The sequence below is a fragment of the Oryx dammah genome, unplaced genomic scaffold (assembly GCF_014754425.2).
Source record: "Oryx dammah isolate SB20612 unplaced genomic scaffold, SCBI_Odam_1.1 HiC_scaffold_16, whole genome shotgun sequence".
Taxonomy (NCBI): Eukaryota; Metazoa; Chordata; class Mammalia; order Artiodactyla; family Bovidae; genus Oryx; species Oryx dammah.
The window spans coordinates 16,065,821-16,137,909 of record NW_024070200.1 but is presented as its reverse complement, the minus strand read 5'-3'; the positions used below and the strand labels follow the sequence as shown (position 1 = coordinate 16,137,909).

The window sequence follows — 72,089 nt, the reverse complement described above, 5'->3', positions numbered from 1 at the left end:
AATATAACATAGACCCATTATTTATATTTCTTTAAGGTTTAAGGCTCAACATTCAGAAAACTAAGATCATGGCATCTGGTCCCATCACTTCATGGCAAATAGATGGGGTAACAGTGGCTGACTTTATTTTTGGTGGGGCTCTTACTGCAGATGGTGATTGCAGCCATGAAATTAAAAGACACTTACTCCTTGGAAGAAAAGTTGTGACCAACCTAGATAGCATATTCAAAAGCAGAGACATTACTATGCCAACAAAGTTCCATCTAGTCAAGGCTATGGTTTTTCCAGTGGTCATGTATGGATGTGAGAGTTGGACTGTGAAGAAAGCTGAGCACCGAAGAATTGATGCTTTTGAAGTGTGGTGTTGGAGAAGACTCTTGAGAGTCCCTTGGAATGCAAAGAGATCCAACCAGTCCATCCTAAAGGAGATCAGTCCTGGGTGTTCATTGGAAGGACTGATGTTGAAGCTGAAACTCCAGTACTTTGGCCACCTGATGCAAAGAGCTGACACATTTGAAAAGACCCTTATGCTGGGAAAGATTGAGGGGAGGAGAAGAAGAGGATGACAGAGGATGAGATGGTTGGATGGCATCACCATCTCAATAGACATGAGTTTGAGTAAACTCTGGGAGTTGGTAATGGACAGGGAGACCTGGCGTGGTGCAGCCCATGAGATCGCAAAGAATCAGACATGTCTGAGCGACTGAACTGACCTGAACTGAAAGTCAGTATTGAAAATGATTCAAGAAATCATTCAGGGAAAAATACAAACAAGCAAAAAATAATCAGCCACTTGATATTATCCAAAATGTCTGTTTAAAATTTAGAGAGACAGCATAAAAATGGAAAGAGAGAAGAATTATGAAGAAGATATTTTTTTGTCTAAGTTGATCGTTGATCTTTTGTGTTTACTCATGTCATTTAAGAACTGATTATTTCCTCCTAATCATCACAAACTAGTCTCTTTTCCCCAGGTGTGGTAGGAAATCTTACTATGAATCATGAATTTCAGACAGTTATTAATCCTGGATAATCATATGTTTCAACATACTCATGCCTCTACCTTTCAGAGATTTTTCATCTGATATAATCATCCTAACATCACTAGAAATTTAGATGAAATATTTTTATATATAAATGAAAAAGTGAGTTATAATATGTAGCTAAGTCTCTAAATTATGCCCTCTATTTCAATATAATTTATGAATAAGTATAAAGTCACAACTTGTGTAAAACTCAGGATATAAAGAAGGAAGGAGGAGCTTTTCAGGAACAATCAAATTTGCTCATAATGTATGTTTTAAGAATAGTACATCAGCAAATATGACTTCTTTGCAGGTCATGGAAACCTGATTTAGCAATGTTTTTGGGTTCAGAAATGTAAAGTGTATAAATACATCTTGAAAACAAATCTTTCAAATCCATAAGGATAATTACTGTAATAATAGACTAGCATAAGACAAGGATAAAACTAAAAGTGTCTTTTAATCCAGTGTGCTCCTTCTCGAGATATGAAATTTGGATTCCATTGTCATTTTTCTATAGCAAACCAGAGAGGTGGATATTGTATTGGGTGGTTAATAAACTGAAGAATATTTTTGTGATCCTCTCTCAATAATATCAGAATTTTAAATAAGTACATTATAATGAAGAACATGATTGTCATTTCTGTATTAACTTATTTAGGATAGCTTGAAAAATTTTTCTTGGCATAAACTAATCAGTAATATTACAATAAAAAATTCATAGTTGTTCTTTTTGACTACTTTAAGAAATCTGTCATGTCAAAAATACTAAGTTTAGCCTCTAAATGCATTTTTCATTATATTATGTAAATTAGTCATTTTCCTGAAGGATTTCTAATAATTTGAAGATTTTGAGTTGTCTGCAATAAGAATAATGAAAGTTCATATATTTTTAAAAATTGTATAAATGGTGGTAGAACAATTGGGTTAGATTCCAATTCATTAAAAATTACTAGGGATGAAGGACACCTCTAAATAAAATATTCTCTCCAAATTGGAATTCGAAAAATTTATCTGCTAAATCTATCAAAACATAATAAGAAAAAAGAAACAGATATGCTAAATGAGTTATACGTCTAATTCAGTACAATGCAGGGAAATACTATTTTAAGTCAGTCAGATTAGGAAATATATAATATTTTAAGGTACCCTGATTGTTACCTAAAATCATAAGACTGCAAAGACACCTAGACATATTTTTACATGATTTCTTTTTGAGTGATTTTACTTTACAAAATCTTTCTGTTTAAGTTATCCATCATGATTTCCAAGAAAGTCAATGAAACTATTTGTTTTAATTTTGTAAAGTAAACATAAAAGGAGAAAATAAGAGCGACCAGAAGAAGATAATAACACCTAATTTCAATTTGAAATAAGATGATAATCAATCTTTTGTATTTACGCATTTGTATTCATAACTATATTTCTCTGGTTACCATCTGAGAAGACAAATATTCTCTTTCTACAACTCAGTATAAAACGTTTTTCTGATGGTATATTTTTATGACAATGCTAAAGCATAAAAGAAAGTGCTGCAGTTAAAATCAGTGAGTACTTGAGTTTTTGTTTCCTGTACTCACACATGTACCTTGTGTCACTACAAACCATGTACCTACTGAAGGAACCCTGCAATCCCAACTGCCAACCATAACATGGTTTCTTTTGTCTTTAGAAAAATGTAAGCATTTTAATATATTACAAAGGTTATATCTTCAGCATCATTACCGTGTTTATAATTATAACTTTCAACCATTATCTTAATGTTTAACATCCTTCTCTATTATGGTGCATGCTTCATTAAGCTTGAGTGTTACACCTTTTTGATACATAATTCCTTTTGTTCTATCAGTCTATAACAAGTGATTAAAATTGCTTCATATTGTTTTTATAAATTATAGTTTAGGATTGACTTGATGCCTGAATTGTGACTTATACCTCTCAAACATTTTTGTGTAACACAAGCATTCTTTGATTAAGGTGAAGCAGTAATCTGAAAGTACTAGGAAGGCGGTATTACTGCTACTAAATAATCCCAGATATTTGCTTTTGAGGCAATTGATAGGTTTTCCCTTTCTCACCTTTTTTTTTTTTGTTGAAAATAGTCATGGTTGGAAATTTGATTGGCAAATGAAATGGAAACCGGAGTGACTTAGCAGGCCTTAAGTTCTGCCAGTTACAGGTGAGAGGTTTAAGAGCCAGTATCAGAGTTCCTACATCCTCTTTCCTCTGCTGCCTGACTTGGAGCTGCATATTGGTGGGAAGCCTCAGTCAGGCTCAGTGACTGCTATGAGAAGAGACATCCTGCATGCATATACACATACCCAGACCCACAGTGGATATAGAGCATCCATGATATATAAAACTTGACCATATTAATCTGCTGGCACATTTTGGTTGTCTGATACCTCACCACAAACTAGTATAATCTCACTGATTCAGAGTGAAAAATTAGACTGAATTTTATGTATAGGATAATAGAAAAACCTTGAAAGAAATATAAAAATGATTTTAATAATTACTAGGATTGTAAAAGTATTTTTATTATACTATGCATCCTTATAAAATTATGTAGAAGTTAGAAACACTGTTATTGTGAACATTAGATTTATACTTATTACAAAAATTCTGTTTTGTGTCTACATGTGCTGGAGACATAATGTTGAAGTGATCAGACTAGACCTCTGCCCCTTGGAATTATATTCTATAGGGGAAGTCAAATGTGAAATGTAAGAGAACTAGTTTGTAAAATAATTTCTAGCAAAAATACTGCTATTATCAAAATTATGTGCTCTAATTCCTACTAGTGATTTTTTGAAAAAGTCCATTTAATAAATTTACAGTTGTTCCTTGAACAGCATGGATTTGAATTGCAGCAGTCAACCTACACATGGAAATTTTTTATTAGTAAATACTAGAGTATTATATGGTCTGCAGGTTGGCTGAACATGTATAAGGGCCAACTATAAGTTACACAAGGATTAACCCTCTTTGTCATTCAGTTGTCAACTGTACTTACTTATAAAGACACATAATAATTATATTTATGTTCAAGCCTTACTGAAAAATGAGCAAACTATCAAAACTCATTCCTCAAATAATTTCCATCCTTCTCTTTCTCTTCATGAAGAGATTTAAAATACCGATTTAAGCAATATGCTAGATCCTCAGTCTCCTTTGCATCCTTTCTGGGCCACTGAAACTTCTATACAAGAAGTCATTGATGATCTCCAGTCTAGTCACAGACTTGGATCTGTCTGAAGCCTTTGTTTCTCTTCTTGGGCAGCTTCAGCTGTCTCTATTACTTTACCTACATCTGTTCCTCAATTATTGTTTTACATAGATTTTGCAAGTTGAAATCTCTAGTCACAGACTTTGTTGTGATATCCCTTCTTAACCTTTCAAATGTTTTTGGACATTTTAATATATCTTTAATGCTGAACATAATTTTAATCAAATATATTGACCAAAATAAAAGAAGTTCTCAGATTGATCAGTTGATTAAATTGTGTTAAATTTTCAATATTAGCTTGCTTCCCTGGTGGCTCAGTGGTAAAAAAAAAAAATCTGCCTCCAGTGTAAAAGAAGGGGTTTCAGTACCTGGGTCAGGAACACCCTCTGGAGAAGGAAATGACAACCCACTCCAGTATTTTTGCCTGGGAAATCCCATGAAAAGAGGAGCCTGGCAGGCTATCGTTGCTGGGGTTGCAAAAGTCGGACACAATTTAGCAACTAAATAACAACCGAGTATTGAGGAGTATTTAGTTGTCTACTGAATAATTTTAATTAAAACCTTTTTAATTATATTAATATCTTCTCAGAATTAAAAAATGATTATCCTCCATTATAGTTTTATTCTCAAAGATGTTTGAAAGCTAGTTCAATTGATTCTTCTTCTAGTTAAATTAAATCTTATTTTTTCCAGACATTCTCACTAAGCTGTTTCATGGCCCTTTCCCTCATGTATGTAATTTGAAAATTTTACAGATGGTCTCGGTATTCTTTCTCCAGTATACATAAGTTTACCTACAGTTCAGATTGTCGAAAACCCTAGTTAACTAACTCAGATTCCTTTGAAGAACAGAAAAATATTTATTTTTTGTCTAGTATTTCATTGTCTAGAAATAAGTCAAATTTGTACTTAAATACTTGCACATTTTATCTTGCCGACTACATTACTAAACCTTTGAGGGATTATTGAATGATGTACTTTGTTTCCTAAAGAATTTAACACCTGTTTTGTACTTCGTGTGCTCCGTCATCATTTAATTACTGATTTTTTCAGTAACAGTTTTAGCAAAATTCTGTGGTATTATAAAAATGTATATATTTTATTGGGCCCAGATAGGGCTGGGTAAAGGTAATCATTACTACTTTTTTATGCATCAGAAGTATAATAGCAGTAACACACATTAACACCCACACACATATGCACACACACAACACATTTTATTTAGTCAAAATAATAAAACAATATTTAGATATAAAGCCAGCATAAATTTTCACATTTCTCTTATTGTTCTTTTGTTATTTTTTATCACTTTTTTTCTTTCTCCTGTATTTGAGTGCCTAAGGAATTTTATTATACTACAGACTATAAAGCACATTCCTTTTTGTTACTTGAGAGAGTATATCACTTTATATTGAATCACTTTTGCATGGATTTTACTAGGATTAATTGTTTTGCATTTCCATTTGAATCTCCTCAGCTCACTTAATAGGTTCTTTTTTCCTAGGCCTCAATAATTTTATCCATGATTCTAATATATAATGAAGTAATGCCTGCAGGCAGTATTAAAATGCCCTGTGGTATTTCTGTTTCTGATACCATAATTCATAGGTTTAGTACAAATTATAAATAATTGTTAGATGTAAAACTAGAAGATAAAGTTTGACTTGGGATTTTTACAAGTGCTAAACTAGTTCTGCTGCTGCTGCTGCTAAATCGCTTCAGTCGTGTCCGACTCTGCAACCCCATAGACGGCAGCCCACCAGGCTCCCCTGTCCCTGAGATTCTCAGCTTAGTTAAATTTTACTGTTTTTTAAAATTTGTAGATGGTAATGTGCTAATTCTGCAGTTTATTGCATTCAGAGATATGCTAAATTTTGAGAATATACATCAGTTATCTGGGGTCATATAAAATATCCTACATTCAGAAAACAACTAATTTTTTTCTCATTTTCTTTTATTTCTGTTAAGGAAACTCTACCATAAATTATGTTGTTATTAAAAAGAACTCTGAACTAAATTATGTATTTGTGTTTGCAATGCTATGTGTTGAAATTCACTTTTCACCCTCACAGTTTTAAATAATGTAGATTTGCTTGATATACCATTTGGGGTTTTTTGGTACATCCGAAATAATTGGAAGGGACATGCATGTAAATACACCAGCTTTTCAGGAGCACTGACTTTTCGTTCACTAAATATCTAGCCAGCATGATATTAAGGAAAATAGAAACTACTTGGTTTATTTTAGGGATTTATTTAACTCAATGATTTTGAATAAAAAATAGTGGAAATAAATTTTCTCTTGTTTAGGCTGTTATCTCAGTAATGAAACTCTTTAACTCATAAGTTTTGATTGACATTTTCAACAGTTTTTCTGAAGGAACCTTGTATGTAAAAAGGGCAAACCTATTATTCCTATTGTACATCATCATAGCTCAGTTGATAAGGAATCTGCCTGCAATGCAGGAGACCCGGATTAGATTCCTGCATCGGGAAGATCCGCTGGAGAAGAGATAGGCTACCCACTCCAGTATCCCTTGTAGCTCAGCTAATAAAGATCTGCCTGCAATGCAGGAGACCGGGGTTTGATCCTTGGGTTGGGAAGATCTCCTGGAGAAGGGAAAGGCTACCACTCCAGTATTCTGGTCTGGAGAATTCCATGGACTGTATAGTCCATGAGTTTACCTGGTGGCACAGATGGTAAAGCGTCTGCCTGTAATGCTGGAGACCCGGGTTCAATCCTTGGGTTGGGAAGATCTTCTGGAGAAGGGAATGGCAACCCATTCCAGTATTCTTTCCTGGAGAATCCCATGGACGGAGGAGCCTGGTAGGCTAAAGCCCAAGGGATCGCAAACAGTCAGACACGACGGAGCGACTTCACTCTCACTTGCCATAGCCGATGGGGTCGCAAAGAGTCCGACGGGACTGAGCTTAACTTTCACATGAAGTAAAATCAATTTATTTAGCTTTTACCTTGAGATGATTGCTCTATCTTGAAAGGACTAATATGTATGCATCTACTATTTAGAAGAAAAACATGTTTTTATTGGTGATCAGTACACAAAGTAAATCTTCTCTATCTCTTCAACAGATAATCTCGAAATAAAAATGAAAAATCCTCAGACTTCATTTTAATAGTTAATATGAGGGTTGTTCAAACTCCATCAGGTAATCATGTTTTTTCTTATGTAGTTTGACAATATAATATGTTAATGTCTTCCTCATAGAACAGAAATATTTACCAGGAATGTTCACTACACGTGTGTTAACAGAAATCCAACCATGTTTGGTGCATCTTCTGTGCTTAATGAGCTTAACTAAAATCAGAGAGTGACTCCATATTTGTGAAGAGATAATCAGAGTCTGAATAGCAGTAATGATTTGGAAACATGATAATTCTCATGTGAACTAAGTTCATCAAAATCTTGTTTGAAGATACAACTTCTGTTGATCCAGAATTTTTTTTTTTTAACTTATGTGATAGATTCTCAAGTTTGTATGCCAAGAAATACAAATAAGGATGTTCATTATACCGATATTTGTAGCAGAAAAATTTTTTTAAATCACTGCCTTTGTATATTAGTATTTTTAGGGCTGTAATAACAAAATACAATAGACTGCAGGACTGAAACAGCACGCATCTATTTTCTTACAGTTCTATAGACTAGAAGTTTAAAATCAAACTTTGGCAGCTTACTTTCTTCTGAGGATTCTATTGTTGACCTGCAGATAACTGTCTGCTGTGTCCTCACATGACCTTTGCTCTGTGATTTTCCTTGGTGTCTCTTCCTCTTTTAAAAGGAGACCAAGTATCAGATTAGGGCACAACCCTCATGACATCGTTCACCTTAATTACCTCTTTAAAGGCTCTGTCTCCAAATATAGTCCATGGGGGTGGTGGGGGCGGGGGAGAGTTTTAATGTACAAATTCTGAGCAGGGACACAATTCAGTCAATAATGATCAACCAAAACATTTTTTGATCTACATACACAATAAAATATTCAATAGCAATGAAACTAAGTTACATCAGTCAGCTTAACCTGTGTTTATGCTGTGATAACAAATGATCCCTGTGGTTTGCAATGAAGTTTAACCTCTATTTTTTTCCTAACCTTTGCACTCTGTAGATAAATTGTCAGAGAAATTTCTATGTGGATCATCAAGCTTTTCATGAAAAAGAGAAAGAAATCACAAAGACATACCACTGACACTCATCACTTCCCTTCACATTTCGTTGTCTAAAAAAAATCATAAGGCCATTTCAGACATCGATAGGACACATATAATTCTCCCACTGGAGAAGGAGAAAATATTTTATACTCTACAACATAAATCAATTTCATATTTTAGGTATCAGCAGAGATAAATCTCACATGGATATGTGATAAAATGGAAGCTGCAGACAGATACAGCCTAATATGGCACTAGCATAAAATACAACCGAATACTTGAAAGATATTTACTTAATATCACTATAAAAGCTGCAGGGAAAATAGTACAAAACTGGAGATAGTGGTTAACTTTTGAAGAAAGCATGAAGATGTGTTTGGAGAAGCATACAAATGTGTGTGGTATTATGCTGTGTATGTTTTTCATGTCTGAAAAGATTCAATATATGAACACTATAAAAAAAGACCATAAATAGTTTTTAATGAGGATAAAGAGATCTCTTTTGGATTTTCTTACACATATTAGTGGTTTATTGTTATTTTTAGTATTGAATTAAATATGACCATAAGGTTGCATGATAAACTTTCCTATAATTGAAAACTTTTGCAATGTAAAACTTTTTCCTGTTTATTTATTTATGTATTTATCTCCTGGACTTTGTTCAGCTTAGAGAGTTATAGAATGTACTAATTTTTTACATGAACTGGGCATAAAATGGTAAATGTACTACTAAAAATAATAAATCTTCTTTAAATTCAATTTCTTCCTGTATTATATAGTTTTAAGTTTCCTAAAGCACACAAGCGTTACTTTTTAAGAGAAAAAAGTAAAATTCAATTTAAATTTCTATGTCTTATGCTGCCCAGTTATCAACATTTCACAAATACTCAACTTCAGAATTTTTACATATGGATGTGACAAAGTAACAAAAGGGCAAGAAAGTTTAAGACATTGGCAGAAGTGCTGTTAAATGGTGAACAATAGTGAATACTGTAGTTGCTTACTTAACTGCATTTTCCTCTCGTTTTCTTACTAACAAAATTTCTCTTAGTTTGAAGCAGCAACAGAAGATGAATAAGATGGTGGTAGGGGAGAGGAATCTTCAGGAATCTTTTTTCTTTCTTACAATCGGAAAACCCTTTGTCTGTCCTTTTTCTTCCTTCTCAAATTAAATGTTAGTGAGATGACAATGTTTGGGGTTGCAGGATTCATTTCTTCACTGTTAAAGAAATAATGAAAAAACTGCACAGACACGAACTTAGAATCCTGCTATTATTGTACTACCAGAAGGACTTTGGTCTACCTCCAGACGTTTTGTTATATGAGGGGGAAAAATGTACTTTTATAACCCATTCAAAATCATGTGTATGTTTTATTTTAGTCAAAATTAATCCTGATTTTAGAATCAAAGCTAATTAAGTAGGAAATTTTCAAAGGAAATAGATATGGTGGACAGATTGGAAGCAAACAGACTAGGTAGGAGAGAATTAGGGAAAACTCTGTTGAGAGCTGGGTTCACAAAATGCAGCCAACTGATTCTAGAATTAATTTCTAAATTATTAAATGGCTGTCAACTTCAAATAGACCAGAAATATTTCCCAAAATCCCTACTCCATTTTTCTGTTCAACTCAGTCTCGGTTTTTCACAGTGAAATCTCCACTCTCCTCAGATTTCCACTTTCTGTTGCTTCTGACTCCTTGCTTTCATGAGAAGATATTCCCTCTTTATTAAGAAAAGAGAAACTCCTCAGTAAGAACTTCCTGAAGATCGTCTATGGATCAGTCTTAGAAGCTGTTTCACTTGCCTCCATTTTACAATCCAGAGGCTCTTCTTCCTCTTATCTAAGCTACTCTTCCACCATTTCCTAAGGCCGATATTCCTTCTCCTCCAAGAATCAGTTTTCATTTATCCTTTCTATCTCCTTTGAAATTACCACTCAAGTGGCTTTTTAAAAAGCTGTGAACTCTTTCAAGATATTGACCAAGTCAGTTGTGTTTTTTTTTCTGTTTGTCCACCTTTTGTTTATTATAGTTCTTTTCAAATTCTTAACATGTGTTAGATATTTTTATTTTGAGAAATGTCAGATATCTCGGTAGTAAACATTTTTCTTGCCCTGCTCTATGTATTTGTATGCTTTTTTAAATTGAAGTATAGTTGACTTACAATGCTGTGTTATTTTTGGTATATAGCAAAGTGATTCAGTGTTATAAATAAATATTTTTCCAGATTATTTCCCATTAGAGGCTACCATAAGATACTGAACATAGTTACCAGTGCTATACAATAATTCCTTGTTGCTTATCTATTTTATGCATAGTACTTTGTATGTGTTAATTCCATGCTCTGAATCTATCCCTCCTCCTTCCCTTTCCCCTTTGGTAACCATAAGTTTGCTTTCTGTGTCTGAATCTGTTTCTATTTTGTGTATAGATTCATTTGTATCATTTTTTAGGTTCATATATAAGTGATATCATATATCACTTGTCTTTGTCTTTTTCTGACTTCACTTAATGTGATATTCACTAGGTTCATCCATATAGCTGCAAATGTCAATATTTAATTATTCTTCATGACTGAGTAATATTCCATTGCATATAACATATACCACATCTTATTAAGCCAATTGTCTGTTGATAGGCACTTGAGTTGTTTCAATGTCATGCCTATTATAAATGGTGCTGATATGAACGTTGAGGTGAGGGGTGTATAGCTTCTAGAATCAGAGTTCTTGCCTTTTCCCAAGAGTGGGGTTGCTGGATCATATGATAGCTCTAGTTTTAGTTTTCTGAGGACCTCCATAGTGTTTTCTATAGTGGCTACCAATTTACATTCCCACCAACACTGTAGAAGGGTTCCTTTTTCTCCACATCCTCTCTATCTATTATTACTTGTAGACATTTCGATGATAGCCATTCTGACTAGTGTGAAGTGATACCTTATTGTGGTTTTGATTTGCATTTCTCTAATAGTTAATGATGTTGAACAGTTTTCTTTTTCTTTTTTATCTGCCTGTTGGCCATCTGTATGTCATTTTTGGAGAAACGTCTATTTAGGTCTACTGCCCATATTGAATGGGATTGCCTTTTGATATTGAGTTGTATGAGATGTTTGTGTATTTTAGAAATTATCCTCTCATTTGTATAATTTGTGATTTTTTTTGATGGTTTCTTTTGCTATGCAAAAGTTTTAAAATTGTATTAGGTCCCATTTGTTTATTTTTATTTTTCTTTCTTTAGTCTTAGGAGACTGATTAAGAAAATATAGCTATAATTTATACCTGAGAATGTTTTGAGTATGTTCTCTTAAAGGAATTTTATGGTTTTGTGTTTTATATTTATGTTTTTAAAGCACTTTGAGTTGATTTTTGTTTATGATTGGAAGAAATGTTCTATTTTTTTTTTTTTACATGTAGCTTTCCAGCTTTCCTAACAGCACTTGTTGAAGATACTGTCTTTGCTCCACTGTGTATTCTTGCCTCCTTTGTCATAAATTAGTTGACAATTGATGTGTGCATATATTTTTGGGTTCTCTATTCTGTTCCATTTATTTATATATCTGGTTTTGTACTGATATCACACTGTTTTGATAACTGTAGCTTTTCAGTACTGTTTAAGTCTTGAAAATTTATGCCTCCAGCTTTTTTCTTTTTCCTCAGGATGGCTTTGACAATCCTGGGTCTTTTGTATTTCATATAAATTTTAGGATTATTTTTTCTAGTTCTGTGAAAAATGTCATGGGTATTTTAATAAAGATTGCATTAAAACTATAGATTGCGTTGGTAGCTTGGACATTTTAACAATATTAATTCTTCCAATCCAGATCTTGGAATATCTTTCCATTTTTTTAAATCATCTTCAGTTTCCTTTATCAGTGTTTTATAGTTTTCAGTGTAGAGGTCTTTTACCTCCTTGGTTAAGTTTATGCTTAGGTACCTTTTTGACATGATTTTATATGGAAGTTTTTGTTTTGTTTTGCTTTTTTCACTTTCTCTTTCTGATATTTCATTGTTAGTGTAAATAAATGCAGCAGATTCCTAGTACATTAACCTTGTCTCCTGTGCTGTGCTAAGTCACCTCAGTTGTGTCCAACTCTATGACCTTAGGGACTGTAGCCCACCAGGCTCCTCTGTCCATGGGGTTCTCCAGGCAAGAGTACTAGAGTGGGTTGCCATGCCCTCCTCCTGGGGATTTTTCTGACCCCGGGATTGAACCCATGTGTCTTATGTCTTCTTCATTGGCAGGTGGGTTCTTTACCACTAGTGCCACCTGAGAAGCCCCACATATCTGTGTAAGTAAATCTAATTCCTATTTCATAATGACAACATAAATCCAAGGATAGCCTGTAAGGAAACTATTTTCCCTCAAAAATCTAGATACGTAATTCAGTAACCTGAATGGGATTGTTATACTGGGCACTTTCTTACCCATTGGTCTGCCAGACCAATAATAAAAATGACCACTATTTGTAACTGAGGTCACTGAGTAAGTGGAATTGTTCCAAGAGTGGGAAACTGACAATAATAACTGCAAAAGCAAATGCAGACTCCTGACCCCAGCCTGACACTACTTCTGGGGTTATTAATAAGCATCTTCCTTAATACTTGCTGAATTCACTAATAACTTCTAATAGTTTTTGTGTAGATGTTTCAGGGTTCTTTTTATGGATTATCATGTCATCCTGCATATAGTGACAGTTTTACCTTTTCCTTTCCAATTTGGATACCTTTAATTTCTTTTCCATGTCTGATTGTTGTGACTAGGGCTTCCAATACAGTGTTGAGTAGAAGTGGTGAGAGTAGACATACTTGTCTTGTTCCTGAATTTAGTAGGAAGTCTTTCAGTTTTTTTTTTTTAACTTAATATAATTTTAATCTTAAGTTGGTTGTGGGTTTGTCATACATGCCTTTTATAATGTTGAGATATATTCCCTGTATAAAACTCTTTGCTGAGAGTTTTATAATAAATGGAAGTTAATTTCATCCAATGTTTTTATGTAACTATTGAGGAAATTTTTTGTTTTTTGTCTTTCCTTTCTTTAATGTGGTATATTACATTGATTGGTTTCTGTGTGTTGAACTATGCTTTTGACTCTGGAATCAATCCAACTTGATCACAGTGTACAAATTTTTATTTATTGTTGGATTTGGTTTCCTAATATTTTGTTGAGGATTTTTGCATCTGTATCCATCAAAGATACTGGCCTTTAATATCCTTTCTTTTTTGTAGTATCTTTGCCTGGAGTTTTACTATCAGAATGATGATGGATTCATAGAATTAATTTGGGCATGTTCCCTCCTCTTCAATATTTTGGAATAGTTTGAGAAGGATAGGTATTAAGTATTTCTTGTTAAGTTTGGTAGAATTCCTCAGTGAAACTGTCCAGTTCTGGAATTTTGTTTACAGAGAAGTTTCTTTTTTACTTTAAATTACAGATTGTATTTCACTTCTAGTGATTGTTCTGTTCAAATCATTTCTGTTCTTGACTCAATTTTGGCATGCTGATGTTTCTAGACAATAGTCCATTTCTTCTGGGTTGTCTAGTTTGTTGGCATGTAACTGTTAATTTTATTTCTTATGACTTTTTGTAGCTTTATGGTATCAGTTGTTAATTTCTTTCACTTCTTATTTTGTTTATTTGTCTTCTATCTCTTATCTCTTATTTTCTTTATTTTCTTGTTGAACCTGACTAGAGTTTTATTTTGTTTGTTTGTTTGTTTTCCTATATCAGTCAGTTCAATTCAATCACTCAGTTGTGTCCAACTCTGTGACACCAGGAACTTCAGCATGCCAGGCTTCCATGTCCATCAGCAACTCCCAGAGCTGACTCAAACTCATTGTCCATCAAGTTGGTGATGCCATCCAGCCATCTCACCCTCTGTCGTTTCCTTATCCTCCTGCCTTTCTTTCCCAGCATCAGGGTCTTTTCCAAGGAGTCAGTTTTTCCCATCAGGTGCCCAAAGTATTGGAGCTTCAGCATCAGTCCTTCCAATGAACATTCAGGACTGATTTCCTTTAAGATTGACTGATTGGATCTCCTTGCAGTCTGAGGGACTGTCAAGAGTCTTCTCTAACACCACAGTTCAAAGGCATCTATTCTTCACTGCTCAGCTTTCTTTATGGTCCAGCTCTCAACATCCATACATGACTACTGGAAAAACCATAGCTTTGACTAGATGGACCTTTGTCAACAAAGTAATGTCTCTGCTTTTTAATATACTGTCTAGTTTTGACAGAGCTTTTCTTCCAAGGAGCAAGCCTCTTTTAATTTCATGGCCATGACATTATTCCTATATTTTTTTTCCCCAAAAAATCCTGTTCTTGATTGTACTGCTCTTTTCTACTCTTTTTAGAGCTCTGTTCTAATAAAAAGCTCTCTGATCTTTATTATTTCCTTTCTTCTACTGAGTTTTTTTTTCCTGTTTCTAATTCTTTTAGATGGTAGGTTATTTTGTTTATTTTTGATTTTTCTTATTTCTCAAGGACATCTTATATAAAAGAACTTTCTTATTAGAACACTTTTGCTGCATCCAATAAATATTGTGAGGTTATATTTTCATTATTGTTTGTCTGGAGGTATTTTCTGATTTCTTTCTTGATTTCATTGTTGACGCATTGTTTTTATTTTATTTTTTTTAGTAGTATGTTGTTTAAATGAGTTATTTTCCTTTTTTTTTTTTCCTGTAATTGATTTCTGATGTCATAACATTGTTGTCAGAAAAGATGCTTGGAATGATTTCTATCTTCAATCAGTTGAGGTTTGTTATGTGACTTAGTATGCTTTCTATCCTAGAGAATGTACCATGTGCACTTCTAGAGAATGTGTATTCTGCTGTTTTGGGATGTAATGTCCTATACATATCTCTTATGTCCAACTGATCCTTTGTGTCACTTAGGACCTCTGTTGCCTTATGATGCTCTGTCTGTACGATCTGTCCATTGACGTCAGTGGGTTGTTCCAGTCTCCTACTATTCTTGTATTCCTATCAGTTTCTCCCTTTATGCTTATCAGTATTTGTTTTAAATTTCTAAGTGCTCCTATATCGGTGTATATATGTTAGTGAATATAATATCCCTTTTTTGTATTAATCTCTTTATATAACATCCTTCTTTGTCTCTCTTTATGGACTTTGTTTTAAATTGTATTTTGTCTGATACAAGTACCACCCCCACCCCAATATCCTAATAATGTCTGTTTGCCTAAAATATCTTTTCTATCCCCTCATTTTCAGGATCTTTGTGTCTTTCACCCTAAATTGAGTTTCTTGTAGGCAGCATATTGTAGGGTTTTGACTTTTTATCCTGTCACTCTGTCTTTTAATTTGAACATTTAATCCATTGACTTTTAAAGTGTTTCTTGATAGGTATGTAAATATTCCCATTTTTAAATTTTGTTTTCCAGTTGATATTGTAGTTCTTTATTCCTTTATTCATTTTTTTTTTCCCCTTTTGTTCTTTGAAGGTTTTCTTCTGGGTTATTTAGTCTGCTATTCACTGCTTCTAGATTAGTTTTTATCTCAGGATTGAGTTGTCTAATAGTGATGAGTTTACTTTTATTCTTTCTAGTACCTTGTAATAGTGATCTGCATTTCTATTGATATTCTTTCTTAGTTCCTTTAATATTTTTATTACCTCCTTTTTGAATTCAGGGTTGAGTAGACTGGTGTGGTCTCTTTCATTATTCTTTCAGGGGATTTGTCTTGTTCTTTTAATTGGGAGTACTTCCTCTGCTTTTTCATTTTACTTAATTTTCTCTGTGAATTTAGGAGAAACAATTGTCTACCATGGTCTCATAGGGGCATTTTTATGTGGGAGTATATAGACTGTGTTTGAGTCCAATAGTTTTGTGCAAGAGCTGTTTTCAGTATGGCTTTCCATGTCTTTCCACAGGACGTGCTGGCTATTATCCCTTTGATAGAGGGTCTGATTCATATTGTTATATCCAGAGCCTGTACTGGATGTTGGGTGGGACTTGCTCTGTTGCTGTCTCAGCCCTTTCAGATCAGGGTCTGCTTCCAAGTTTATTGGAATATAAGCTCTGAGGGTCAGATTTGATCAGGCGTCTCACCTTTTCAGTGCATACCCTACACCAAAGGTGATGACTAGTAAGGCAAGTGATAATCTGTGTGATTATAGAAAGCATACATGCCACTTTTGCCAGCTTCCACAGTTCTGCCTAGAATCAGCCCAGAGTTACATCCTTTTTCCCCTTGTGTTCATCCCTAGACTGTGGCATGGAGTTGGCTAGTGTACGGACCTGAGGCACTATATTTGCAGGATTCAGAGTAGTTGTGCTGCTGTCTGGGGCCTGGGCTGGCCTGTAGTAGATCTCTCCTGGAACACAGATCTGCTCCAAGCTGTTCCCTTAAAGAAACAAACTGCTGTGTACTCCTCCCCAGAGTCTGTCTGCCTGAGACATAAGTTTCTGTGGTACCTCCAGCGTGAACACGCACTAGTGAGCTGGGATGCCCCCTCCATGTGATCTTTGAGAATTAGCTCTCGCCAGCCTCTGTTATGATGAGCTTTTGGTCCCTTCCAGACCACACCCCAACTCTTCTCCCAGGACTCATCTGCCTGAGATGCAGTGCTTAATTGCTGCCTCTATCGGTCCAGTTCACTTCAGTCACTCAGTCATGTCCGACTCTTTGTGACCCTATGAATCAGAGCATGCCAGGCCTCTCTGTCCATCACCATCTCCCAGAGTTCACTCAGACTCACATCCATCGAGTCAGTAATACCATCCAGCCATCTCATCCTCAGTCGTCCCCTTCTCCTCCAGCCCCCAATCCCTCCCGGCATCAGAGTCTTTTCCAATGAGTCAGCTCTTTGCATGAGGTGGCCAAAGTACTGGAGTTTCAGCTTTAGCATCATTCCTTCCAAAGAAATCCCAGGGCTGATCTTCAGAATGGACTGGTTGGATCTCCTTGCAGTCCAAGGGACTCTCAAGAGTCTTCTCCAACACCACACTTCAAAAGCATCAATTCTTCGGTGCTCAGCCTTCTTCACAGTCCAATTCTCACATCCATACATGACTACTGGAAAAACCATAGCCTTGCTAGACGGACCTTAGTCGGCAAAGTAATGTCTCTGCTTTTGAATATGTTATCTAAGCTGGTCATAACTTTTCTTCCAAGGAGTAAGCATCTTTTAATTTCATGACTGCAGTCACCATCTGCAGTGATTTTGGAGCCCCCCAAATTAAAGTCTGACACTGTTTCCACTGTTTCCCCATCTATTTCCCATGAAGTGAGGGGACCGGATGCCATGATCTTTGTTTTCTGAATGTTGAGCTTTAAGCCAACTTTTTCACTCTCCTCTTTCACTTTCATCAAGAGGCTTTTGAATTCCTCTTCACTTCCTGCCATAAGTGTGGTGTCATCTGCATATCTGAGGTTATTGATATTTCTCCCAGCAATCTTGATTCCAGCTTGTGTTTCTTCCTGTCCAGCGTTTCTCATGATGTACTCTGCATATAAGTTGAATAAGCAGGGTGACAATATACAGCCTTGACATACTCCTTTTCCTATTTGGAACAAGTCTGTTATTCCATGTCCAGTTCTAACTGTTGCTTCCTGACCTGCATACAGATTTCTCAAGAGGCAGGTCAGGTGGTCTGGTATTCCCATCTCTTTCCAAATTTTCCACAGTTTATTGTGATCCACACAGTCAAAGGCTTTGGCATAGTCAATAAAACAGAAATAGATGTATTTCTGGAACTCTCTTGCTTTTTCCATGATCCATCAGATGTTGGCAATTTGATCTCTGGTTCCTCTGCCTTTTCTAAAACCAGCTTGAACATCAGGAATTTCACGGTTCATGTATGGCTGAAGCCTGGCTTGGAGAATTTTGAGCATTACTTTACTAGCGTGTGAGATGAGTGCAATAGTACGGTAGTTTGAGCATTCTTTGGCATTGCCTTTCTTTGGGATTGGAATGAAAACTGACTCTTTCCAGTCTTGTGGCCACTGCTGAGTTTTCCAAATTTGCTGGTATATTGAGTATAGCACTTTCACAGCATCATCTTTCAGGATTTGAAATAGCTCAACTGGAATGCCATCACCTCCACTAGCTTTGTTCGTAGTGATGCTTTCTAAGGCCCACTTGACTTCACATTCCGGGATGTCTGGCTCTAGATGAGTGATCCCACATCGTGATTATCCAGGTCATGAAGATCTTTGTTGTACAGTTCTTCTGTGTATTCTTGCCACCTCTTCTTAATATCTGCTGCTTCCGTTAGGTCCATACCATTTCTGTCCTTTATCGAGCCCATCTTTGCATGAAATGTTCCCTTGCTATCTCTAATTTTCTTGAGATCTCTAGTCTTTCCCATTTTGTTGTTTTCCTCGATTTCTTTGCTTTGATCGCTGAAGAAGGCTTTCTTATCTCTTCTTGCTATTCTTTGGAACTCTGCATTCAGATGCTTATATCTTTCCTTTTCCCCTTTGCTTTTTGCTTCTCTTCTTTTCACAGCAATTTGTAATGCCTCCCCAGACAGCCATTTTGCTTTTTTGCATTTCTTTCCCATGGGGATGGTCTTGATCCCTGTCTCCTGTACAATGTCACGAACCTCATTCCATAGTTCATCAGGCACTCTATCTATCAGATCTAGGCCCTTAAATCTATTTCTCACTTCCACTGTATAATCATAAGGAATTTGATTTAGGTCATACCTGAATGGTCTATCTGTTTTGCCTACTTTCTTCAATTTAAGTCTGAATTTGGTAATAAGGAGTTCATGATCTGAGCCACAGTCAGCTCCTGGTCTTGTCTTTGTTGACTGTATAGAGCTTCTTCCATTTTTGGCTGCAAAGAATATAATCAATCTGATTTCGGTGTTGACCATCTGGTGATGTCCATGTGTAGAGTCTTCTCTTGTGTTGTTGGAAGAGGGTATTTGCTATGACCAGTGCATTTTCTTGGCTAAACACTATTAGTCTTTGCCCTGCTTCATTCCACATTCCAAGGCCAAATTTGCCTGTTACTCCAGGTGTTTCTTGACTTCCTACTTTTGCATTCCAGTCCCCTATGATGAAAAGGACATCTTTTTTGGGTGTTAGTTTTAAAAGGTCTTATAGGTCTTCATAGAACCGTTCACCTTCAGCTTCTTCAGCATTACTTGTTGGGGCATAGACTTGGATAACTGTGATATTGAATGGTTTGCCTTGGAGATGAACAGAGATCATTCTGTCGTTTTTGAGATTGCATCCAAGTACTGCATTTCGGACTCTCTTGTTGACCATGATGGCTACTCCATTTCTTCTGAGGGGTTCCTGCCCTCAGTAGTAGATATAATGGTCATCTGAGTTAAATTCACCCATTCCAGTCCATTTTAGTTCGCTGATTCCTAGAATGTCGACATTCACTCTTGCCATCTCTTGTTTGACCACTTCCAATTTGCCTTGATTCATGGACCTGACATTCCAGGTTCCTATGCAATATTGCTCTTTACAGCATCAGACTTGCTTCTATCACCAGCCACATCCACAACTGGGTATTGTTTTTGCTTTGGCTCCATCCCTTCATTCTTTCTGGAGTTATTTCTCCACTGATCTCTAGTAGCATATTGAGCACCTAATCACCTGGGGAGTTCCTCTTTCAGTATCCTATCATTTTGCCTTTTCATACTGTTCATGGAGTTCTCAAGTCAAGAATACTGAAGTGGTTTGCCATTCCCTTCTCCAGTGGACCACATTCTGTCAGACCTCTCCACCATGACCCACCCACCCTGGGTTGCCTGGCGGGCATGGCTTAGCTTCATTGAGTTAGACAAGGCTGTGGTCCTAGTGTGATTGACTAGTTTTCTGTGAGTATGGTTTCATTGTGTCTGTCCTCTGATGCCCTCTTGCAACACCTACCATCTTACTTGGGTTTCTCTTACCTTGGGCGTGGGGTATCTCTTCACAGCTGCTCCAGCAAAGCGCAGCTGCTGCTCCTTACCTTGGACGAGGGGTATCTCCTCACCACTGCCCTTCCTGACCTTCAACGTGGGATGGCTCCTCTACGCCCTCCTGCACCCACGCAGCCACCACTCCTTGGACATGGGGTTGCTCCTCTCCTCAATCTGTATTTTGCATTGGGAAGCGCAGGCAGGTGGCAGCTGCCAGCCCCAGCCTCTCTCTGCTCTAATCATTAGCAAGTCACCATGTGTTCACTACTTGTGAGTTGAGACTAGGCTTCTCCAGCCCCCTCTATCTAATCCAGCAAATTTCTCATGATGAGGATCTGCCCCTATGGACTTTTTCTCCTTACAGATTTCTCCCAGGTGCATTGGTCCCATCCTGATTCTGTTTTTTTTTTTTTTCTGTTTCCTATCTGGTTACTGGTTACATGGAGATCTTTCTTGTAGCTTTGTTTATATAGGAGATCATCTGCAAATCTGTGACAGTTATTATTATTTCTTTGTGTGTGTGTGACAACTGTTTGTTGGTTAATTTTCTGTGAGAACTGTTCCACATGTAAATGTACTTCTGATCGTCATCCTCCTACTCTACCATCTTGATTCTCCTCCCTGTATGCTTTTCATCTTTTGTTAATGTGAACTTTTTAATTTAATGTAATCAAAATTATATTTTTATGCTTACTTCTTTTTTTATAAAATATTTTGTCCACTCCAGGTTCACAAAGCCATTTTTTTTTTTCAAATTTAGCCATCCACATATAGATATACAATTCATTGGTATGAATCATATTAGTATGTTTTAAAGGTAGAGTTAAAATTTATTTTTATGTGGATATCCGTTTTATCTTATACTATTTAATGAAATAATTTCTTGACTGTATCTTGGCGTCATCTTGCCATATATCAAGGTACATTATGAGTATGTCTCGCTGTGAATTCTGCATTTTGTTTCATTTGTTTATTTATCTTTCTGCCAATAACTCACAGTTTGATTTATCCTTATAATAAGTCCAGACATCTGGTAGCTGAAATCCTTCAACTATTATTCTTCAAAATTATCTTGGAAGTTTTCATTTCTTTACATCTCCAACACCAAATAAATGTTATAATCTGTTTGTTAATTTCCATGAAGCAACAAAATTAAAAAAATAAAATGGTTATCATTCTTTTCAACCTATGGATGAATTCAAAGAAAGTTGACATATTTACTAAATCAATCTTATAATCTGTGAATATGGTATATTTTCCTATTAGAACTTCTAAAATTATATCTTTCATTGAAAGATATGACATGTATCATCCTAGATTGATATATTCTTAGGCTTGTGAAATTTTAATGCTGCTGTAATTGAAAAAAAATTACTTTTGTTAGTAGTATATAAAAACAAATTTAGTTTTGTATGTCTAACTTCTAATTAGGACTGTTGCAAATATCCCTTGTACCTTTTCATAGCCTGTCTATAGATTTTTTTGGATGTTCTGAATACATATTACTGCCATCTGTGAAAAATGACAGTGGTATTTCTTCTTTTTCATTTATATTCATTTTATGTATTCTTCTCATCTTATTGAACTGGTTAGAACCACAACAATGTTAAACATAGGGCATGCTTTTCCCATTTTCTCAACAGGAAAGTCTGTGGTATTTCATATTTAAATCATACTTAAGTCATTAAGTATGATGGGTGTTTTGTAAAAATTCATTTTCAGATTGAAAAGGCCAATTTTATTTCTAACTTCTTAATTATTTTATCATAAACTTTTGCTAGTTTTGTCAAATTTTTTCTCTTCATTTATCTGCTGCTGCTGCTGCTAAGTTGCTTCAGTCATGTCCGACTCTGTGTGACCCCATAGACGGCAGCTCACCAGGCTCTCCCGTCCCTGGGATTCTCCAGGCAAGAACACTGGAGTGGGTTGCCATTTCCTTCTCCAATGCATGAAAGTGAAAAGTGAAAGTGAAGTCGCTCAGTCGTATCTGACTCTTAGCGACCCTATGGACTGCAGCCTACCAGACTCCTCCATCCATGGGATTTTCCAGGCAGGAGTACTGGAGTGGGGTGTCATCGCCTTCTCCCTTCATTTATCTAGGTGATCATAAAATGTTTTATTTTTCTATTAGTGTGAGATGGCTTACTTCCATTGATGAACCTGAAAATTCAAGATGTCTTTTACTTTCCTAGCATAATGCCTTTGCTATTTTCCTTTCATTGTACATGACTGCATTCCATCTGCTAATATTTTCTTTAAAATGTTTGTATCTCCATTTGTGGGAGATAATGTAACAGTAATGTATTACACAATAATGAAAGAAATAGTAAGGCACCCAAAATGAACTTGTGATAATACAGTGAAACGTAGCAATTTTTCACATATCAGCACTATTATAATATGGTAGGCTACTTTTAAAAAATATGTTGTAATTATAACAATCTAACATTTTTTTAAAAGAGTAACAAACCAGTATGTAGCAGAAAAATGCTTTGGTTAAATTAAGAGTATAATCTGTAGAATATGATCTAATTATTTTAAGAGATTGTGGTAAATTATTGATCTAGTGACCAGTTTTTTTTTTAATGTATCAAATAGTTTTTCATATTTATAATCACATATCTATGTTTTTCATAGAAAATTCTAGCTTTTACTTCTGTAACATCTTAAAGTGTGGAAATATCTTGTATTTTTCTCTTAAAAAGTTATTTAATTTTGGCTGAATTCAACATTTCAAAATTTTAACTGAAAAACATTGTTTTCTATAAATAATATGATAATAATTTCATACATATTTTTGTCTGTATGTAACCTAAGAGCCAGTATTGTAGGTTTTTTTTGAGACTCTAAAACAGATGGAAAATAACAGAAAGGAAAATATTATTCCATATATTTGCATGTCATACATGTTCTTCATGAAATAAACCAAACTGTCATGAATTCATAGCAAAATTATTACATGTTTCTGTTTTTTTAATAAAAAAGGGGAAATTCTATTTTCCCATGCTTACAAAGATATTGTAGCATACAAGGGTTTGCACAAGAGTAAACAAATCATCTGTAAGTATGGAATACTGTCAGAAAAGTTTAGATATTATTAACTTGTAAGACTGGTTAGTTGTACTGATAGTTTCTCTAAAACATTTCCAACCTGAGTGAAAATGAATCATTATTTACTGATGAAAGATGATACAACTTTGAAAGAGGCAGACAAACTATGCAATAGGTTTCTTACTACTGGAAAGAAACTCCCGTTAGTGTACAGTCTGTGGGATGAAAAATAAAATAGCATTACCTTTGACTTGTAATTGATATTAGTTGTTAGAAGATACTAATCAATAACAGTAATGATGGCAGAAACTAGGGTCTCACATTTAGAAGTTCACAAAAAATATTATCTATATTCAAAGCAATGTGAAGGTAACAGGTGCAAGCTCTCAGCCATAAAATATCTCTCCAAAGAGCTACAAACTGAAGTGAAGTCGCTCAGTCATGTCCAACTCTTTGCGACCCCATGGGCTGTAGCCTACCAGGCTCCTCTCTCCATGGGATTTTCCAGGCAATAGTCCTGGAGTAGATTGCCATTTCCTTCTCCAGGGCATCTTCCCAACCCAGGGATCGAACCCAGGTCTCCCTCATTGTAGACAGATGCTTTACCATCTGAGCCACCAGGAAAATCCAAAGAGCTACAGTGCAAATCAACATATGTCCAAAGCAATGGATGATATGTGGAATCTTCCAATTGTGTACAGTTGTATAAAGTGCTAGTAAAATCAAAACTCTGAATTTCAGTGAGACCGCTTTTGGCTGTTAGTATAGCAGAGCCAACTATAATGGATAAAGTAAGCAAGTATATTTGCTCACACAACTAGAAGTCCAAAGGTATGACTGATTGAATGTAGCTAAATCCATTGGAACTGATCTGTATCTCTGCAATTTCCCTTACAAAGAATTCATCTGTCTTCATTCCTAAGGTAGCCTCCCTCATGAGAACAGAATAACTATGGAATGTCAAATCTTCACAGTCACATAGCACAAACCTACAGAATGAAAAGTTATTTCTTCTGGTGATTTATTTTAGGAAATAGAAAACTTCTCTATCTTTAGCTCCCAGCAAACCCCTATTTCACTTTTTTTGTCTTGGAGTCAGTCATATGCCAATCCTGGAGCCAAAGGGATTTCTGTAGTTAATTGATTTAGGGATTACCATTGGATTTATCAGGCTCATCCCTGGACCTGTAGATGAAGGAAGCTTTCCATTTTGTATGAAAGAAATATGATAACCTGAAAAAAAAAATCAGAGTGCTCCCACAAGTAGAAATAAAATAGAGTCTCACATATTGGCAAATAAAATTACTAAGCTCTATTTTTCAGCTATACTGAAGCAACAAAAATATATATTCAAAAGGAAAGTATAAATTTTATCTATAAAAAGAATTGTCCAAAAAAAAAGCCAATATTTGGGTAAAATATGCTGTCTATTCACACATTCCTTCTTTAATGAGGTCTTCTCCTCATTGAGATTACATTCTAATTAGAAAGAAAAAGTCAAGAATTAGGTGAACAAAATGACTACATAATGCTAAAGATCTATGAAAGAAATAAATGGGGAAATATGATAGATAAATAGATGCAAAGTCAGACTACTTTTTGTAGAATGTTCAGAAAAAGATTACCAGAGAAGACATTTAAAGTTGAATATGAATTTTGAAAAACAGATAAAGAACAATGGAGTAGAGAAGATTGCTTGAAAAAGAAGAAATAGACCCGGTGAAAGCTCCAGAATATACACACACATTCTGGCCTATAGAATCAAGACTCATTCTATTAAGGGTGAAATTGGGATGCATGCTAAGTCGCTTCAGTCGTGTCTGACTCTGCAACCCTATGGACTGTAGCTCACCAGGCTCCTCTGTCCACAGGATTCTCCAGGTAAGAATACTGGAGTGGGTTGCCATATCCACCTCTAGGGCATCTTCCTGACCCAGGGATCGAACCCACATCTCTTACATCTTCAGCATTGATAGGCAGGTTCTTTACCACTAGTGCTACCTGGGAAAGTGGGGTAGAAGAGATTTAAAACAATTAAATGAATGCAAAATAACAAGGATGTATAGTTGATCAGTGCTTTCAACTCAGGAAGGAGTTGAATAAGTTGGAAATGATGGGACTAGGGAAAGGGTAGAAATATTTAAAATGATCAGGAAAGAGCTTCAAAGAAAAGGTGAAACGAACAAATACCAAAAGGAAATGAAAGAATAAATCATTCATAGATCTGGGGGGAAAGTGGGTTAGGTAAAGGGAAATGCAAATACAAAGATGCAAGATGAGAGCTTGGCTGATTATTTTTGATAAAATCAGAAGATGAAGTTACTAAAGCAAAATGAGCAAGCTGGGAGAGAAGAAGGAGCTGAAGATTTGTAGGAATTTGTAGGTCTTGGTAAGAACGTTGATTTTAGTCTAATGAAAGCCATTGCAGGGTGAGTTGAGTAACAGCAATTATGATCTACACGATCTGACAGATTTAAAGATCACTCAGGCTGTTGTAAATTAGAATGCAAGAGGGCAAAGGCCAAACAGGGGTCCTTATTAGGATGCTGTGGAAAAATCTAAGTAGGAGATGACAGTAGACTGGGACAAAGTAACTGTGGAGGTGGTTAGGAATTGTTGAATTCCGGATATGTGTTAAAGCAAAATAGGAAAGGAAAGGATTCGATGATAGATTAAATGTGGGTTTGAGAAAGAATGTCTAATCTATTAGGAATAAGATGACAAGTTTTAAATTCTAGGGGAAATGGCTATTTCCAAGTATATATAAATATAAGGTACAAGATAACAGCTACTGCATGTATTTTAATTGTTCATGTCTTTTTCAATAAATTTTATTATTTTTAACAAAGAGATGCTCATAGTGGTGAGTCTAATTTTACTTCTAGAAATAAGTGATTCTGTATTAAGTAAACAATGAGCAAATAGACCAACATTATATTTACAAGTATTTCTAACAGAGTAGCATGCTTCTTTGTGTCAGTTCTGTACAGATGTATAATGACTTAGAAAATGAAGAAACTGCAAAGAAATGAGTGAAGAAAAATGAGAAAAAAATATAAATGATCTTAAAATATTCACAATTATATATCACAGAAATATATACTAAAAGTAGGTAAATCCAAAGGGTTTTTTTCTTTTTAGTTTGACTTTTTATTGATGTATAATATATGCACAGGGAAGAATCCTTGTATCATAAGCAAACAATTAATGATTGCTCACTTGCTAATTCCAGCCTTGTAACTCATATTTACCATTCTGTTGCTTTTTCAAACCTTATAACTCCTATAACCTTTCTGTTGCTCTTTCAGTGTACTCTTCTGTATCTGGTTCCTTTAGATCAGCACAACATTGGAGAGATTTATCTATATTGACGTGCATAACTGTGGATTTCATCGGTGTATTTGCGGCAGAATGTGTGTCCAAAGATGGCGAGTGCAGTACATCACAGTCCACATAGTCTGTAAAATGGCCTTTTTGCTTTCAAAGGGTGGAGTCTACTTCTCCCCCCCTTGAATCATGGTAACCTTATTCTCTTCCTTGTAGTCAATACTGTGGGACTTAAGGGATAGTCCATGATTTGTGGCTAAGACAGAAGAAATTTTTTAGCTTTTACAAAGAAAGTCTACCTCTTTGGATACTCCCTCTAGGGACTCTACCTTCTTAGAATGAAGCAGAAACGCTCAGAGAAGTGCAAGCCACATATGTATGTTCTAATTGAGATGGCTTCTAGTAATTCCAGTTAGACTTTAACCTTGTGAGTGAAGAAGACTTCAGAACTTTCTAGTTCCCAGACACTGAAATATTCCCTAGTCATGCAAGTCTTTCAAGCTGAAGACATATATACCATAGAGCAGAGAAACTTCATCCCCACTGTAACTAATTCCAATTGTTGATTCATAGTATCTATGATCATGTTTGTTATTTTAATCTACTAAATTTGAAGTGCTCTTGTATGCAGCAGTAGACAATTGGAACATGTAGTATCCATTATTTGAATCCCACAATTTATTGTCAACTATCGATGAGAATATAGATTGTACCCAGTTTGTGGCTCATGTGAAAGTATTTCTGTGAGTATTATAGTGTCTATTAGTTGAACCTGTGTGTATATTTGTGTTGTGTGTATACACAGGGATAGAATTAATGGGGTATATTTATGTATTCAATTTAGGAGATGAATCCAAATAATTTTCCAAAATAGATGTAAAAATTTGCCTGCCTACAAGCAGTGTATGAGTTCTGGTTATTCAAAATCCTTTTCTACATTTGATTTTTTGATGATTCCACTTTTATTATTTTGCTTACATAAAGCAAAGACAAACCTTATGTTCTTGACTTAACATATCCCTAAACACAGAGAAAGACTTAAGAGAATAGGCTGTTTTTATTTTTTTTAATTTTTAAATCAAAGTATAGTTGATTTACAAAGTTGTGTTAGTTTCTGGTATAAAACAAAGTGATTATATATATATTTATATATATATATTCTTTTCCATTATGGTTTATTACAAGATATAATTATAGTTCCCTGTGCTGTATAATTATTTATTACAGGATATAATTATAGTTCCCTGTGCTGTATTATATATATATATATATACACACATATACATATATATATGTATAATCCTTTTGGATTATATATAATATATATATTATATATTATTATATATTATATATAAATAATCCTTTTGGATTTCCTTTCCATTCAGGTCACCATAGTGCACTAAATAAAGTTCCCTGTGCTATGCAGTATGTTCTCATTTGTTATCTATTTTATACATAGATAGACTGAGCGACTTCCCACTTTCACTTTTCACTTTCATGCACTGGAGAAGGAAATGGCAACCCACTCCTGTGTTCTTGCCTGGAGAATCCCAGGGACGGCGGAGCCTCGTGGGCTGCCGTCTATGGGGTCGCACAGACTCGGACACGACTGAAGTGACTTAGCAGCAGCAGCATCAATAGTGTATATATGTCAATCCCAATTTATCCCAACCCCCGCCCCATTCCTCCTTGATATTCATACATTTGTTCTGTATGCCTGTCTCCATTTCTACTTTGCAAATAGGATAATTATACCATTTTTCTAGATTTCACATATAAATATGCCAATATACACTATTTGTTTTTGTCTCTCTGACTTAGGATAATCTACACCATTTTTCTAGATTTCACCATTTCTAGATTTCACCATTTTTCTAGATTTTGACATATATATGTGAAAATACAATATTTGTTTTTCTCTTTCTGACTTACTTCACTTTGTATGCCACTCTCTAGGTCCATCCACATCTCTACCAATGATTCGGTTCCATTCCTTTTTATGAGTAATACTCCCCTCATGTATGTATGTACTACATCTTCTTTATCCATCCACCTGTCAGTGGGCATTTAGTTTGCTTCCCCTTCCTGAGTCCATGCTCCTAACTCCACTTTCCATTAGCCAGCACCCCTTCAAAATAGGTGACTCATGACTCAGGCTAGAAAGTATGAAGTTATGATGTAGACCCTGTGTGCAGTTCTTACTTTGTCCTGCCTTCCACACACTGTCTGCTTCATTCTCCTTTTATCCTCCATACGTCTGGTTTTGTCCCAGTTGATTTCCCTACCATGCAGGGTTTTTTTATGCATGTGGGACCTCCCTTAACCTTCAGCTTCCCACCAGGGTTGCTAGTCCTCTTTTTGTTCTTCTTGTCTTTGTTCCTTTCTTTCATCCTTCCTGGTTGTAAGGAGATTTTTCTTATCTTTTTAAGTGTCTGAAGACTTCTGCAAATATTAAGCAGGTACTCTATGAGAATGGTTCCATTTGTAGATGTATCCCTGATGTACTTGTGAGGAGGGATGAATTCTACATCCATCTATTCTACCATCTTGACTCCTCCCCTTACATTTAATTTTTAAAATCATTTTGAATTTTATCTATTCTGCTGGATGGGGCTTCCTTGGTGTCTCCGTGGTAAAGAATCCACCTGCCAATGCAGGAGATGAAAGTTCAGTCCCTGGATTGGGAAGATCCCCTGAAGAAGAAAATGGCAACGCACTCCAGTATTCTTGCCTGGAAAATCCCATAGACAGAAGGAGCCTGGTGGGCTATGGTCTGTGGGGTTGCAAAGAGTCAGACATGACTTAGTGTTTAAATAACAACTACAACAACTAAAATTCTACTGGGTATAGAGTGGTATCTTGTTGTGGTTTTTATTTGTGTTTTCCTATTGTCTTACCTTGTGAGTAACTTTTCATATGTTAATTGGCCATTTGGATATCTGCTTTGCAAAGTTAGCCTTTAACCTGTATTTCAACTTAATTTTTTCTTATTATTTTAAAGAAATAGTTATATATCCTGGGTATATGTATTAAAAATAGCTTCTCCTACTTTTTGGGTCACCCTGTCACCCTCTTAAAAGAATAAGAGATACCAACATGGATATGGTCCATTTATCATTGTTTTCATTTGAAGTCTTTTACATACAATTTTTAAAATTATGCTTAAGCCAAAGAATAAAATTATTCTCTAAGAAATCTTGTTATACCTCTCAAATTTAGGTTTTTCAATACAAGTGAAATTTTTGTGTTTGACTTGAGATAGAAATTTGTGCGTGTAGGAGTCAGAAAATAAGAGGTCTACTTTGCTTACTAATAGCTGTTTATTAAACATACCATCATTTCCCAATACACTGCATTTCTACCCTTTGTTGTAAATTACTATTATATTTCAAAACTTCATGATTGCTCACAGGTAGTTGTCTATTAGCCTCCTAACCAGTCAGCCTGGACTCACTGCTCTCAAATTATTCCTAAAACTTAGAAATATGACAACATCAGTCTTCTACTGAGTTCTCAATGTTTTTCAATGCCTAAAATAGTATTTCTTGCAGTGAAAAACCTTAAAAGTGCTAATTCTATGAGTCCTCTGTCTACCTAAGTAAAAAGATGGGAGAAGAGTTGATGGTAGCAGGGTTCTTCAACTCTGTGTTTTTTTTTTAAAGCAGTATGAGGAGGTTTTGTGCACTTAGAAATATTAAAAACACTGGTTTAGCAAATTAAGACAGAATTCCAGAGTATAGCTAGAAATATGCAAGGACTTTTATGTTTAGTTCCTGTTTACTTCACCTATTTTATGTTCTACTCATTTATATGCCTGTTTGCTCTTATAGTTCCAAAGACACCCACCATTTTAGTTCTTCATACAGAGGCTGTGCTACTTAATCTATCTGCCACTTTGCATCCATGGTGCCGTATGTGTATAACATACTAATACCACCCTACAAAGGTCTAATAAACCCTTGCTAGATTTCAAAATCCAATCAGTAATTATCCTTCTGTTCTGCATTGAGCTATACTGTTCTGTAACCTCTTAAATTCCCACACAACAACAATCCATTGCTCTCACTTTTTCACTACTCCTGCCACTTGAAAATACCTTAATCATGTATGTGTATCTAAGAACATATTAGAATATCACAGTCACATATAACACTCAGCCTATACTCCAAATAATGAATTTTATTTCTTGCTGCTGCTGCTAAGTCACTTCAGTCATGTCCGACCCTGTGCAACCCCATAGACGGCAGCCCACCAGGCTCCCCCATCCCTGGGATTCTCTAGGCAAGAATACTGGAGTGGGTTGCCATTTCCTTCTCCAATGCATGAAAGTGAAAAGTCAAAGTGAAGTTGCTCAGTCATGTCCGACTCTTAGCAACCCCATGGACTGCAGCATACCAGGCTCCTCCGTCCATGGGATTTTCCAGGCAAGAGTACTAGGAAAAAATAAAAACCACATTGCTTATGATTAACTTCTATTTTGCCAGACTTATTTATAAATAGAACTGTTTTGCTTCTGATAGTCTGCTCTCTAGAACTGAACAATGATTAACAAGAAGAGCAAGACTTAAGAATCTCAGTCCTGATGAGCAGTGCCTTTTGTTAATATTCTCATCCTTTTTGTTGTAAAGAATTTGTTCATCTGTACTTATTAAAAATCAGTAGAAATAGTCATTAAAACTAAGACTCTATATAATTCTTTTTAAGAAGACTGTCTTAGAAAATATTTGTAAAAGTTGTATGTTGCTGACTGGTAAAATGGTAAAATTAGATTTTCTTTCAAACTTTGTATGCTCACATGTTTAAATTTTGGAGGAATAGGAAATGAGGATTGTGCTTACACTACCTTCTTCTTATAGCAATGCTGAACACATAGCTGTCACGTAATAAATTCTTACTTAATTTATGACTATAAGTTGCTGTGCCAAATGTACACACTAAACTTAGGAAGAACTGCTGAAATTAAAAGGGACATGTGGCAAGGGACAGTATGGGTTAGAGCAGAGATTGCCAAATGATGCTCGTAGTTGTAGCTTATGTGAACAGGAAGTGTGGGTTCAAGATTTCTAAAACTCTATTTGTACAGTGACATATACTCATACCATGTACATTTTTATTATATAGGTAACATGTATATAGAAAGTCTACATTCAAACAATAAATGAAAGTAGAAATGTTCTGTCCTCCTCACCTTGCAATTCCTCTGGGAGAAGCAGGTTGTACATAAGATGATGATTAGTTTGGCATTGAAATTATGATATTCCTGCCTTGGGCTGTTTTCAAATATAATATAAAAACCATCTAGGACGCTTCTATTGCTCTCAGGCCATCTTGCTTTGATTTGGCTCAGCCTCTAGTCAATTTTCTTGAGGCTCTTTTCTGAAGATTTGAACCTTGGTGCTTACCTGCTGTCCAACCAGCTGCCTTGATTACTGAAAGCCTCTGGAAGCCTCGGTGTTGTTGCTCTAGCCCTTCTATTCCAAATGGATAAAATGAGACTGATTGAGAAAAAAAGCAACTTAGGCCCATGTCTACAATGTTCACATCCACATAAAATTTAATTTTAACTCTAATAACACCCAGTCAAACAAATGAATATAGGCACTGGTTGCATATGTTTCAACTACATTATTTTATTTAATAGAATGTATGGTATAGTATATATGCTTTTATAAATATATAGGCCAAGGGTCAATGAAATTAAACAATATACTTATTAATATTAGGAATAAAATGTAGTGTGAACAGGACTAAATTCTAGCTGACTTTTTTTTTTTTTTCTAGCTGACTTTAAATACTTCATCTGCCTCTCCTCACTACTTTGATCTCGCTGGTGATGTAATAGTGGTTCACAGATAATTTAAATACTAAAACTGAACAGATCTGCCCTGTGGCTCAGCAATCCCCACTTTTAGGTTATATATGACATAGAAACGTGTACATGCATTCACTGAACACATGTGCAACTAAATATTCATTCAAGTATAACTTCCAGTATGAAAACAGCTAGAAATAACTTAGATTGTCCAACAAGAGAATCAATAAATTGTCATATATGCATCCAATGGAATACAATACAATGCACAATTTTAAATTATTGGTACTTGAAACCACATGGGACAACTGGACAAACCAAATAATGTTGGAAGAAGCCATTCAAAATTAAAAAGTACAGCATGATCCAATTCTTACAAATACCAAAGTAGGCTACAGTAAACCACAGGGTAGTGGGTGGACTGCAGCAGGATGCTGGGTTCTGGATGCTACTTCTTTGCTACTTACTGACCCAGCTTGTGGTTACATGGTGTGTTCACTTTGTGAAAATTCATGAACTTATAGTGTGCACATTCCTGTATATATGCAGAATCCCTATATAAAGTTTGCCTCCTATTCCCCCAAAATAGATAAATGCAATAAACAGATATAGGAAGCAGGATATTATATGAAAGATAATATATTTCCTCTGACTTTATTATTTTCATATATGCTTAGAAATATAAAATGACAAAGTAAAATAGTATAATATATAAGTAATTTATATGGCATCTGGTTAAGAATTTGTAACATAATGTTTAAATAATATATCACATAATATTTCAAGACTACTATTTTCTGTTTTCTAAACATAAGTGAACTTTTACGTGGGACTTCCTTGTTCTTTTAAATATCCCAAAGATGTTTAGTGCTTAGAGATGACATATCTTTTCTTTACGTCTATTCAGATGTCCTAGTTGCTTTGAATTAATTAAGATAATAGATGTTTTCACTATTATATCCTGAGACAAATATAATATAGAAGACAGCTACAGATCTTTGACTTTACCTCCAGAAAAAAGACATTAAAAAAAATAAGTGTTCATGTATTTAGCACACTTTACTGAAGAATAGCAATATGGAAAAATGAGGTGAGCCATAAATCTCCTTGTTTCTAAAAAAAATCTCTATACATATATTCCTATACATGAGAGTTTAATAACAAATTCAGCAACACACTTTGGATTCTCTGACACTAATCTGTAATATTTGTGTTTAGGAGAGGGAAGAGGCCATTTAACATAATTTTTCAAGTAGAAAGTAAATTCCCATATTATAAATACCAATAACTACCTGATAGTAACTACATATGCACTTAATTTATAAAAATCTAATGAAAACCACTCGACCTTTCAGGTATAACCTAAATCAAATCCCTTACAATTATACAGTGGAAGTGACAAGTAGCTTCAAGGGATTAGAGATGATAGAGTGCCTGAAGAACTATGTACAGAGGTTTGCAACGTTGTACAGAAGGCAGTGACCAAGACCATCCCCAAGAAAAAGAAATGCAAAAAGGCAAAAAAAATTGTCTAAGGAAGGCTTACAAATAGCTGAAAAAAAGCAAAGAAGCTAAAAGCAAAGGAGAAAAGGAAAGATACGCATCTGAATGCAAAGTTCCAAAGAATAGCAAGGAGAGATAAGAAAGCCTTCCTCAGTGATTAATGCAAAGATGTAAAGGAAAACAACAGAATGCAAAAGATTAGAGATCTCTTCAAGAAAATTGGAGATACCAAGGAAATATTTCATGCAAAGATAGGCACAGTAAATGACAGAAATGGTATGAACCTAACAGAAGATATTAAAAAGAGGTGGCAAGAATACACAGAAGAACTATACAAAACAGATAACCAGGTAACCATGATGGTGTGATCACTAACCTAGAGCCAGATATCCTGGAGTGCAAAGACAAGTGGGCCATAGCATCACTATGAACAAAGCTAGTGGAGGTGATGGAATTCCAGTTGAGTTATTTCAAATCCTAAAAGATGATGCTGTGAAAGTGCTGCAGTCAATATGCCAGCAAATTTGGAAAACTCAGCAATGACCACAGAACTGGAAAATGTCAGTTTTCATTCCAATCCCAAAGAAAGGCAATGCCAAAGAATGTTCAAACTATGGCACAATTGCACTCATCTCACACGCGAGCAAAGTAATGCTCAAAATTTTCCAGGCCAGGCTTCAACAGTATGTGACTTGAGAACTTCAAGATGTTCATTTAGAAAAGGCAGCAGAACCAGAGATCAAATCGCCAGCATCCATTGGATCATAGAAAAAGCAAGAGAGTTTCAGAAAAACATTTATTTCTGCTTCATAGAATATGCCAAAGCCTTTGACTGTGTGGATCACAACAAACTGTAGAAAGTTCTTCAAGAGACTGGAATACCAGACCACCTGACCTCCTTCCTGAGAAATCTGTATGCAGGTCAAGAAGCAAGAATTAGAACCAGACATGGAACAATGGACTGGTTCCAATCTGGGAAAGGAGTATGTAAAGGCTGTATATTGTCGCACTGCTTATTTAACTTATATGCAGAGTTCATCATGCAAAATGCTGGACTGGATGAAGCACAACTGGAATCAAAATTGCAGGAAGAAATATCAATAACCTCAAATATGCAGATGACACCACATTTATGGAAGAAAAGAAAGAGTAACTAAAAAGCCTCTTGATGAAAATGAAAGAGGAGAGTGAAAAAGCTGACTTAAAACTCAACATCAAAAAACAAAGATCATATAATAATCATTGTTTAATACAGTTGACATTTGTTAAGATTTATTCACAGATTTTGCAATTCATTTTTCCTCCATTTCTTCTTATATCATTTTTCTTCTGCCCGAAGGACAGCCTTTTGAATTTCCTTTAATAATGGGAAGCTCTGTGTAGGTTTGAAAACATCTTTGTGAGTACATATTTCTGTTTCGAAACTTTTTTTCTCAGTTTTTTGGCTTCTGTTGTTGTTGATTGAAAGTGATCTAGCAGACTGATGATCACTCCTTAAAGAATATTTTTTTTCCCTTTGACTGATTTTAGAATTTTATTTTTGAATGTTTATTGTCCAGTTTCATTTTTGTCATCCTTAAATGCATGTGTTTTTCTATTTAACTTCAGATTCTTTGTGCTTTTTGAATCTGTGAATTTGTCCTTCAATTTTGGAGAATTCTCACCCATTGTTTCTTCAGTATTACATTTGACACATACCTGCTACTCTCCCTTTACTGTAGTTAGGCTTTCATAATTATTCATCATGGTGCCTAACTTCTTTTAAATATTTCCAGTCTTCATCACTCTCTGCTATATTCTGGATAGTGTAGCAGCTCTCTCTTTCTGGTCCTTTGTTCTGTTATGAACTGCATTTGTATGCATGCATGTGTGCATGTGTGTGCATGCTCAGTAATGTCCAACTCTTTGCAACCCCATATTCTTCAGCCCTCCAGGCTCCCTTGTCCAGGGAATTTTCCAGGCAAGAACTCTGGAATTAGTTGCCATTTCTTACTTCATTCTCCATGTGACTGGAAGTTTTCCAGTTTATTTTATCAGATTAGCACTTTGACAATGAAGTTATGAATGTTCAGAGAGCCAAAAATCTTTTTGCAGATGAACACCGTGGAAGTATAAAGTCAAAACATGGCATGAAAATCAAAATGAACTACATTTAATCAGCTTGTTAAACCCATTTATTCTGTTTTTCTTTTGGATTATTCCATATTTAGTTTATTCAATCTATGTCCCCATTTTCCCCCAAATAAGATAGGTCACTATATATAGTGTCTATTTCCTGCTGAAGTTTTGAAGACTGAAAATATTAAAGTAAGCAGAGCTGTCTATTTTCTGTGTCAGATAGGTGTGATATTTGAGGCTTGGTAGGTCTATGTTTGCTGTTGGTGTTCAGTCCCTAAGTCATGTCCAACTCTTCACTCCTCCACAGATCGCAACGTGCCCGGCTTCCCTGTCCTTCACTATCTCCTGGAGTTTGCTCAAATTCATGTCCATTGAGTCAGTGATGCTACCTAACCATCTCATCCTCTGTTGCCCTCGTCTCCTCCTACCCTTAGCCTTTCCCAGCATCAGGGTCTTTTCCAATGAGTCAGCCCTTCATATCAGGTGGCCAGAGTGTTGGAGTTTCAGCATCAGTCCTTCCAATGAATACTCGGAGTTGATTTCCTTTAGGATTGTCTGGTTTGATCTTCTTGAAGTCCAAAGGACTCTCAAGAGTTTCCTCCAACACCACAATTAGAAGGCATCAATTCTTTGGCACTTTAAAAACTAATTTTTATTATGGTGCTTCTTATTCAGGTACTCTTGTTTTTTTTATTATAAGCTTCAAATTTTCCTTGAAAAAGTTTTCAGTCCTAGAATAAAGTATTATTTCTCCAGAGACTTCCTACTTCTACATTCCAATTCCCTATAATGAGAAGGACATATTTTGGGGGTGTTAGTTCTAGAAGGTCTTGTAGGTCTTCATAGAACCATTCAGCTTCTTCAGCATTACTAGTCAGGGCATAGACTGGAATTACCATGATATTGAGTGGTTTGCCTTGGAAATGAACAGAGATCATTCTGTTGTTTTTGAGATTGCATCCAAGTACTGCATTTCAGACTCTTTTGTTGACTATGATGTCTACTCCATTTCTTTTAAGGGATTCTTGCCCACGGTAGTAGATATAATGGTCATCTGAGTTAAACTCACCCATTCCAGTCCATTTTAGTTCACTGATTCCTAAAATGTTTACGTTCACTCTTGCCATCTCCTGTTTGACCACTTCCAATTCGCCTTGATTCGTGGACCTAGCATTCTGTGGTATCTCCAGTTTTCTTGTAGAGATCTCTCTAGCCTTTCGGATTCTGTTGATTTCCCTCTATTTCTTTGCATTATTCACTTAAGAATATTTTCTTATCTCTCTTTGCTATTCTCTGGAATTCTGCCTTCAGATGGGTATATCTTTCCCTTTCTCCTTTGCCTTTCACTTCTCTTCTTTTCTCAGCTATTTGTAAGACCTCCTCAGACAACCACTTTGCCCATTTGTGGGTTTTTTTCCCCCTTGGGGATGCTTTTGGTTATCACCTCCTGTTCAGTGTTATAAACCTTCATCCATAGTTCTTCAGGTACTCTGTCGATCGGATGTAATCCTTGAATCTTTTCACCACCTCCACTTTTTAATCAGAAGAGAATTGATTTAGCTCGTGCCTGAAAGATCTAGTGGTTTTCCCTACCTTTTTCAATTTAAGCCTGAATTTTGCAATAAGGAGCTGATGATCTGAGCCACAGTCAGCTCCAATTCTTGTTTTTGCTGACTGTATAGTGCTTTTCCATTTTGGCTGCAAAGAGTATAATCAATCTATTTTCTGTATTGATTATCTGGTGATGTCCATGTGTAGTGTCAACTCATGTGTTGTTGGAAGATATTTGCTATGACTAGTGTGTTCTCTTGATAAAACTGTTAGCTTTGCTCTGCTTCATTTTGCACTTCAAGACCAAACTTGCCTGTTTTAGGTGTCTCCTGACTTCCTACATTTGCATTCCATTCCCTTGTGACTTAAAGGATATCTTTTTTTTTTTTTTTTTTTTGGTGTTAGTTCTAGAAAGTCTTGTAGGTCTTCATAGAACCGTTTGACTTCAGCCTCTTTTGCATTGGTGGTTGGAGCATAGGCTTGGATTACTGTGATGTAGAATTGTTTGCCTTGGAATCAAAACAAGATCATTCTGTTGTTTTTGAGATCATACCCAAGTACTGCATTTCAGACTTTTTTTGACTATGAAGGCTATTCCATTTCTTCTAAGGGATTTCTGGCCCACGGTAGTAGATATAATGGTCATCTGAATTAAATTTGCCCACTTCATGTCCATTTTTGTTCACTGATTCCTAAAATGTCAGTGTTCACTCTTGCCATCTCCTGTTTGACCACATTCAGCTTACCTTGATTTATGGACCTAACATTCCAGATACCTATGCAATATTGTTCTTTACAGCATCAGACTTTACTTTCACCACCAGACACATCCACAAGTGGGTGTTGTTTCTGCTTTGGCTCAGCCTCTTCATTCTTTCTGGAGCTCTTTCTCCACTCTTCCTCAGCAGCATATCGGACACCTTCTGACCTGAGGGGCCTCTTCTTTCAGTATCATATATTCTTTTTGCTCTTTCATAGTGTTAATGGGGACCTCAAGGCAAGAATACTGAAGTTATGAAACACTGTTTAAATGCATGGGTTTCCTGGGTGATTCAGTGGTAAAGAACCTGCCTGTCAATTCAGGAGACACAGGAGATGTAGGTTTGATCCCTGAGTAGGGATAATCCCCTGGAGAAGAAAATAGAAACTCACTCCAATATTCTTGCCTGGAAAATTTCATGGACAGAGTAATCTGATGGGCTTCAGCCCATGGGGTCACAAAGAGTCAGAAATGACTAAGCGACTAAGCACACCCATATATAAATACATATACGTTCAGATGAGCAAATAATGGAATAAGCACAGAAAAGATAATTGATTAGTTAACAACAGATATTAATTGAGCACTTTACTGTAACTAGGCACAGAATTAAGTACTGTGGTCATAGGTTCCTGACAGAGTGGCGTGATGAGTGTGTGGTTCTCTAATAGGAAGAAGGGAAGAGGTGTGGTATAGCTCCTGTCTTTAGTTCCCCCGTTGTTTCCTTAGATAGTTTAATCAGCCCAGAACAGTGTGTCTGTCCGTCCAGGACAAAGTCCATGATACTTGCTAGCAGGTGTTTGTATCCCAGCAATTGTGTATTAAGAGGAATCATCAGAGTGTCCACCTGTCTACACACTCTGCTTGTTTATGACAGGGAAGTGAAACTCCAAAGAGGGACCTATTTTTTATACATCAGTGAATTTGTTTTTGAAAAGTTTTGCTGGAGAAACTGCTCTCTTTAGGCACTAAAATAGGATTTTTTTTTTTAATATAGGATTTGTGAATCAGCATCTTTTCTTTCAAGGGATTCTAATTTGCTAGAATATATCCCTGGTGGCTCAGACGGTAAAGCGTCTGTCTACAATGCGGGAGAACCAGGTTCGATCCCTGAGTTGGGAAGATCTCCTAGAGAAGGAAATGGCAATCCACTCCAGTACTATTGCCTGGAAAATCCCATGGACAGAGGAGCCTGGTAGGCTACAGTCCATGGGGTCACAAAGAGTTGGACATGACTGACCGACTTCACTTTCACAATATATTTTATAAATATCAGTTTCCCAGGTTCCTGGGTAGCTCAAGTGGTAAAAAAATCTGCATACAATGCAGGAGACCTGGTTTTGATCCCTGGACTTGGAAGATCCCCCTGGAGAAGGGCACGGCAACCCACTCCAGTATTCGCCAGTATTCTTACCTGGAGAATTCCACGGACAGAGGAGCCTGGCAGGCTACAGTCCATGGAATCACAAAGAGTCAGACACGATTGAGCAACTAACTTTCACTTTCAGTCATCTTTTCCATTGAGACTTAAGGAAATACAGGCAAAGATTTTTCCCTGGCTCATTATTCTCATAAATCATATCTAATCTTTGGTCCTCAGCTCTACTCAGTTTCCAATGTCTTCTATCAATTGTTTAACTCCTTTACTGAAAGATCTAAATTGTGAGCCGAAGCCAAAATCCTGGTGCTGTATTGCCATCAAACTTATTATATATTGAGTTATATAGATTTAGATGTGAAAATCCAAGGTGATTTTATTTGAAAGAAATAATACAGCTTCTCCAAAATTTCTTATTCTATATAACTATTCAGATGAGAATATTACCCCAAATGAGATGCATAACACATTGTCAGTTTTGCCTAATTATTTTTTAAGGAAAGCAGGAAGATATATTCAATGGAGAAATATAACAGTATTAATACAGTGTTAATATTTATTGCTTTTTTAAAACTACATTTTCACCAGTTGTTCTTCATTCTCAACCCCTTTCCCACTATCTAAATCTCCATTTTTAAATTTTTTAATTTAAAACATTTTTTAATTTTAAAGAATGGATAAATATTAACTGGTGTTACCTGTAATTCAGATCGATTCTTAAGTATATTTTAATAAAATTTCACTTAGTTTCTAAAGCATTATTGTGAAAATACAAATTGTTTTCCACTAATAATTTCTGTCACAAATGATATGAAAAAAAATATTAGCTAATAATCTATCAGATAATTCTATAATTAATAAAAGTTTTAACCCAACCATTTTAGAAGAAAAAAAAAAGCTTAAACAACTACCTGCATGGAAGTTGTTCACTTTCATACTCAGAATATTATGCTATTGTGTGTTATTTATGAGCTGATGAGAAAACATACTTTTTTTTTTTGCCATGTTGATTTTTTTTTTTTAAACCTCTGGTGAGATTTGAAGCATTTTCTTTCCCTTTGGAATTGAATGTATATTTTTGATTTAAAATGCTTTTGTAATTTATCTTATGAATCATTTCCCAGGCATTCATAGATCATGCCTGAAATACTCAAGATAGGGAAATGCCTCAAAAAAAGTTTTTTTTTTTTTTAAGGATAAGCCTTTCTTGCTAAAATGGGAAAAAATGGCAGTCTATTGGTTGAAGAGGAAAGCAGCTTCTTAAAGTCCAAGCCAAAAGCAATTAGGTGTGAAGGAAGTTGTAATCAACAGTATTAATGTATGGAAAATAATGTTACTGTAACAAAGATGATGAACTGAGATATCTAGAAAATAGAGCTCTGAAAGAGCAACAAGTTGCCACTACTTATTTAACATATCCCCTGTCCAGTTGTGAAGGATGTGAGTGTTGTGAGTACTCTATAATCTCCTGGGAGGTGGTCTCTGCTATGTGATACAAAGAGTTCTCTATACCTATAATATGCTCACACATGTTCATGACATCACTTTCTGACTTTTTTATTCTTTTTTTTTAAACTTTTCCAATTTTAGAAATGACAGGCTCTCCCTCAAAAGAGGGCAGAAAAATTTCAGTAATTTTGTTTAAAATATAAATTTATTTATTTTAATTGGAGGTTAATTACTTACAATATTGTATTGGCTTTGCTGATCTTGTGAAATGTTGATATTTGACCATACAGTTTATTCATCATTCTTTAATATTTTTAAGAATTTTGTCCATACAGTTTATTAATCATTCTTTAATATTTTAAAGAATTTAGTTAAATACAACCAATCCTCCCATCGGCATTCAAGTGAAATTAAGAAGCTTGATTGGGTTTTTGCATATATATGGTAAAAAAGAACTGAGACACATGGATAATTATGTCTACCCTAATAGACTTTGCCCTGGAGGGCAGCTAATTCTTCATTCACTTCTATTATGTATCTAAAGCATACATATGCCGTGGTCTCTAGAGTATCTTTTATTTGGAGAAGGAAATGGCAACCCACTTCAGTGTTCTTGCCTGGAGAATCCCAGGGACAGGGGAGCCTGGTGGGCTGCCATCTATGGGGTCACACAGAGTCAGACATGACTGAAGCGACTTAGCAGAGTATCTTTTTATTTATTGGACCCTGTATGTCCAAAAATAAAATATTTGGGGATTCTGGAAGGTGTAATTTAGGACTAGAACAGCTCCTGTCTGTCATTGCAAATCCATCAAAATTCACTCTGTATAACTGAGAAGAGTGGGGAATGCAAATAAATCTCATGTTATTTATTATTGGGTGGTGAGGCAGGGAGGTGAATTTCAGAAGCTCTCCTATTCAATGTAAATAAAATGAATCAACAATTCTAAAAAATAATGCAAGGGATATCTCAAAGCAATAGGTCAAATACCTATTAATGTCATGGGAAGTATATGGTGAGGCTTCAGAGAAGAAGGAAATTACATGTTATGGTGATTATCCAAAGCAGGTTCAGATAAGCAGGGTTTAGAGAGGCACAGTAGGGAATTTGAAGGACAAGATACTAGTTGATACTCTACCAAGACATAGAAGATAGATTCTGATGTTTCTGAACAGAGCAAATCATAATCTGTGCTGAGGGACTCACTCCCAGGTGGGACATAGTACCAAATAAACAGTCCATCTTCCTTTCTGACATGAGAGATCTTACCGGAAGTCCACTTCTAGGAAGTCCAGTTCTCCAAATTATTTCAAATTTTTCTATTTGGAAAGGATAAATTATACATCAACTGCAGGAGACAATTCCTGGGTATCCCATGTCACCCCAGCTCCCAATAAAAAATAGACTTTATTATCTAAATATACTAAACTGCCCTAATGTTTTCAATATTCTCAGCTGATTCTAAGCTTTGTTTGTTTTAATAGGAAAGTGTATACTCTCTACCTTTTAAACATGAAGATAGATGACAGTCTGGGGGGAGTTTTTAATTGCAGTAAGAACATTTAGTGTGAGACGGACCCTCTTAAATTTTTAAGTGCACAATAGAGTACTGTTACCTATTGGCTCAGTGTTGTACAGCAGATCTCTAAAACTTACTCATCTTGCCTAATAGAAACTATATCCATTGAAGAGCAACTTTCATTTCCCTCCCCTCCCCCTGGCCTCTGGTAACCATTCTGCTCCCTGTTTCTATAAACTTAGTTATTTTAGATATGTCATCTAAGGGGAATCGTGATGGACAGGGAGCCCTGGCGTGCTGCGATTCGTGGGGTCGCAGAGAGTCGGACACGACTGAGTGACTGAACTGAACTGAAAGGGGAATCGTGCACTGTTCTGTGCTCTTCTGTGACTGACTTTAGCCATAGTCAGGAAAGTGCCATAATAGTTGGTGAACTGGGCCTCTGACTAGGTGAGCCATAACTGATTGAAGGGCATCTTTCTCCTCAGTACAGAAATACACCTCAAGACTCAATAAATAAGCCTCAAATTTTAACCAGCATTAATTCTTTCTGTCCCCACCACTATCTTTAACTATTTCCAGAACTGTCACTGAACTGGTCAAGCTTGCTTTTTCTTTTTTCTTTTATAAACTAGAAACATGCTGTCTATGATTTGGCAAGAACAGCAAGTAATTAAGCACAACCATGTTTTTTGGTTCTTGCTTTTCCCTATCTGTGCATTTTGAGTAGAAAGAGGTAAGAAGTGCCATTCTTGCCCCCAAAATAGCCAGTGGCTTACTTTTATATCTCTGTCTACAGTGTTGTGTGAGAGATATTCCAGTGTTCTTTGTTTCCCTCAGCTGTTTGCTGCTGTTAATTATTTATGATAGGAGATGACTCTGCCAAAAATATTTCTTAAAACAGCTTGTTTGTTACATGAGCACCAAAATATATGTGTAAACATATGAAAGCAAACTTTGAAGTCCTGAGATGCCACATATTTCTATGAAATATTCTTTCCTAGCATTTAAACTTAATTTTCCAAGGTGATTTCTTTATGTATCCATAGATTGCTTTTGGTAAATTATATTTTTAAATTAACAAATAGCCAGTCTTAATTAATAGGCTTCCCTGGTGGCTCAGATGGTAAAGAATCTGCCTGCAATGCAGGAGACCCAGATTCGATCCCTGGGCAGGGAAGATCCCCTGGAGAAGGGAATGGCAACCCACTCCAGTATGCTTGCCTGCAGAATTCCATGGACAGAGTTGCCTGGCAGGCTATTGTCCATGCGGTTGCAAAGAGTCGAACACCACTGAGCGACTCAGTTCAGTTCAGTCGTGTCTGATGACTCTCAGTCATGTCCAACTGAGCGACTAACAGACAAAAAATTAACAAAAAAGAGCATTCCTCTGTGACCTAATTTGTACAGCAAGGGCATTTAGAATCCTTTGCTTAGATATAGTGTTGCCCCTTTGCCAATGGCAATAGCTATGAAATAGAATATTTCAGCACCTTGTGTGACATTGTGATATCCCTCTGTCCGCTTTGGCTATATGTTAAGAGACTAAAATTTTTGAGAAAAAAGAAAAAGTTTTAAAGTTGGCAGCCGCTGGCAGTATTCATTAAAGAGCATGGCACAGAAGTTGAAAGGCTCATCTTGGAACTGTAGTCAGCATTAACACAATGGGGCTCCAGCACTTTCCCAGAAAATGTGACACCTCCAGGCACTCTTTGAATTTCGATTGCCAGCCACAGCCAAGCACCAAAGGCCAGAAAGAGTGAGAAAAATTGATCTTCTGTCAGCAACCTAAATGACCCCATAACCTTTCTGTACTTGAAAATTGTTAGTAAGCTGTGAAAAGGCTTGGGAAAAGGAAATTTGGTAGAAACATCTTTCCTGAGATCCTTCCAAGATACTCATTATTCAAGATTCCTTAAGAGAAATGTGGACGCATGCACACAATAAGCAGCATAGTACTTTGTGTTAGCAACATCAAAGGTACTATGCCAAGCACCTTAAGTGCATAATTCTATTTAATTCTTAAAACAACACTATGAGGTGAAAATGTTAGTTGCTCAGCTATGTCCAGCTTTTTGCAATTCCATGAACTATGGTTTACCAGGTTCCTTTATCCATGGAATTGTCCAGGCAGAAATACTCGAGTGGTAGCCATTCCCTTCTTCAAGGGATCTTCCCAACCAAGCAATCGGACTCGGGTCTTCTGCATTGCAGGCCGATTCTTTACCATCTGTGTCACTGGGGAAGCCATTTTACAAGTGATGAAACTGAGGTGAGATGAAATTAAGTAACTTCCTTAAGCCTGCCTTGCTAATAGATGATAAAGTGGGGCTCGAACCAAATAGTCTAATGCCAAATCTTGCATACCCAACTACTAGAATACATTGCTTCAAAATAACATCAAAATAGAATATTCCAAGCTCTTATCTCTCCTGTGCCAAAGAGGCGATTTTTTCCTTTAAATACACCCCAGAGTGACTATTTATGGAAAACCTAAGTAAGTGTTGAGAAGGGTCAATCATTTGACAGCAAAGAAACTGACTAATTATATGATATTCCCGTTGCTCAAGAATATCATTTAATCTTTGGTACTCTCTAAAAACATGTAATTTCTTTCCCACCAACATTTTTATAATTGTCCCTTTTTGTTGTTCCTTACCAATAGGAAGAGGCTTTTAATATTATTATTGCATTTTTCCTCAAACAGAGAAATCCTTGGAAATAGTTATGCTCCTTCAATATTTTAGAAAGAATAGGTCCATTAAGCAGATCTTGTACTTTTTCTAAGTAGAACACTTGACACCATGCCATTGATGAGGAAAGTAAGGAATACATTTGCTCTGCCAGAAGCTTCATTAATTCTTGTAAAATGTGGCAGCAGTTCAATAATACAGGGAGACACTCTGAAGTTCTACCAGGAGATAAATATAAATACTGGATTGAATATTTATGCTCAACTAAATGGGTTTAAAACTGAAAAAAAAAAATTTATGACACCACACTTTGGGCTAGGAATTTTAAAGATACATATAGACAAAAAATATATCTATGAAATATTATCGTCTCATTCATTTTCATGCTTTATTTAAGATAACTTTTTAATGATAGTCAATAGACTTAACTCATTGTTTGAACTGAATTTTGTATATTTATTTTATCAGAATCACTTATGATGTAAATTGTTTTCTTTTAAAAAAGTGTCAGTGATTTAGCCTGACTCCTTTTACAAGCCTATTTTAAATTTATCAGACTTGTAACTCAAAAGAGCAAGTATTTAGGTCATTGCTAGGCACATTAACAGCAGCATTATCTTGCCACCAAGTGGTAGTTTTTGAATTGCATTGTAACAGCTTGTAATTTCACTAGTATGTCTTGATATTTATATTATCCTTAATTTTTGGCTAAGAAACCATCAAACCCATCATGAAAGTGAAATTAACAATAGCTAATAATGTGAGCTTTTCCGAAAATATTTATATTTAAAGTGTTTACGATAAAAGGACTCGGTATTTGTGCCTCTCAATTTGTTGGACTGATTCAAATTCCATCAAGTTTTAAAGTTCCAAGATAAACAGAAGGTGGATAGGTGTAAGTACTCTAAGAGCTTCATTAAGCACTTTGAATTTGAAGGCATGGTATCATTCTTTAATCTCTGTTAAGGATTGAATACTGTCCTTCCAAAAGACGCTATGATGTCTTTCCCTCCCAGTTCAGTTCAGTTCAGTCTCTCAGTCGTGTCCGACTCTTTGTGACCCCATGGACTGGTGCACGCCAGGCTTCTCTGTCCATCGTCAATTCACAGAGCTTGCTCAAACTCATGTCCATCCAGTCGGTGATGCCATCCAACCATCTCATCCTCTGTCATCCTCTTCTCCTCCTGCCTTCAGTCTTTCCCAGCAACAGGATCTTTTCCAATGAATCAGTTCTTCATATCAGGTGGCCAAAGTATTGGAGTTTCAGCTTCAGCATCAGTCCTTCCAATGAATATTCAAGACTAATTTCTTTTAGGGTTGATTGGCTTGATCTCCTTGCAGTCTAAGGGACTCTCAAGAGTCTTCTCCAACACCACAGTTCAAAAGCACCAGTTATTCAGCACTCAGCTTTCTTTACAGTGCCTCAGAATATGACTTTATTTGGAAACAGAGTCATTGCAGATCAAATTAGGTAAGATAAGGTCACAATGGAATAGAGATATCCCCTAATCCAGTATCACTATTGTCCTTCTGAGAAGATGGGGAATTTAGATTGGATTGATACATCTGTAAACCAGGAAACAGGGAGGATTATTGGTTTCAGAGAGCACTAATGACATTGTGATTTTGGACTTGTAACCTCCAGGCTTCCCTGTCCTTCATTATCTCCTGGAGTTTGCTCAAACTCATGTCCATTGAGTTGGTGATGCCATCCAACCATCTTATCTTCTATCACCCTCTTCTCCTCCTGCCCTCAATCTTTCTCAGCATCATGATCTTTTCCAATGAGTTGGCTCTTCACATCAGGTGGCCAGAGTATTGGAGCTTCAGCTTCAGTCCTTAGGATGGTGGCAAGTTCTGCTCCCTTACTATTACTCCTATGGTTAATTATTCTCATGCCTGATAGGGGTTATAGGTATCATTCTCAAGGTTTTCTTCTCACTCAGGTTCAGTCCCAAAGCCTTTGGATTTTATCACCCAAATGTTCACCCAATCTTTCCCTTTCACATTATCCTCAGATTCTCTATCATTCGTCAAGTACTCTCTCATGCTCTGGCCTAGACCATGGTAATAGCTTCTTACCAATACTTTTCTCTATCTACTTTCTCATCACAGTAATTATTTTAGAATTTAGACTTGCTTCTTGTCATTTGGCTGCTTAAAAGACTGTCACTAATACATCATGGTCCAAAGATACAAAAATCCAAGCTTTGAGGAACCTCATTAACATTGGAATATTTATATTCATTCCTTGCAAGAAAAATGTCATCAACTGTATAAGAGAAAGCAACCAGATGCAGACTGACTTGATAGGATTGAATTGCAGTTAATCCGTGCTGTTAACTAACTTCATGAAATTGAGGGAGTTCTACAATATCTAGTAACAGGACCATGTAATCAGTCTATCTAGTTAAATTAGAGAACGAGACTTCCTGCTCTCCAATCCCACAATTTATTTTGGTGGAAGGGATTGGCAGCACAAATACTTCCTTCTTTGATCTTTTGCATTTTGGTTAAATATGTCTCCTGAAGATACAGGAAGGCATAACACCAGGGAGATTATATTAATATATATAATATATTAAGTGAAGTATGTCAGGCAGAGAAAGACAAATATTATATGATGTCACTTACATGCAGAATCTAAAAAATGCTACAAATGAATATATTAATATATACAGTATATTATATATACAATATATATAATATTAACTATTTAATTATATAATTATAATTAATATATACAATAATTTCAGGGACTTTATTTCTTAAAATACTTGTAAAGAAAAAAAAAGTTTCATAAGGCTATTCCGTCAGGCACTTTTTTTGAGTCCTAATTACCTAGGCCATTAAAGGTGTTATCTTTACTATTGCCTAGGGTATTTGTGTGAGAGTTTTTGATAAGAGAAAGGAAGAAAGAATAAAGTTCATAACCCTCACTTGCTTTGGACACCTACTTTGGAAGGAGATCTCTTGGGTAAATTTAGTTTAAACTTGTTAATATCAATTTATAATAGTATTTCTCTAGAAGTTATTTTGAACTATGATGGCACAACAAGTTTTTGACCCTAAGAAGATGGTGTAAAGAGAGGAAAAACTATTGAAAGCTAACTTTGGAGTCATTGCAGAACAAAAAGTCAGAATTATACGTTTCTTAGAAGCTCAATTTTCTATTCCAAGTAAAGTAAAATGGGATATTTCTTTCAGAATATATAAACATCACATATGTTTCCCAAATTGTGATTGTACCAGAACACTGCCAATGTATTTTTAAATCATTACCAATTAGAAATTGTTTAAGGAAGTACATGCAGTGGTTTAACAACCAGAAAAATATCTGTTCTAGCCTTTGCATAACTATAGTTTTAACAATATCTCCAGGGGCTGTTAGTACCTCTGATATTAAAGCAATTTTGAATCAAATATTAAAGTTTTCACTGTGACTTTAGAATAGCCAGGATATTTTGTTTGTCTGTTTGCTTTGTTTTTTTCCCTTTCTTGGGAAAATTTTATTTCCTTAATGTAGCCACTTCAAAATATATGGTTCCTTATGTGCGTATTATAAAGACATAATATAGTAGTAAATACTTTAGGGCAGTGTGTAAATATAATTACAATAACTGTATTCTCATTTACCTTTGATAATGTATCCCCTAATAATAAATAATTCAAATAAAATATTTTACATGCAGAAAGAATATTATGCAAAATATTCTCATATTTTCCTATATGATAGGTTTTATTCTATTAGTAAGATAGAAGAGAAAATGATACTGTCCAATTAAGACTTGATAAAATTGCATAGAAAATTAGGGTCATTATCTTTTCTCATATTTTGCTGTGATTATTTGATATAAAACATCACTTTCCTAAAGCAATTTAAGATAATAAAAATATAATCTAAAGGTAATATATAAGCAATATATTGTATTATATTACACTATAATGTAAATTAGTATGTGAATTACATGTTATGAAATTTTATTAATTTGCTGCAAGTGGACTGCACATTCAGCTTTGAATACTTGAGCAGCAACACAAACATGTGAACATGATCAATTTCAAATAATCCATTTCTCATCACAAGCAACACTATTCCTACAACAGAAACCAGAAGGAAATTTTACCTTTAAGAAATCTGAGGGATCTAATGAAAGATGCAATTAACAGTATTCTTCAAGTAATTAAATAATGAATTTTACATGGCTGTTTCTGACAGTAGTAACAAGAACCTAAATAACGTGTTTATGTGTCAAGCACTGTCTCAAGCTCTTTATATATTTTTATTCATTAATTCCATGATAGTTCTGTGGAATAAGCAGATGAGGGAACTAAAAATCAGAGAGGCTCCATAACGTTCCCAAGGGCACACAGCTGGTAAATTTGTTGTTCTCATAGCTACATCAATCACTTCCTAAAATGATATAAAACTAAAGCACTATTACTGAATGGAAGAAACCTGATTTATCAGGAGGTAACAATAATCAAGGAATTCAATTAGTTAAACTTTTTTTTTTTTTTTAAGTACTTACCTTTGTAAAGCACTGAATTGATCCTAGAGTACTATTAGGAACAGCTAGCCCAGGGGCCCATTAGTACATACTGGGCCTCTGCAACGATTTTTAAAAGAACCTGATAATTAACTGCAAAACTGCACCCCATCTAGTGAGAAACTAACAGAGCAAATGGCCTAGTAAAGAGTGGAACATAGACCCTAAAGAAATACCCACCCTTTGATGGGCAACTTTGTTCACTATATGAGCTGCAAAATCCTGCCGAATGTCCCTGAAATGGACATAAGCATTACTCTCCCCAAGTTCCGGCCTAATGATAAATACAGATGATTAGAAGAGCAAAAACAGAAAGTGTGGTAATAATTACAACTGAGAAAAGACCTGTACTATGTGAGTTATGGCATAAGAACACGTCTTGGGCTGAGATGTGAAAACAAATTTAAAAAGATAGGAATATCAGCATTTGCAAGGCTGACAGCAAAAAGAAAGTATCAATGGTAGGGATTTCAGAAAAAGAAAAAGTCAGGATGATAGCCTAAATGTAGTGAGGAAGAGGATGTGAAAGATAATTGATTTTTCTTTATTTTAAAGAGAATGGAAAATTATTAATGATGTTTAAATCTAAATTTGATTTATCTTTACAGTGTCACTATAAAATATTGGTTTCTTTTAAAAAAATGCTACATGTCGCTTTGCTTTTTTTAAATTTTAATTTATTTATTTGGCTGAGCTGGGTCTTTGTTGCTGCATAGGGGCTTTCTCTAGTTGCTGCAAGCAGGGGCTACTCTCCAGTTAGCAGGCTTCTCAATGTGGTGGCTTCTCTTGTTAAGGAAGAATGGGCTCCAAGTGTGCAGTCTTAAGTATTAATAGTTGTGGCACATGGACTCAATAGTTGCAGCTTGTAGGCTCTAGCATACAGGCGTAGGAGTTGTAGTGCAAGCTTAGTTGATCTGTAGCATGTGGATTCTTCCTGGACCAGTGATTGAACCCATGTTCCCTGCATTGGGAGGCAGATTCTTTACCATCAGACCACCAGAGAAGTCCAAACTATTAGCTTCTTATAAAGTATTAAAATACTCCTGGACATGTTAGTGAGGTCATATGCAAAACACAAAACAGTACCGAAACATAACCATAAAGAGGCTATTGGAGGTGAATATCATAATCTCAGCATACTAATAGCCCAGATAAGCATACTAAAAAGTGGTAATTTTAAAAATGTTGAAACAACCGAAATAAAGTGCTTAATGAAGTTCAATGTAGACTGTAGATTTGTTAAATGCTTTTTCTGTATGTATTGAGATGATCACGACTTTTATTCTTTTTGTTAACATAGTATATCACATTAAATGACTTGTGGATGTTAACTCATCTTTGGATTCAAGGAATAAATCTCACTTGGCCATATGTATGACCTCTTTCAGTACATTGTTGAATTCAGTTTGCTAATAGTATGTTGAAGATTTTTGCATTTTTGTTCCTCAAAGATATTGGCCTGTAAATTCCCTTTTCTGGTTTTGGTGCTGGGGTAATGTTGGCCTTTTAAAATGAGTTTGGAAGTGTCCCATCTTCCTTGATCATTTGGAAGAGTTTGAGAAAGATTAGTTTTTTGCAAAATGTTGGGTGGAATTCAGCAGTGAGTTCATCTGCTCTTGAACTTTTGTTTATGGGTGGTTTTTGATTACTGACTCAATCTCTTTACTAGTAATAGGTCTATTTATATTTTCTATTTTGTCATGATTGATTCTTGATCGGTTGTATATTTCTAGGAATTTATTCACTTTTTTTTCTAGATTGTCCAGTTTCTTGGCATATAACTGTTCATGGTATTCTCTTATAGTTGTATTTCTGTGATATCAGTTGTAATAATTCTCTACCTTCATTTCTTATTTTACTGGGCAATTTCTTTTTTCTTTTTTTTTGATGAGTTTGGCTAATAGATTATCAACTTTATCTTTTCAAAGAAACATTCTCTTAGTGTTAGTTCAGTTGTTCAGTTGTGTCTGACTCCTTGTGACCCCATAGATGGCAGCACACCAGGCCTCCCCATCCATCATCAACTCCTGGAGCTTGCTCAAACTCATGTCCATCAAGTTGGTGATGCCATCCAACCATCTCATCCTCTGTTATCCCCTTCTCTTCCTGCCTTCAGTCTTTCACAGCATCAGGGTCTTTTCCAATGAGTCAGTTCTTTGCATCAGGTGGCCAAATTATTGGAGCTTCAGCATCAGTCCTTTCAAAGAATATTCAGGACTGATTTCCTTTAAGACTGACTGGTTTAATCTCCTTGAAGTCCAAAGGGCTCTCAAGAGTCTTCTCCCTACCACAGTTCAAAATTCTTGGGCATTCAGCCTTATTTATGGTTCAACTTTCAATACATGACTACTGGAAAAACCAAAGCTTTGAATAGATGGACCTTTATCAGCAAAGTAATGTCTCTACTTTTGAATATGCTGTCTAGGTTGGTCATAGCTTTTCTTCTAAGGAGTAAGTGTCTTTTAATTTCATGGTTGCAGTCACCATCTGTGGTGATTTTGGAGCCCAAGAAAAATGAAGTCTGTCACTATTTCCATTGTTTCCCCATCTATTAACCATGAAGTAGTGGGACCAGATGCCATGATCTTAGTTTTTTGAATTTTGAGTTTTTAGCCAACTTTTTTCACTCTCCTCTATCACTTATATCAAGAGGCTCTTCAATTCCTCTTTGCTTTCTACCATAAGGATGGTGTCATCTGCATATCTGAGGTTATTGATATTACTCCAGGCAATCTTGATTCCAGCTTGTGCTTCATCCAGCCCGCCACTTCACATGATGTACTCTGCATATAAGGTAAATAAGCAGGGTGACAATATACAGACTTGATGTACTTTTCCAGTTTGGAAACAGTCTGTTTTTCCATGTCCAGTTCTAACTGTTGTTTCTTGACCTGCATACAGATTTCTCAGGAGACTGGTAAGGTAGACTGGTAATCCCATCTCCTTAAGAATGTTCCACAGTTTGTTGTGATCTATAGGGTCAAAGGATTTAGAATAGTCAATGAAGCAGAAGTAGATGTTCTTCTAGAAATCTTGCTTTTTCTGTGTTCAATGGATGTTGACAATTGATCTCTAGTTCCTCTGCCCTTTCTTAACTCTAGCTTGGACATCTGGAAGTTCCCAATTCATGTACTGCTGAAACCTCTTTGAAAATTTTGAGCATGACTTTGCTAGCGTGTGAGATGAATGCAATTGTGTGGTAGTCTGAACGTTCTTTGGCATTGCCTTTGTTTGGGATTGGCATGAAAACTGACTTTTCCAGTCCTGTGGCCACTGCTGAGTTTTCCACGTTTGCTGGCATATTGAGTGCAGCCCCTTTACAACATCATCTTTTAGGATTTGAAATAGCTCAACTGAAATTCTGTCACTCCACTAGCTTTGTTTCTAGTGATGCTTCCTAAGGCCTACTTGTCTTCGCATTCCAGGATGTCTGGCTCTAGGTGAGTGATCACACCATCATGGTTATCTGGGTCAGTAAGATCTTTTTTGTACAGTTCTTCTGTGTATTCTTACCACCTCTTCTTAATTTCTTCTGCTTCTGTTAGGTCCATACCATTTCTGTCCTTTATCGAGCCCATCCTTGCACAAAATGCTCCCTTGGTATCTCTAATTTTCTTAAAGAGATCTCGTCTTTCCCATTCTATTGTTTTCCTCTGTTTCTTTCCACTGATCACTGAAGAAGTCTATATCATCTTTCCTTGCTATTCTTTGGAACTCTGCATTCAGACGGATACGTCTTTCCTTTTCTGCTTTGGCTTTAGCTTCTCTTCTTTTTTCAGCTATTTTTAAGGCCTCCTCAGACAATTGTTTTGCCTGTTTGCATTTCTTTTCCTTGGGGATAGTTTTGATCACCATCTACTGTACAGTGTTATGAACCTCCATCCATAGTTCTTCAGGCACTCTGTCTATCAGCTCTGATCCCTTGAATCTACTTGTCACTTCCATTGTATAATCGTAAGGGATTTGATTTAGGTCATTTGATTTAGATCTAATGCTTTTCCCTACTTTCTTCAATTAAAGTCTGATTTTGCAATAAGGAGTTCATGATCTGAGCCACAGTCATGTCCCGGTCTTGTTTTTGCTGACTATATAGAGCTTCTGCCATTGTGCTGATGTGGAAGTTCAAGTATGTTTTTATTAACTAGGCTTTCCAGGGCAAAACAAACCAAATCCTTAACATTTTTAAATATACATGTTTATTCTATACAAATATTTCAAAATGAGTGATGGTGTTAGCAGCTTTGGTAAGAAGACATTCTTCTGAAAAGCCTAGTATATTTCAAGTATTCAAAGTTTAGCTTATTCTTTCTGTATATTCAAATTGAATTCTTATGAGCCTCTCTCTCAGGCTTATAGATGCATTTATTCTTTATTAGCTGATCAGAATAAAGACTTCTTTAATATTAAGAAACTTTATAATTGAATGTGTTATATCTTAGGAAAAGATTTTGTGTTAATATTAGCACAAGAAATAAAGGCTCTTTTATTTTACAGATAAAATACTTAAGTTCATAAAGAACCTTGCAACTTCTCTTTTACAACTTTTTCCATAGATGAAAAAAAATCCAGACACAAAAAATACATGAAAACAATTCCTGTGTGGCGAAATGGATGAAAAAAAAAAATCCAAAAACCTTTCCATTAGGCAGAGCTTTAAGAAATGGTAATTTCTTATCCTAATAAAAATATGTACATATTTTACTCTTTCTTCAGTTATAAGACATACAGGCCCCTATGGGCTGCTATTTCCTTTCCCACTTAACTTTGTAATTCTAACTTTGTGACCTCCCTCACTTCCCCACCTGCCATGAAATTCCTTAAACAAAAGAAACACTAGCAGGCATCTGAAAGTTCATTATTCTATTTCACCATATGAAGCTTTCACAGATTTTTCACACTGAAACAGTGCCATCCCAGATAGTACCCCAGTTGCAAAAAGGCAGGGGTCCAACTAGAACCAGATATACAAGGCTTTGACTCTGGAGGGAAAACATTGTGCCATGAACTCCAAGACCAAATCAGACTAAATATTTCAGATTCCTATTTGAAAGACAATAAACAGAATAATGAAGATTTGACCATCTTTTAAATCAATTTTCAGTCATTATTTATGTTTTTTTTTAAATTTTCTATCTTCTGAAAGATAAAGACACCTTAGGTCATTAGATATTAATATCATGTAAGAGTCGAATTGCCAGTCTATGTCCGATGCAGGATATGGCACGCTTGGGGCTGGTACGTGGGGATGACCCAGAGAGATGTTGTGGGGAGGGGGGTGGGAGGGGGGTTCAGGTTTGGGAACGCATGTACACCCGTGGTGGATTCATGTCAATGTATGGCAAAACCAATACAGAATTGTAAAATAAAAAATAAATTAATTTAAAAAAACAAACAAACAAAAAAAAAAAAACAATATAGGAGTTCTGAAAACAAAGCCATTCTGCCACAAATCAGCAAGAATTCACTGATCAGGAAAGGGCAGAGGTTTCAAAGCTGCACTCATTAATTTTCTTGATCCATGAGCTGTTTCCTAATCGAGTGAGTGTAGCATCTCAGTGGGATTTTCATAAGAGTCAGTTATAATTCTCAAAACGTTAAAAACATAATGCTCGAGGGAAAAAAATTCATATATCAAAATTTCATTTACTTGATGAGGGAACCAGCAGGATGCAAGCCTAGTCCAAAAATGATTTGAGAATGGACATTTTGTATAGTTCATGAATAAAATGGAAAAGTTTCAAAAAACTGATTTTTTGTTTCAATAAGTTTCTAAAAACTGATTTTTGATAAACATTTGAGGTTACCGTCTCTTTATTGAGCATAAAAAAATCATACTTTATCTCATTTATATGGTTATAAACTATGCAAGCTGCAAATTATTGTGAGACAGCCTCACTCACTCAGGCAGGTTTGTTAGAAAATGATCTCATATATGTAGTCTTTAAAGATTAGTCACTTTTTAACCTTATATTTAAATTTGGATAATTTTTATTAATATATACAAATAGATAAATGTCCTTTTACTATGAAAAATAATCATGTACCCCTAATTCATGCATAGTAATAGTGAGAACCCATTAATTCACAGCCCTAGTTCGTATTGTTGTTTAGTCACTAAGTCATGTCTGACTCTTTTGTGACACCATTGACTATAACCTGCCAGGCTCATGGGTCCATGGGATTTTCCAGGCAAGAATACTGGAGTGGGTAGCCATTTCCTCCTCCAATGGCTCTTCCCAACCCAGGAATCAAACCCATGTCTCCTGCATTGGCAGGAGGATTATTTACCTCTGAGTCACTAGGGAAGCCCAAGTTAAGTATTAAGAAATTGTAAAATAATTATATGTTTTAATCCTTTGTTCATACAAATCACTGATCCAAACTCTCTTCTTCCCCAGAGGAAACTAATCACCAGATGTTGTGTTTATGATTTTTTGGTTATATTTTTTGTACAAATGTATACATGCCTAGCCATATACTGTTTGGTTTTATATAATTTGCTCTTTATATTTAGTGGTATTATATTATTTTCTTTTCTGACTGAATAAGAAATGTATTCATTTTGATGCATGCAATTATATTTCACTAATGTTCACTGTATGAACATGTTGTAGTTTATTTGTCAATTTCCCTATTGATGGAAACAAAATGTTTTCAGTTTTTTTCCTATTATTAACAGAATTGTTTGGGCATATTGGAGATATTCATTGCCTTGTACACAAGCCTATTAATCAAGGAGTATAATTCACAGGTTGCTTACCTTCTCAATTTTATAAGATAATGTCAAAATAGTTCAAATGATCAGATTTTTTAATTCACAAAGTGAGCATTTGAGAATTTTTTAAATTTATTCCGCATCTTCACATGATAATCTTGTTACACATGTAAAAGAATATAAATGAAAATGTCAATACTCTTTAACTAATGATCACCAGGAAAGTACATACAGTAAAATACCTTGAGTTTATTACTCGTTGCTGTGGGGTGGAACACAGCATTGGGAGCTGTGGAGTGCATTAGGAAGAGGATGTTAGAAGAATCCTATGACAGTGTTTAGGCTGTGGTTGGGAAATTTGGGGAAGGTGCTAAAGAAGCAGGGGCACATTCTGTCAGAAAGTAGAACAATCATGTGATTGGGCATCTCAATAATTCTTTTCTCTAAGAAGGCAGACCAAAATGAGGATAGAGCTGTGATTGGTGAAGATACTTACAATGCGGGACCCTTAGTGTTTTGTGAATTTTCGAGTGACCTTGTTTTTGTTTCATTGTATCATAATCTCAAAGTAATCTCACCTGATACAGGGATTTTGTCACATTGTTACATTCAATAGTAGAACAAAGTGATTAAGCTGTAAGCATTAAATCATTATATAACAGCATCAAGGCTTAGCTATGAGCATTAGATCACATTCTGGATAGCAGAGGCTGCTTTTTGTTTTTTTTTCAACAAAACTATCACCTAGCCTAGAAAGAGAGAAATGGAATTATGCAGCTATGAGGTTCTTATATTAAACATAAGGTGATGTAATATCACTTAAAGTTTAAAATGTGATAATTTAAAGCTGTATATAAGTCCTAAAGCAGCCATTAAGAGAACAAAACTAATAAGCCAACAAAGGAGATAAAATGGGATTGAAAAAGAGTACTAAACTTGTTTAACATAGGCAGAAAAAGAAGAAAAATGAAACAAGAACAGATGCTACACAGAGAAAACAAATAGGAAAATGGTAGATAAAAACCCAGCAATATCCATAATCAAAATTAAGTGAATGAGCTAAATACTCAGATTAAGGGAGAATTTATTCATATATATATAAAAACATGGCCCAACTACATGCTGCCTACAAGAAAATCACATTAAACATACAACCAGAAAAGGTAAAAAGTAAACTAATAGAAAAATACATCATCTTTCAAAAAATATATAGTGGTAGTTCTACTAATATTAACATAGACTTCAGAGCAAAGTATAAAGAGGGTAATTGCATGATGGCAAGAGGATCAATTTGTCAAAAAAACAAACAACCTCAGATCATCCTAGGTATTTCTGCACCGAATGATAAAGATTCACAATACTTAAGCAGAAACTGATTAAATTGAAAGAAGACAAATCCACAATAGTACTTGCAAATTTCAAAACTCTTCTCTCAAGTATAGAGAACAAATAGATAAACCAGTAAGGATTGAAAACATTGAACCACTCTATTAAACAAGTTGATCAAATTGACATTTATAGAACACTTCACCCAATAATAGCAAGGTGCACATTCGTCTCCAGTACACATAAAACATTGATCAAGAACATTCACTATATTCTTTGCCATAAAACAGAACTCAATAAATTCCAAAGTATTCAAGTCTACCAAGTAAGTTCTGCGACCATGAAGAAACTAAATGAAAGATTATTAGTTCAAAGATATATCTAAAATCCCCCAATATTTGGAAGTAAGCAGCATAACTCTAAATAACACACAGGTCAAAGGAGAAATCAAAAGAGAGCCAGAAATATTTTTAAATTTGTGAAAATGAGAATACAACATACTTAATTTGTTGGATGCAGCTAAACGTAAAAGGGAATCTATTTCATTAAACTGGAGAAGGCGATGGCACCCCACTCCAGTCCTCTTGCCTGGAAAATCCCATGGATGGAGGAGCCTGGTGCGCTGCAGTCCATGGGGTCGCGAAGAGTCGGACATGACTGAGCGACTTCACTTTCACTTTTCACTTTCATGCATTGGAGAAGGAAATGGCAACCCACTCCAGTGTTCTTGCCTGGAGAATCCCAGGGACGGGGGAGCCTGGTGGGCTGCTGTCTATGGGGTCACACAGAGTCGGACACGACTGAAGTGACTTAGCAGCATTGCATTAAACATCTAAATCAGAATAAAATAAAGCTTTCAAATCAATGTGTGTAGATATTAATTACCTTGAGAAACTAGAGAAATAAGGCCAGATGAACCACAAAGTAAGCAAATAAAAGGAAATTTGAAAAGATCAAAGTAGAAATCAGCAATAAAGAAAACAACAACAAAGACTCAATGAAAACTGAAGTTAGTTTTGTTTTGTTTTGTTTTGTTTTCAGAAAGTTAATATAACCTGCTAACCTTTGTCCAGGAGAGAGAGAAGACATAAAAATATCAGAAATCAGTGATGCCACTTACTGCACCAAAAATGCACACTGCTTAGAGGCATTTTAGGCAAAAAAATTCCGGGGACTGTTCACTGAAAACTATAAAATTTTGCTTAAAGACATTACAGGAAACCTAAATAAATAATGAGATACAATGTTTATATATCAGGAAGCCAAAATATATTTGTTATTTCAATTCTTCCTAAAATCAACAATATATTCAACACAATCCCAGTCAAAATTCCAGTAGACATTTTGTAGAACTCCATCAACTGAAATTCATATTGAAATGCAAAGGACCAGAGTAACTGTCACGGTTAAGTTTGTATGTCACTTTGAACAGCCCACAGAGTGCTAGCTATTTTGTCAAAAATTATTCAGAATGTTTTTGTGAAGGCATTTTTTAATGAGATCAAGATTTAAATTGTTAGACTGAAAGCAAGAGATGACTCTCTTTAATGTGGGTAAGCCTCATCCAATCAGTTGAAGATCTGAAGAGGGACCTTTCTCCAGGTAAGAGACAATTCTACTGACTGCCTTAGTAACGGGACACTACTTTTATTCCTGCCTTAGAACTCAACCTGAAACATTGATTCTTTCCGGATATCAAGCCTGCCAGCCTTGGAGCTGATGGCCTATTGACTTGATATGTAGATCTTGGGACTCGTCAGGAGACAGACACACACAGACACACACATCCTGTTCAGTCTGTGTTTTTGAAGAACCCTAATACATTAGCCAAAAGAGCTTTCATAAAATGGCAAGGTTGGAAGTGTGTTAAAGTTACAGTAATCAATAGTATGTGGTACTGGTATCAAGATAGAAAACTGAATGAATATAGACTTCAAAACTAGACCTCATAGTTCAGAATATAGAGTTCACAACTAAGTCCATACATATGTGGTCAGTTTACGTTCGTCAAAAGTGCAAATGCACCATGGTAGACAAAGAATAGTCTTTTCAACAAACTGGGCACAACCCATGACTATGTAACTTCTAGAACAAAATATAATAGGAAATTTTGTGATCTTTCTTGAACCTGAGCAAAACATTTCTTTTGTGTGACATAAAACCCATAATCACTAAAAGAAAATGGATAAATTGTTTTTCAAAAATATTAAGAGTTTTTGCTCCTCAAAATATACTGTTAAGAAAATGAAAAGCAAACTACAGAATTGGAGAGAATATTTGCAAGTATTAAGTCTGATAAAATATTGGGTTGGCCAAAAAGTTTGTTTAGATTTTTCTGTACAATGTTGCAGAAAAAACCATATAAGCTTTATGGCCAGCTCAATACATATATTCATAATATATGAAGATTTCTGAAAATTCAACTATAAGAAAGCAAAAAGCAATATTTTAAATGAGCAGATGATTTGTCGGATACTTTGCCAAAGACAATATACAGATGAAAAATGAGCACAGGAATATTTAAAAATCAGTCATTAGGAAATGTCAACTATGCCACAATGAGGTTTCATTTTATGCTATCAATGAAACAATTTAGTAACAGCCTCTCAGAAAGTTCCAAGAACTGTTCTGCCCATTAGAGCCTAAAGCACAGTTATATAAAGTTTTGAGAAAAGGGGCTATGCATTAAGTGACATATTATTGACAGCTTACACAATCCAGGTCTTTATGTACAAAGCGAGTAGTAGGTCATGGGTCAGTGTGGCCCCTTACAAGATTAAGCAGGAAGATTATCTCCTAAGGAGTCAGCTTGTCGATGCTGGAGAATGTTGTTCTTTATGGGTGAACAAGTATTTCTGCTGAGATGAAGGTTTGGTCAATGAATGATACAGATACACAAGGCACAGTAGAAAGGAGAGAGGAGGACAAAGAGGAGGAAAAAAAAAACTTTTATGTTTAAATTTTCTTTGATTTATCTTTTATCAGTATCTGTTAAAATGGTTTAAGTTCTAATTAACAACAACAACAACAAAATACCAAATGTGTGAGGATATTGTACAAGCAGAATGCTCATACACCTAAAATAGTATGATCACTTTGGGGAAAGGGATAAGGTAACAGTCTGGAGCGTCATAAAAGATAAACCTATGATTACCACATGACTCTGGCTTTGTATTACAAGGTGTTCACTCAAGAGGTATGAAAGGATGTTTCCACATGAAGATTGCTATGCAAAATGTCACAGGATTTATTTGTAATAGTTTAGAATTATAAGCAACATAGGTTTCCTTCAGCTGATGAATGGACAAAAATGTGCTTTATAAATATGATGAAGTAAGACCTAATCATAAAGTGTCCAGAAAAACATTGGTATGTGTAACAGTATGAATCAATTTCAGGATAGTTGAGCTGAGTGAAAGGAGTCAGACCCATTCTCCCCAAATAAAGAGAGCATACTAGTAATTATATTTGTGTAACATTGTTGGAAATGTAAACCGATACGTTAATATAAGCACATAAAGTAGGGCTGTGGGTAACGGAGGACTGGTGTGGAGAGTTTGATGCAGGTGGATACAGAGATGAAGAGTGGCAGGGTGAACAGAGAAATTACAAAGGGCATAAGGAAACTTTTGGAGGTGGTGGATAGCTTCATTATCTTGATGGTGGTAATGACGTCGTATGTTTACTAATACACCAGACTTACCAAATTGTGCACATTAGATGTGTACATGTCAACTCCATTTCAGTAAAGCTTTTAAAGTAATTTACGCTTCTTATATGACAAATGATGTAGAACACCCTAAGCAGCTAATGAAATAAAGCATCCCTTATGTATGTATCAGCTTTAGGTTTTTTTCAATTCTCTGAGACACCAGCTCTGTCTTCTGACTTCTTCTGGCTCAAGGACCAATGTACAGTTTCCCCTTAGAACCATAATGGCCCCAATTGTTTTTTTCCATGCTTTATTGAGGTATAATTGAGAAGTGAAATTGCAAACGTTAGAGCATACAAAGGATGATTTGATAGACACATATATTATGAAATGATTGTCACAACATCAACTAACACATCCACTATCTCACACTATTACCTTTTGTGTCTGTGTGGTGAGAATGCTCCAAATTCAGGTTTTGGCCCTGAGGGAGCAACACTCTCTTCTGCATTTAATTCACTTTCTTAACTTGCCTTTTACTTTCTAGAATAGGATACATTGGGTTTTTGTAGGGCTTTAGTGTGTTTATTTATTTCTCTTGGATGTTTTGCTTATAAGTTCTTTAAAGCTTGGCAATACATTTATATCCTGGCTTTCCCAGTGGCTGAGCAGTAAAGAATCCGCCTGTCAGTGCAGGAGACATGGGTTTGTTCTCTGGGTTGGGAAGATCCCCTGGAGAAGCAAAGGGCAACTCACTCCAGTATTCTTGCCTGGGAAATCCCATAAGTCCATAGGGTCAAAAGGGTCAGACTCAACTTAGTGCCTGAACAATATCCAACTCCTAAATGTTTTGCTTTTCATAATATCCAGAATGCTATGTTATCAAAAATGTATGTCCTAGAAAGAGCTGAGTGTGTGTATGTATAAAATGCTGAAGACAAGTTCGTGTGGTTCTCTTGGAACCCTGGAAGAACAAGAGAGGATTGACATAGTTGATAAATTCATACAAATTTCAAATGTATAATGGCAAATATTTTCATATGAGATTATTTACAAATTGATCATAGAGATTATGCTAAGAAATATTTTTTTTCTTTTTAGCTGAAAGATGGGAATTCACAGAGGTTGGCATGGAAGAAAAGTTTAAGAACAAAATTATTCTAGATCATAAAGTGGGGTGAGAGATAGAGGGAGCCAGGGAGGGAGATAGAGACTGAGAGGGATTAAGAGGTTTAAAAACTAGGAAATCTGTGAAAAAGCAGATACTCAGAAAAAAGCAGAATCTAAATCATGGTATTATGATATGTTTTGAATCTCAGGTTCAAGATTTAACACATTAAATGTAAATTGGTAAAATTACATGTCAAATATGAAATGCAATTTTCCTTCTATAAATTGGCACTGTTAATTGTGCTTAATATATACTTTTGTTGTGGTGAATTAAGTGAGCTAAAGCAGGGACACTACTTTGCCGACTAAGGTCTGTCTAGTCAAGGCTATGGTTTTTCCTGTGGTCACGTATGGATGTGAGAGTTGGACTGTGAAGAAAGCTGAGCGCCGAAGAATTGATGCTTTTGAACTGTGGTGTTGGAGAAGCCTCTTGAGAGTCCCTTGGACTGCAAGGAGATCCAACCAGTCCATTCTGAAGGAGATCAACCCTGGGGTTTCTTTGGAAGGAATTGATGCTAAAGCTGAAACTCCAGTACTTTGGCCACCTCATGAGAAGAGTTGACTCATTGGAAAAGACTCTGATGCTGGGAGGGATTGGGGGCAGGAGGAGAAGGGGACGACCCAGGATGAGATGGCTGGATGGCATCACTGACTCGATGGACATGAGTCTGGGTGAACTCCGGGAGTTGGTGATGGACAGGGAGGCCTGGCGTGCTGCCATTCATGGTGTCACAAAGAGTCGGACACAACTGAGTGACTGAGCTGAACTGAAGGCAGGGACTGCCCAGTATTTTGCCCATGCCCTACAGTATATAGTACATTCTATCAGGAATGGAAATACATGCCACAAGTGCACACATGTGTGCACACACGTACATACAGACATGATACAAAATTGAAACAAAAGTTACATGAAGAATACTGCTTAATCTTTTGAAAGTGATAAATTCAGAAATTATATATATTTTCATATTATTCTCTTAGAAGCTTCCCTGGTAGTTCAGCTGGTAAAGAATCTGCCTGCAATGTGGGAGACCTGGGTTCTATCCCTGGGTTGGGAAGATCCCCTGGAGAAGGGAAAGGTATACACTTCACTATTCTGGACTGGAGAATTCCATGGACTGTCTAGACCATGGGGTCACAAAGAGTTGTACACAGTTGAACAACTTTCACTTTCATTGTTAGTGTTGTTTGAGACACTAAGATGAATCCATGATTCACTAGAGGTTATAAACATCAGTTTTAAAGGCATAAAGTACTGATCACAGTACCTGATTTATTCCAAGAAATTTTCCACAAAGTTTTATGTCTTAGTTATACCATATTTTTCATTCTTAAAAAGAATGAAATAAAACTTATTTCTTGTCTTTTTTAAGAAAGTTGAAGTATAGTTTATTTATATTAATTTCAGATGTACAATATGGTAACTCAATATTTTTATATATCATATTCCATTTAAAGATATTACAGTTCAGTTCAGTTCAGTCACTCAGTCATGTCTGACTCCTTGCAACCCCATGAATCGCAGCACGCCAGGCCTCCCTGTCCATCACCAACTCCCGGAGTTCACTCAAACTCACGTCCATCCAGTCGGTGATGCCATCCAGCCATCTCATCCTCTGTCGTCCCCTTCTCCTGCCCACAATCCCTCCCAGCATCAGAGTCTTTTCCAATGAGTCAACTCTTCTCATGAGGTGGCCAAGGTATTGGAGTTTCAGCCTCAGGATCAGTCTTTCCAATGAACACTCAGGACTGGTCTCCTTTAGGATGGACTGGTTGGGTCTCCTTGCAATCAAAGGGACTCTCAAGAGTCTTCTCCAGCACCAGAGTTCAAAAGCATCAATCTTCGGTGCTCAGCTTTCTTCACAGTCCAACTCTCACATCCATACATGACCACTGGAAAAAACATAGCCTTGACTAGATGGACCTATGTTGGCAAAGTAACATCTCTGCTTTTTAATATGCTATCTAGGTTGGTCATAACTTTTCTTCCAAGGAGTAAGCATCTTTTAATTTCATGGCTGCAATCACCATCTGCAGTGATTTTGGAGCCTAAAAAATAAAGTCTGACACTGTTTCCACATCTATTTGCCATGAAGTGATGGGACCAGATGCCATGATCTTCATTTTCTGAATGTTGAGCTTTAAGCCAACTTTTTCACTCTCCTCTTTCACTTTCATCAAGAGGCTTTTGAGTTCCTCTTCACTTTCTGCCATAAGGGTGGTGTCATCTGCATATCTGAGGTTATTGATATATCTCCCAGCAATCTTGATTCCAGCTTGTGCTTCACCCAGCCCAGCATTTCTCATGATGTACTCTGCATATAAGTTGAATAAGCAGGGTGACAATATACAACCTTGACATTACTCCTTTCCCTATTTGGAACCAGTCTGTTGTTCCATGTCTGGTTCTAACTGTTGCTTCCTGACCTGCATATAGGTTTCTCAAGAGGCAGGTCAGGTGGTCTGGTATTCCCATCTCTTGAAGAGTTTTCCACAGTTTATGGTGATCCACACAGTCAAAGGCTTTGGCATAGTCAAGAAAGCAGAAGTAGATGTTTTTCTGGAACTCTCTTGCTTTTTCCATGATCCATCAGATGTTGGCAATTTGATCTCTGGTTCCTCTGCCTTTCCTACAACCAGCTTGAACATCTGAAAGTTCACAGTTCACGTATTGCTGAAGCCTGGCTTGGAGAATTTTGAGCATTACTTTGCTAGTGTGTGAGATGAGTGCAATTTTGTGGTAGTTTGAGCATTCTTTGGCATTGCCTTTCTTTGGGATTGGAAGGAAAACTGATTTTTTCCAGTCCTGTGGCCACTGCTGAGTTTTCCACGTTTGCTGGCATATTGAGTGCAACACTTTCACAGCATCATCTTTCAGGATTTGAAATAGCTCCACTGGAATTCCATCACCTCCACTAGCTTTGTTTGTAGTGATGCTTCCTAAGGCCCACTTGACTTCACATTCCAGGATGTCTGGCTCTAGGTGAGTGATCACACCATCGTGATTATCTGGGTTGTGAAGATTTTTTTTGTACAGTTCTTCTGTGTATTCTTGCCACCTCTTCTTAATATCTTCTGCTTCTGTTAGGTCCATACCATTTCTGTCCTTTATCAAGCACATCTTTGCATGAAATGTTCCTTTGGTATCTCTAATCTTCTTGAAGAGATCTCTAGTCTTTCCCATTCTGTTGTTTTCCTCTATTTCTTTGCATTGATCTCTGAGGAAGGCTTTCTTATCTCTCCTTGCTGTTCTTTGGAACTCTGCATTCAGATGCTTATATCTTTCCTTTTCTCCTTTGCTTTTCACTTCTCTTCTTTCACAGCTATTTGTAATGCCTTGCCAGGCAGCCATTTTGCTTTTTTGCATTTCCTTTCCATGGGGATGGTCTTGATCCCTGTTTCCTGTACAATGTCACAAATCTCCGTCCATAGTTCACCAGGCACTCTATCTATCAGATCTAGTCCCTTAAATCTATTTCTCAGTTCCACTGTATAATCATAAGGGATTTGATTTAGGTCATACCCGAATGGTCTAGTGGTTTTCCCTACTTTCTTCAATCTCAGGGTACCTCTACTGTTCATTTTTATAAGGAACTTTGCCTCTTTTCTCCATAGTGGCTGTTGCAAATCTACATTCCCACCTTCCCTGTATGGTGGCTCCCTTTCGTACCTGCCCTCTGGAGCATTCTTTCCTGTGTGGATCTTGTGATGACTGGTGTCAGGGGATATCGTCTCATTATGATTGGCAGTTTTTCTAATCATTAGGGAGGCTGAGCATCTTTTCAGGTGATTTTCTTTGAGACAGTAAAGTTTAGCTCTTGAAATTGGTTTCTAGAGAGTCGGTGCTGTTTTAATTTTGTTTTCCATTACCTGCCTTGGGACATTTCTTGAGGGAAAGGGGTTCATGGGTAGCCCAGAGAACTTGTGACCCTTAAGTGCCTGGCAGTGCGGGTTTTAAAGTTGTAGTTCCCAGATGTGGCCACAAGGCGGCAGCACATCTTCATGCCCCACTCGTACCTCAGGCAACCAGAGCTTTCAGTCATTGTACAGTATATTTTTGTGGCTTATCAACTTTATATATATTTCTTAATCTCATACCCCTAATTCGCCCCTGTCTTTTCCCTCTCCTCACTGGTAACAAGTTTATTCTGTTTATCTGTAAGTCTGTTTCTGTATTGCTCAACTTACTGGGATATTTTAAAAATTCCACACATAAATGATAACATAGACGATTTGTCTTTCTCTGACTTGTGGCCCTAAGCATGATAACCTCTACATTCATTTGTGTCACTGAAAATGGCAGAATTTCATTCTTCTTAATGTCTGAGCAGCATTTCATTCCATATATATATTATATATATATATATATAAATATATAAAACACTTCTTTATCATTCATCTGTTAATGGAAATTTAGATGGCTTCCATATCATGACTGTTGTAAATAATACAATGAGTATTATTACAATGGGCATGTGTATCTTTTTGAATTAGTAGTGCAATAGTTGGAATTTTTAGTTTTTTGATGAACCTTCATACTGTTTTACACAGTAGCAACATAAATTTATCTTCCCACCTACAGGGTACTACAAGCTCCCTTTTCTCCACATCCTCACCAACATTTGTTATCTTTGGTCTTTTTTATGATAACCAGTATGACAAATGTCAGCTGATAACTCAACGTGGTTTTGGTTTGCATTTTTCTGATGATTAACGATGTTGATCATCTTTTTATGTACTTGTTGACCATCTCTATGTCTTCTTTGATCATTTTTGTTTGTATGAAATATCTTTTCCATCCACGCACTTTCAATCTGTGTCTGTTCTTAGCTCTGAGTCTTTTGTAGGCAGCATATGAACAGTCATGTTTATTATGCAATCAGACACCTTGTCTTTTGATCGTACCATTTAGTGCATTGGTGTTTTAAGTGATTATTGATATGTATGTACTTACCATTGTATTACTTAATACAATGTGTTAATAGTTTTAATAGTTCTTCTCTGTTCTTCTTGTAGGTTTTTCCTTGTGGTTTGATGATTTTCTTTAGCAGTATGTTTGTGTTGCTTCCTTTCTAGTTTTTGTATATCTATCGAAGGTTTTCGATTTGTTATTTCCATGGGTTTCATATATGTCGACCTATATCTACATGTTTTAAACTGGTAGTCATTCTACATTTTTTTTTACTTCCCTCCTCCACATTTGGAATTTCTGGTGTCATATTTTACATTTTTACGCTTATCATTTAACCCTTTACTGTGGTTGTTGGTTTTCCAATTTTTTTCTTTTAAAGCTTGGACTAGCATTTATGTGGTTAATCCACAGCCTTTACTATACATTTGCCTTCACTAGTGGTTTTTGTTTTCCTTTCCTATAAATTCTCAATTCTTGTTGTAACCCTTTTTTTCCACTTAGAGAAGACCCTTTAACATTTTTTTTTTTTTTTTAGGGTCAGTTTAGTATTGATGCTGGAGAAGGGAATGGCAATCCACTCCAGGACTGTTGCCTGGAAAATCCCATGGACAGAGGAGCCTGGTAGGCTACAGGCCATGGGGTCGCAAAGAGTTGGACACGACTGAGCAACTTCACTTAGTAATGATGAATTCTTTAAGTTTTTGCTTGTTTAAGAAGTTTTTTTTCTTTTTTTCAATGTGTACTTTAACTCTGAATAATAATCTTGCTGGCTAGAAACTGCCCTAGGTTGTAGGGTTTTTCCTTTCGGGACTTTAAATGTATCATGCTGTCATGCCATTGCCTTCTGATCTGTAAAATTTCTGCTGACAAATCAGCTGATAGTCTCATGGGGATTCTTTTTGCATGACTTTTATTTTTCCTTGCTGTCTTTAGAATTCTCTCTTTACCTTTAACTTTTGACATTTTGTTATGATATAATTTGGTGTGGGTCTTCCTAGGTTCATCTTGTTTGGGACTCTCTGTGTTTCCTGTGAAAGTGAAAGTCACTCAGTCATGTCCGACTCTTTGCGACCCCATGGACTATACAGTCAATGGAATTCTCCAGGCCAGAATAGGGGAGTGGGTATTCTTCAGGGGATCTTCCCAATGCAGGGATTGAACCCTGGCCTCCCACATTGCAGGTGGATTCTTTACCAGCTGAGCCACCAGGGATATTTGTTTTTTTCTATAGGTTCTAGAAGTTTCAAGCCATAATTGTACAAACACACTTTTTACCCCTTTCTCTCTCTTCTCTTTTTCTGGGATATCTATAATGTTAATATTGATACGTTTGCTTTTGTCCCAGAAATCCCTTCAGTTCTCTCTCATTCTCTATTTTAATTTGTCTTTCTTATTGCTATGCTATTAAATGATTTCCATTATTCTTTCTTCCTGATCAGCATGCCTTCTTCTGTATCATGTAGTCTGTTTTCAATTCCTTCTAGTGTGTCTTTCATTTATCATGTTCTTCAATTCTGACTGGTTCATTTTTATATTTTCTAGTTTCTATTAAAATCCTCATTGTGTTCATTTATTCTTTTTCATAGTTCTATTACTGTTCTTGTTACTGATGTTCAAACACTTTATCTGGTAAATTGTCTCTTTCATTAGTTGTTTTTTCAAGGGTTTTCCAGGTTCTTTCATGTGAAACAAATTTCACTGCCTCCTGATTTTGCTTAATTTTCTCTGTCTGCATGGCATTAGATGAAACATTTACCTCTTACAGACGTGAAGAGGTGTCCTTGTGTGGGTGGTCCTATATAGTGGTCTTTGTAAGCCTTGTGTGGGTGGTTCTATGTAGTGGTCTTTGTAGGCCTTGTGTGGGTGGTCCTCTGTAGCGGTCTTTGTAGGCCTTGTGTGGGTGGTCCTATGCAGTGGTCTTTGTAGGCCTTGTGTGGGTGGTCCTATGCAGTGGTCTTTGCAGGCCTTGTGGGGGTGGTCCTATGCAGTGATCTTTGCAGGCCTTGTGGGGGTGGTTCTATGCAGTCTTTGTGTGCCAGGGGCTTTGCTGGGAGAGTGGGATCTGAAGTGAGAAGCAGTCGTGTCTTCCCTCACAGTGTGCTGGCAGTTATCATCTTGGTGGAAGGTGGACATGACTTTTTACATTGTCTACAGAATATTAAAAAGATAAAGTGCTTCATATTATAAAAATTATTTTGAGCATCTGAATAAGTTAAATAAGATTACATGATGTTGCAATATCATATACTTCCTAATATTTACAAGTACTTATTACTGAGGCAAGTGGATCAGAACTTTTTTGTATTTCAATTTTACTCTCTACATTAAATTATTTACCAGATTTTTTTTGCCTTAAATGCTATATGTGGAATCAAACCTGAATTTGTGGTTATTTTTAGCAACCTTATACCATTCAAATGTGTTTTATTTCTGTTTTCCCAGTGCCTAAAACACAAGACATACTATAGAGTTCAATAACCTTAAGTGGCTGGACATTTTAAATAAGTCCTCAAGATAAATGTGGTTTACAATTTTAATGTTACTAAATATTTAGAAAGAAATAGTGCAATTAATATCCTAGGATAAGATCAATAAATAATCCATGCACAGTGGTACTAAATTTGAAGTTTCAATATGTTGCTTAATGTATTTTTCTTTAGAAATAATTGATCCCATTGGACAAAGAACTCTTCTGGAAGTGGGACAGTGTCTTTTTCATCTTTATATCTCTCTAGCACTCAGCAGAGTTCCCAGAATGCATAAGACACTGAATAGAAGTATTTTAAACAACAGAATCAATAGGTTTCAAAATATATTAAATAAATAGAAAATAGTTTAGAAACAACTGCATATTAGCAATCAATGATTATTAGTTATTACCAACCATTTTGTTTAGAAAGTCCACCTCTGAACATGAGTGTTAGGCAATATAGCAGATATTTTGTTGAGTTTCAGTGTTTTTTTTTTTTAATTTTGAAAATATCTGTCAGCTTCTTGAAATATATGAAATCATATGAAATACTTCAGGAATGTAAATAAAAGAAAAAAAATCTAGGTTTATTAATAGAAAAAATATTTATTATGGGAGACAATAGTCATTTGTTTCATTTTTTAAAAAATTAAAACATAACCACAAAACAGAGTTCCTGATTTATTGCTATATATTTGTTCCTTGTTCTTAAATGCATAGGCCTTTTTAGTTTATAAAATTTCTGTTGGTTGTATCCATATTCTGCATACAATTGAATCCTTATTCACAAAATATAACAAGTGTTCTGTCATATTTTCACATGTACTTGGCACCTGTTTTAATAACAACAAAATAGTCTAATAAAATGACTTTGTACTACTCATTTAACTACTTTATTTAAGAAATTTTGGCATTTTTAATATAAAAATCATTATTAAATGTATCAAATCTGTTTCCTCATCTATACAATGAAAAAATTAGTGGTATATGAACTGTAGGATTTTTTTAATATAAGGAAAACTAGATGATTCATTTAAAACACTGAGCAGAATGCTCAGCACACAATTTGTAATGAATAAATGTGTTGACTATAATCAGTATTATTCTAATAGTGTTTTTTTTATTAGGTAAGTCCTAAACTGCAATAAGTAAGGCAATTAAATGATACTTTTTTTTTTAACCCTTATGGAATAGACCAGATGGAGGTTGGTTTTCTAGATTTAGTAGGGAAATGAAAGATTATGAGGTCATTCAAGGACCATGATTTTTTTTCTTTTCATTATTATTTTTTTTAATTTATTTTTTGCTTTACCATTGATTATGATATTTTTATCAACTGTTTGACTGAAACAGATGTGGCTCACCAAGAGATCGTTGTTCTCCTCTGTTTGTAAAGGAATATAGTCTCTGGGTACGTGGTTAAATGGGGCTTCCCTGGTGGCTCAGACAGTAAAGAATCTGCCTGCAATGCAGGAGACCCAGGTTCGATCCCTGGGTGGGGAAGTTCCCTTAGAGTAGGAAATGGCAACTCACCCCAGTATTCTTGTCTGAAGAATCTCATGGACAGAGGAGCCTGGTGGGGTCCATGTCCATGGGGTCACAAAGAGCCTGACACAACTGAGCAACTAACACTTTCACTTTCACTTCAGGTGGTTAAATGCCCAGAAGAAGGGAAGAAAAGGATAAGTGATATTAAGGAACAAATTTATCCCTCTGAACACCAGCGAACCCAAGGATATACATTTTACTTATTTATTTTTTTGGAGGTCCTCCAAAAGGAGACAATGTTAAAATGATATCCATAGGTTCCATATCCAGCT

General features: G+C 35.9%; 1 long non-coding RNA gene across 1 annotated transcript; it reads left to right on the top strand.

The window, feature by feature from the left end:
• Positions 1-19,393: 19,393 nt before the first annotated feature.
• On the top strand, positions 19,394-36,974 carry LOC120875037. The gene is made up of 3 exons (XR_005723794.1): positions 19,394-19,411; positions 27,424-27,430; positions 36,877-36,974. It is a non-coding gene; the product is annotated as an uncharacterized LOC120875037 (long non-coding RNA).
• Positions 36,975-72,089: the final 35,115 nt, after the last annotated feature.